Source organism: Zea mays, chromosome 1 (assembly GCF_902167145.1).
Source record: "Zea mays cultivar B73 chromosome 1, Zm-B73-REFERENCE-NAM-5.0, whole genome shotgun sequence".
Lineage (NCBI taxonomy): Eukaryota > Viridiplantae > Streptophyta > Magnoliopsida > Poales > Poaceae > Zea > Zea mays.
Window position 1 is genome coordinate 113,168,475 of NC_050096.1, and position 72,089 is coordinate 113,240,563.

Consider the following 72,089-nt stretch of genomic DNA (forward strand, 5'->3'; position numbering starts at 1 on the left):
TTTCTCTCTTTTGAGAAACTCTTTCTCTAAGAAAACATTGTTCCTGGCGACAAAAACTTTGCCCTCTAACTGGTGGTAAAAGTAATATCCCAAAAATTCTTTTGGATATCCCACGAACATGCACTTGTCCGATTTTGGAGTGAATTTATATGACTGCAGTCGCTTGACGTAAACCTCACAACCCCAAATCTTCAGAAAAGACAAACTGGGGGTTTTCCTAGTCCACATCTCATATGGTGTCTTAACTACGGACTTAGATGATACCCAATTTAGTGTGAAAGCTGATGTTTCTAGAGCATATCCCCAAAACGACAAAGGTAGGTCCGACTGGCTCATCATTGATCGAACCATATCCAATAAAGTCTGATTACATCGTTCAGACACAACATTCCTCTGAGGCATTCTACGCAGCGTAAGCTGCAGAACAATTCCACAACTCTTTAGATGATTGCTAAATTCATGGCTCAAATATTGACCTCCACGATCATATCGTAGTGCTTTAATTTTCTTGCCACGCTGATTTTCCACTTCATTCTGAAACTCTTTGAACTTTTTTAAAGATTCAGACTTATGTTTCATTAAGTAGACATATCCATATCTACTAAAATCATCAGTGAAGGTTATGAAGTATTGGAATCCTTTTCTAGCTGTCGTACTCATTGGTCCGCACACATCAGTATGTATGTGTTCCAACAAATCTAATGCCCTCTTAGGTAAATGTGTGAAGGGTGCCTTGGTCATCTTGCCAAGTAAGCATGCTTCACATGTCTCATATGATTCAAAATCAAACGAAGTTAAAAGCCCATCGGAATGTAGCTTCTTCATGTGCTTCTCACTTATATGACCCAAACAATAGTGCCACATGTAGGTAGGACTTAAATCATTAGGCTGAGGCCTTTTAGCACTAATATTATACATAGGTGAATCATCAATATTTAAAATGAATAACCCATTCATAATGGATGCAAAAGCCACAAACATGTCATTCTTAGAGATCACACAACCATTGTTTTAACTCGCAAATGAATAATTATCCTTCATCAAACATGAAGGAGACATAATGTTTTGACTCATACTAGGAACTATATAACAATTATTTAACTCCAACATAAATCTTGATGGAAGGTGGAGTTGCATCACCCCCACGGTCAACGCAGCAAATCTTGCATTATTGCCTACTCGGAAACCAACTTCTCTTTTCACGCTTCTAATTCTTATCATTCCCTGCATCAAATTGCAAATATGGGCAATCGATCCGGTATCAAATACCTAAGAATTTATATAAGAATCAGCAAGAAAAATTTCTGTAATGTGAATAGCAAGTGTACCTGTTGCGGCCGTACCCTTACCGTCGTGATCCTTAATAGAGGCCAAATACTGTTTGCAATTCCTCTTGTAGTGACCAAGTTCTTTGCAGTAAAAGCACTCTGCATCTGCAGCTGGTCCAGCCTTGTGCTTTTGGTTTGGCTTGGATATTGTATCCTTTGCCTTGCCCTTCTTCTTTTGAGATTTACCCTTCTTCTTAAAGTTGGGTTTGTTTTGGACCGCCATCACATGGCCGGTGATGCCAGCACTTTTCTTTATGTCACCCTATGTTGTTTTTAGCATGCCACATAGTTCATTGAGGCCCTTCTCTACCCCATGCATATGGTAGTTCGTAATGAAGTTTCCATAGCTAGGCGGAAAAGATGCCAAAATGAAGTCAGTGGCCAACTCTTGGCTTACTGGATAGCCTAGCTTCTCCAACCTCTGACTGTAACCAACCATTTTGATTACATGTGTCCCAACTGTTGTGCCTTCTTCTAGCTTGCATTCCAGAAAGGCTTTGGACACATTGAACCTTTCAGTCCTAGCCTGAGTCTGGAACATACCCTTGAGCGCCATGATCATATTGTGCGCCTCATGGTTTGTCTCAAACTGGACCTGTAGCTCAGGCTCCATTAGGCAACTCACTTCAAGATTTGCATCCATTGCTTTCTTGTAAGCGGTTTTAGCTGCAGCAATTGCATCTTCACCAGGATCCTCTGGTAGTGGGGTGTCTAGAACGTCTTCCTTTTTTCAGCCCTGAGAACAATTCGTAGGTTACGGATCCAATCTGTATAGTTTGTTCCATTTAATATATCCTTTTCAAGAATTGATCACAAAGTAAATGTTGGTGTGCTAGGTTTGGAGAGGAATTTGAGCTTAAACATTTATGAGGGATCATCCTACTCATATCCTCATATCATTGCACACAAGAACATATATGCAACATGAACAAGTAGAACATTAAGAATGGCATTCACACAATAGTTGTGATTCGATATGGCTTGCTGTCACATGGTGATCTCCATCTCCAATAATTTGTCCATCATGATGATCTCCATCTCCATGATATAGGTATGCCATCCTTCAGGTGATGAGTCCTTCAAGACCTATCTAACGTATGCTAGTAACCAATTTACAAATACACTTTGGATCATCACATGTTAACACACCGGTCATTACATTAAATTTGGACAATACATATGGCTCCAGCCGTATTGCCCTGGTCATGGCACGCAGGTCATGAATAATTCGTTAATATGCATCATATACACACAACAGCCATACTGATCACAAGATTTCCTACAAAAACAGGTTAGACAAACATGTTTCTATATGTTCGCCACTACAGCGGATAGCCACGGTGGTCCACAGAATTCCATGCATCGTATGTATGGAAATTCCACGCATCGTATGTATGGAAATTCCACTGAAAATCTCATGTGATTGATCAAACCAACCCAAATCGGAGACTTTCGACCCGAAGAAGATTACACTCATGACATTGATCTATTATGTCAATCTACTGGTTGTGCATGCAGTTAGCCCCGATGGTGATTCCAGCCGGTAGGGCCAAGTCATAGCAGACAAACCATTGTAACATTACATACATGGTGTTCCCTTTGTCTCACGATATTTGGTCTGGCTCTAAGCTGACCTCTCTTTCTCGATACTGTGAATTGGAATCCTTTCATTGGTTAACAGTTAACCCTATCACAGCCATGAATTTCTTGATCCAATCACTACGAGGGGCCTAGAGATATCTCTCTCAAGAAGAGAGGGACAAATTCCATCTTAACTGACCATGCCTCAGCATGCTTCCTAACAAACCCAAAACTACCTTTATAACTACCTAGTTACGGAGTAGCGTTTGATAGTTCCTAAGGAAGTCAATTCACATCTTGAGAATATGCGACAATCGCAGGTATAAGGATATAATATACATGTTGCAAAAAGAGAACCATATTACAATATCTCATGTTGGGTCGGTCCAGCCTCATGTCATACATGCGCCCACATTATTAGTTTAACATCTCCATGTCCATGACTTGTGAAATGTAGTCATCAACTAATACATGTGCTAGTCATTGACTCTGACTAGGGACATCATTTAGAATAACCATACAAGTAAAGAATCTCACAAACAATTCACATAATTGCTAATCAATACAAGGTGCCTTTCATGGATATTCAATTAATATATATATATATATATATATATATATATATATATATATATATATATGTGTGTGTGTGTGTGTGTGTGTGTGTGTGTGTCATGGATACAAAGAAATATGCTTATCTCTATGATTATCTCTAGGGCATATTTTTAACACTAGTACCCTTTCGGCCCCTGTCATTTATAAAAAGAACCCTGGCCTTTATCCAAATAAGAGCCACAGTCATTTAAAGTAGATAAATACCTGTTTGACTTATGATTAAACTTGCTAATCAAAGATAAGCTAGTATTTTAATTTGTCTATAAGTATACTTTGAATAAAATATGATCCCTAATCAATTTATAACTTAGATTAAAATAGAATTAGTTATTTCTCTAATATTCTTCTCGCATGATTTATATAGAGTATATTTTTACTATTAAATCACCTAAAAAACTTCGGAAAACTATATCTTCTTAATCGTAACTCTGAATTTATTGGTTCTCGAACCTGTGATCTCATGGCGTCGTGTAGAATATTCTTACGTTGTTTGTTTATATGCTTTGGTGTAATGTTATCATATCCATTATTTGTTTGATTGTATGTATTGCTACGAGTAGAGGCAAGGTGGCGAGGAATGTGGAACCCAACTTTTTGGGGCAACATCTGGACAACAGGCCATCGCAAGTATAAGGCAAGGTGTGCCCTTGATCACTCTTCTTTACCTAATAATGTTCCTGATAATCACTGTAACATGCTCAGGTTAATTTGATGGGACCTAATTGGTTTCCCTAGTTTTGTGTGATATCTTGGCCCTGGGATGGTGATATCCTGGCCTAGGGCTTAATAGAATTAATAGAATATCCATACCAATATTGTGCATCTTCTTTTTCAGAAGCATATCTCGAAAGAACCTCCTAGTTAAGTGTGCTTGGCTTGGAGCAATTTGGGATGGGTGAATGACCGAAAGTTTTCTCGAGTGGACATGAGTGAGGACAAAGTGCGCACAAAAGACTAATGTTGGTCTGTGGAGATGATATATGATCCTAGAGAGCTGTCAGGAGTATCATTGGTCTAGGGATTGGACGGGGTGTTACAAGTGGTATCAGAGCTGACCCTCGCGGTTTTATGGGCGTGTGTGGGTTAGAGGTTTGGGTATATGGCGCATGGTGCTTGTGGGCCCGTAGTGGTCACATGGAATGGCATATGACGACACTAGACACACAAACGTGGCTAAGAGGGGAGGTTCCTGGATTAGGGTTGACCAATGAGAACGTCGGTCTTCTAAGGGGGTGTATTGTGATATCCTGGACCCTGGGATGGTGATATCCTGGCCTAAGGCTTAATAGAATTAACAGAGTATCCATACCAACAAGGTGCATCTTCTTTTCGAAAGCATATCTCGAAAGAACCTCTAAGTTAAACGTGCTTGGCTTGGAGCAATTTGGGATGGGTGACCGACCGGGAAGTTTTCTCGGGTGCGCATGAGTGAGGACAAAGTGCGCACAAAAGACTCGCGTTGGTCTGTGGAGACGATATATGATCCTAGAGAGCTACCAGGAGTAAGTACCGCAGGTCCACGGATTGGATGGGGTGTTACATTTTGTTTACCCCACACCTTGCAAACAAATGAAATATTAGGTAGACTTGCTCTTGTTCTACCTGGTTTTGGGATTAATATCTAAATTATGATCATGTTCCATTATTATTGTTGGTTTAATTATTGTCCATAAGATTATTGTGTTAAATGGAACATGGATAACCACCCGGGAAAATAGTGCTACCGCAAGGGTGGAATGGGACGCCCTTGGCCAAGTAATTAGGAAAGGGATTACCTTACCCGAAAGGGGCAAGCGGGGAGTACGTCGCTGCAGAGTATAGGGAGGTCATTGGGTCGAAATGTCTGTAAAGCTTTTTGGACGAGGGATTCCTATTATTTCTTCTTCCTGACACGGTAGCGGGCTTTCTCAAACTACTAGAACTTTGGAAAGGCCTCGCAGTGGATCCCTAGCCATTCACCTTAGAAGTGTCTAAGGGCCTAGCTAACCCTAAATAAACAGGAAATACGTCTTGTGGGTAAAGATGTGCAACCTCTGCAGAGTGTAAAACTGGTATATCAGCCATGCGCACAGTCATGAGAGGCTCGGACACTCACATGAGTAACTTATGAAATTAAACTTAATCTGTAATTTGCATTGCATTATGGGATTTATTATTAATTGTGATCTCTTATTTAATGGGGATGGTATCTACTTATACTTAGTAACTGCTAATAAAATTTTGAACAACTTGTTAAAAGCAATGCTCAGCCTTAACCATTCTTTTGGGTAAGCCTTACACTTCACATGAGCCCCACCGTAAGTGAGCTCATGCAGATTATTCCTCACAACTTGTTGAGCGATGAACATATGTGAGCTCACTCTTGTTGTACTCACCCCCAGGTCAAGAACAGGTACCACAAGATAAGGAGCATGAAGGGTGTTGCGATGAGTTTGTGAAAGGTCTAGGCTGTCATATCCCAGTCAACTATGGTTGCGGCGGATCGTTGTCTTCATATGATGTAATTATTTAGCTATTTTGTACAGAACTCCTATTATATAGTAAAGATATGACATTCATTTCTATACCATGAATCATCATATGTGTGAGACTTGATCCTAGTAAACATTTGATTCACGCTCGGTTTTGCCCTTAAATCCGGGTGTGACACCTCACCGTCGAGGAGGAAGAAGAACGGGATCATGCGTCTACTGGTGGCTGCGCACTCACAACTCTAGGAGGAAGAAGAACTGCTCCATTCTCAGAGCTCACACAGTGGCCGCCCTATGGGGGATGGATATCCCCTGAGTCCTCACGAAACGGATGTGCTTCATGGGCTGCCTAAGAGGCACTCAATGGGTTATCTACGAAACACGTCGTGGCCCTCAGCAGGATGCAACCGAAGCCGAGTAAAGCGACCCTGCGTCGAGTCAAGGGGATTCCCAAAGACGCGTCCCATACATGTAGTCGTGTGCAATCCTCACGTGAAGCCAACTGGCCTCCGGAAGGTCCAGCACATCTATAGTGGATATGGTAGATGCGCGTAGGATTTCCATTTGTACAGGGCTACCTCTTCAGTTGGCTATATAAGGCTGAGGAGGTACCCGTACCAAAACGATTAGACCCTCCATGAGACTCCATAGATCTAGCAAGATCCACTCATCACTTTCACAACAATCACTTGTAATCCTGGAACTGAGAGCAATATAATCACCAGAAACACACATGATATAGGGTATTACTCCTCTCAGTAACCTGAACCCGTATAATAAGTTGTGTTCCATCGTGCTCTATACGAACCACCGAGCTACGAACAACATAGCTGTCTTCCCAAAAGCACTACGTGGTACGCCCCATAGTGCGTCGTCGGTACCAAACACCGACAGCTGGCACGCTAGGTAGGGGAGCGATGTCGATTCCTGACAGCTCCATAGTCGTCATCTTCAACTTCGCCGCCTGGGAGGTCTTCCACTTTGGATCCCTCTTCTACGTTGCTGACCAAAGGGGCGCTCTGCACCGTGTAGCAGATGGGAAGAAAGACGCTTCGAGGTCTAGCATCGCTAGCCTGATGGACAAGATGTGCTCGCCAAGATCTGGGATAGCCCTAGTGACGGTCGCAATCGATTAAACCTTGGTTGGTCATGGCTTGAACCGTGCTGGCGTGTCCCAAGATCCTAGGGCCCCAACCCAACCATGCATTGTGTCAGGCCGCCCCCACGCCAACATCATGCATGGCCTTCTCAGCGCCACCGCCACAACCGACTGTGGCGGAACCGCCCGAATTATTCCAACTTAAGTGCCTAAGTCCCACCTTAGAGGCTAGACCACACTTAAATAGGAATAAAACGTCAGTCCCTCGGATCTAGTCCGATAAGGCCACTAATAGGATCAAGTACCACGTACTCACTCGAAGGTGAGGCACAGAGCAAATACAATAAAGCATAAAACCATACATTAAAGAAGTGCTTAAGGTTATTACAACCTCATCGGAGTTTTGCAAAAGTAGTCATCATTGTTCGGGTTGCAGCGGAAATTAACTAACGATAAATAAAGGATGATGGGGAAGCCTGGCCCATCACTCCTCCTGCTCCTCTCCTACTGAGGTAGGGTCCCACTCGACTGTCCAACCTGGTGGCAAGGTAGACGGCCAAGTCACTCCAGCAACCATATCCTCCAGCGATCCTGTAAAAATTATGCCACAAGCAAGGCTGAGTATACTAATACTCGGCCAGACTTATCCGGTGTGAGGAGACTACTCCTCTACCTCTAGACATGCAGATGTTTGGCTGAGGGGTTTGGTTTGCCAAAAGCACTAGCTGAGTCTAAAATCAAGTTTTAGTGTGATTCTCTTAAGACTAAATGTGCACCTAGCTAATCATACATAGTATCAAGCATTTTAGTAATCAACATCTTTTGCCAATCAACTCATTTCCACTTATTACTCAATGTAGTAGCATGGATCAAGCAGTCTCATTAGCTGCGAGAAGCAGACGATTTGAATCGAGTTTTTAAACCTTGCAGGGTAAACCTAAACACACGAGGTGGCGAGGCACTCCGTCCCCACACACATCAACTGTCCCCATCGATTCCCCGTCAACAGAAAGAGGCCCACCGCCTTGGCGTATAATGTCTCACTGACCCCGACTGCCGTCGTGCAGTGACCGCACTTGTACCCACCATAACCGGAATGGGAGACCACGTCTCAGGTCGCGTGAGGAGATCAATCCGCGGGCAGGTTCACTCAGGTACTAGGCTTACCGATTTACCATATTTCTCGGCATGTGCTTAGTACGTTCAAACGCTTGACACACGGTACCACACCTTAATCCTTATTCCCATTTCTGTCGCGTAGACAACGCATCCCCATGGATCGTTGTCCACAGACCATCATCATTACAATATAAAAATGGATACAACCAATTTCCTGATCTCGCGCGAGTGCTAGAAAAATCACTCGACTTCTACCGAGATCCCTAATTAGTTAAAGCAGCTACTCGACCTAGCATATTAGTATTCATCTCAAAAGGAATCCTGAGTTCATGCAACTAAGGTTCTAGTCAACTCCTACACTTAAGTGCACAGTACAAGCCTACAAACATTCAGTGTAGTAAAATAGCATATATAACGGTTATGCAAAAAACTGGAGCTTGCCTTCCAAAGCTGGGGCAGGCAGATCTTCGATGGCAAGCTCTGGTGCTGGCTCCTAGACTACCTCCTGAGCAGCTCCTTGCTCCGGAACAAGGATGTACTCTCAGTCAGCGAGATTACAGTCTATCGAATGCAATGAATAAAATATATGCATATCAATAACATGTAATTTTGTAAATGCTACGTATGGTGAAACAATATTAAAACAGTGGGTAAACTAGGGTTTTCTTTGTTGGAGGGTGTGTTAAGGGTCCCATACACTCATCCAAGGGTCTTGAGTGAACTTAAAACTTTTAATCACCTCCTTTATGTTTTGTTTGGACTCTTAGGGGGATTTAGTTGTACACTATTAATTTCTTCCATAATTCCCCTTTTTCTTTCTATTCTGCTTATTATTGAGTGCTTTTGTACTACCATGGCAAGTTAGAATTTTCCAAAAATGTTACAAAAATTACAGTGGGTCAACATTGATTTCTGTAGTTTATTCTAAAACTTTGAGGTTAGAATTAATTCAGATAACACTTGGTCAAAAATGACAAAAGTGAGGGTAAAAGGGCACTTTGTGCTACAACTCTGATTTAGGTGAGGGTTCTGGACTCAAACTTTTTTTACCAAGATTCATGTGTGATAATAGGTCTCTGTGCCAAAAATTACAGAAAAAAACCCTATTGGTGATTAAATTGTGCTTTTCTAAATTTTAATGCCCAAAGGTACTTATAACTAACTTGTTATTTGAAAAATATCAAACAACAAAACTTATATTTTTCCTAGATTCATACTAGCATATTATTAATTATCCCAACGATTGGGGTGGTTTCTCCTTAGGGTTGTTTTTCTAGGAATTTTCTAAGTTTTCATTGTTTTCATGAATTAAAATGTGGTGCATTTCTTTTGTACTAACAGGGGGTTCAAGAAAATTTTCTTGTGATCTAGGTTACTTAAGTAAGCCAGGAAAAATGTGGGTGCCCTCTGGTTCATACTTTAAATCCCTTTTTTTATTTTCTTTAGGTTGGAGTCAAAGCAAGTTTTTGTGGTTAATCCCTCTTTACTCTGGTGTAATGAGGAGTTTATCATTTTTAAACAGGGTAGTTAGTAGTTGGGCATGCCTCTAATTTTTCTTACCCTCAGTCCAAAAGTATTTCTATTTATCTTCTATTTATTTAGTTTTAGGCAGTATACTTATTTGAATCAAAACTTTAAAAAAATCTTGCAGTACTTAGGGTGTTTGGTATTTTTCCTAAGTAGTTCATATTATTTAGCACCTAGCAAAATTAGTTTGACCAAAATTGGCTGGATAAAATTGGAGTTATGAATTTTGCAAGTTCTATATGCATTTAAAAGAATAAAGTTTAAAAGGTTTAATGAAAACCAGTTTGCGCCGAGGCCCCTGGGGTTTCCCTTAACTAATCCTTTAAACCGTACCCCTACGGAACTATTCCTCTGAGTCGTTGACTGCGCAAAAACCTCCCTTGCTTTTCCTTCTTTCAACCCAGACCCCTTCCCCCTTGAAACAGTAACCGCGGAGAGGAAAAATGGTGGCGCGGCTTACCGGCGGCGAGGGAGGTCCAGTGAAGGGCTGGGGGAGATCCGAGAGGTCCTGGCGGTCACGTCGAGGTGCGGGTCGTCGACGATGATGGCCGGAATAGGTCTGACCGCGTGCGCAGGCGGTCGGCTTGTCGGCGGCATGTGCTCCGGCCTGCTCACGGCAATAGGGCTCAATCCAGTGGCACAAGGACCTTCACGGGATGCTAAGGATGCTACAGGTGCAAGGAATCGACGAATGGCTCACCGTGGCGCTCGGTCGACGTGCGACGACGGCCGGGTGAAGTCCGGCAGCGTCGATCTGGTGTCTCCGGCGAGGTATTGCTCGATCCTTGGCTCGGGGAGCTTCACTGAGGTCCGTAGAAGCTAACACGAGGGTCTGACGGGACAGGGAGTGGCCGGTTTGGCCAGTCTACGGTGGTCGTGGCTTGCGCGGCCGCTGGCACGCCGCTCTCTGGGCAAACGCCGATGAACTTGAGCTTGGGTTGGGTCAGGGACGCGCGGGGGTGTACGGTTGAGGCCGGGGTGGCTTTTATAGCCGTGGGCGCGGGCATGGACGCGAGGTTGGCACGGCGCGGGGTTGCCCGCGTGGGCGGAGCGCCGAGGGCGTGCTCTGGCGTCGCCAGGGCACGTCGAACACGTGGACGTGTTCATCTGCCCGAGTTCTTGCGCCTGCAGAGCTCCAAAACGTGCGAATCTAGCCAAATGTCTTGTGCAAGATCTTTTCCTGGCACCTAGGGCTAGCTAGTTTGTGTAAGTTCTAATGGAAGATCTGCCCTAGCTTGTGAGATATGTGGGCGCCAAGTCCTGTCTGTCTTCACTGTTCACCAGCGACAAAAGTGATGTCAAACCATGTCAAACGACCTTGGTTTGATTTCAAAATTTTTAGGGATGTGCCTTGGGTAATTTGGCCACTTTTTGCTATTTGGTCCAAGTGGTTTTGGTGCCATCACAAGGGTGAACACATTTGATCTTTGGGCTAGGGTTGGTTTTGGGGACCTAGAGAATTTTGAATGGCTCTAGTGTGCTCCCCACTTGGTGAATGGTTTTGGGGTTTTGTTGGGCATTTTTGTAATACCTCTCTTAATACATTTTGTAGATTTACTAAAATACTTCATCTTTGGTAAAGGTTCCCTTTTGTGATTTGGCCATTTGCCCACTCTTTCCCCTTTAATCCCATTTTTAGGGTTTAATGGCTTAAGAGGGGAATTAGGGTTTTAGAACCTTTTACATGAGTGATAATGGATGAAGGCTAGGGTTTTCTTTCTTGTTATGATCAATACTTAGCTTAACCATGCTTCTAAGCTTTTAGTGCCTTCACTTCCTAAACTTAGCATATAAGGTAAGAGGCCAAAAATGTGCTCATGGGGCTAGGGCCTTGGGTAACACCTGGGGTGTTACACCGGCAGTCATGATAGTCCCAACGCGATGGACCCCGCTATCCACCTGGCCAACCTGTGCGTGGTTCTGTATCACTTGAAGGAAGGATGGGACCAAGGTCCCCACTGCTCCTAAGTCCAGCAGGACGTGGTCAACTAAAGTCGCGATCACTCGGCCCCAGGGAGCGGCTGCTGCCCCCATGGCGTCGAGATTCCATCAATGCGGTGGTGGAGATCGACCCTATCTTCGACGACGAACCAATGGTACAGGGGGAGGAGCCCCCGCATGCAACACACGTCGCCGATGAAACTGTCGCCGCAACATCCAGCATCACCCTGCCGCCGGAGAACAGGACCCAACTCAACCTGTTTCCTAGGACGAGGCGTCCGAGATCAAGGATACTCCCGACGAGTGGGGTTTTTGCCTATTAAGGAATTCCCACCGTCAAAGTTGTCGCCTCGCCCTAGAGCGTGAACGTGAAGCGACCAGGCGTAACATCGGGCCCTCTCACGAGCATCTACCCCTTCCCCATGACCCACAACCTGAGTTCGCCTAGGCCATGCAAACTCCAAGTCAGGTCAGAGGTGTGTGGGCAAAGATCGTGAACGATCTATCGCGCACACCTGAGAAAGAGTGCTACCATTAGGTCCTCACTCAGCGGCGAACCACCTCCTTCCGCCTGCCTACCCTGACAACGACATGTGCCACCACATAAACCATAGGCACGACGCGTGAACTAGCATAAATTGGTCACGCACCTGACGACACGAGGAGGAAATAAGGCGTTGCGAAGAGTACGAGCGGGACCACCATCACGATCACGCTTGGATGACTGCCCAGAAGCTCGGGGAGTGTTCGGGGTCTCAAACTCCACCCCTGGCTGTGCGCGGTCCAGTGGCCGCTGAAAGTCGCCTAGAGGGGGGTGAATAGGCGTAATCTAAAATTTACAACTTTAAACACACACTACAAGCCGGGGTTAGCGTTAGAACTAAAATCAAGTCCGGGAGAGAGGGGAAAACAAATCAAACGAGAATCAAGCGAATGAACACGGTGATTTGTTTTACCGAGGTTTGGTTCCAAAGAACCTAGTCCCCGTTGAGGAGGTCACAAAGACCAGGTCTATTTCAACCCTTTCCCTCTCTCAAATGGTCACTTAGACCGAGTGAGCCTTTCCCTTAATCAAACGGGTCACTAAGACCCCGCAAGGACCACCACACTCTTAGGTGTCTCTTGCTTTGATTACAAGTCACTTGAGAACAAGAATGAGAAAGAAGAAAGGCAATCCAAGAAGCAAGAGCTCAAAAGAACACTAAATCTCTCTCTCACAAGTCACTAAGTGTTTGAGATGAATTTGGGACTTGGAGGGCTTTGATCTTTTGAATTGTGTCTAGGAGTGAATGCTAGAGCTCTTGTATTGAATGTGATGTTCAGAAATCTTGGATGCTTGGAGTTGTGGTGGTTGGGGGGTATTTATAGCCCCCAACCACCAAGGTAGCCGTTGGGGAGGCTGCTGGCGATGGGCGCACCAGACAGTCCGGTGCGCCACCGGACAGGTACTGTGCGCTGTCCGATGCGCCGCCACGTCACCCAACCGTTAGGGTTCGGAGCGAAGTCGATTGTTGGAGCTTTGTCTCCTTGCGACACCGGACAGTCAGGTGCCACACCGGATAGTCTGGTGCCCTCTGACTTTGCGGCTCTGACTTCTGCTGCGCGCTGTGCTGCACTGTTCCCGCTGTCAGAGTCGACCGTTGCACGCTGGATAGCAGTTGCCCGCTGGCGCACCGGACAGTCCGGTGGCACACCAGACAGTCCGGTGAATTATAGCGGAGCGCGCCTGCGTTTTCTCGAGAGTCGCTGCTTCAGAGTTGTACGGGCATGGTGCACTGGACACTGTCTAGTGGTACACCGGACAGTCCGATGCGCCAGTCCACAGCACGCTCAAGTCTTTGCTCCGTTTCAAATTAGTCCCTAACTTGAATCTTTTATTGGTTTGTGTTGAACCTTATGCGCATTTAATACATGAGTTCTAGAGCAAACTAGTTAGTCCATATGTTTGTGTTGGACATTCAACCACCAAAATTAATCGTAGGAAAAGGTTAACCCTATTTCCCTTTCAGTCGCCTAACTTCAAGTCCTCCAACGTCGACTTGTATGAGGCCAAGCTGGACCCCGACGGCTGGCTGACTGTCTACTCAACCGAGTCTCGCACCGTTGGGGCATCGAAGGACATCATGGTGGTGTGTCTCCCTATCATATCGGTCCAAGATGCACTCCAATGGCTTCGCCATATCCCCCGGCACTGCATCGACCACTAGGCTTTTCGACCACTTCATTGCCAACTATCAATCACTCTTCGACAAGCTCGCGCAGCCGTAGGACCTGAAATCGATTAGGCACAACAACGACGAGGCCCTCCGCTCGTTCCTCGAGCATTTCCAGTCCATGAGAAACTGCATCCCTGGCATCACCCAAACGTCATTGATCAAGGACTTCTATCGGGGTCCCGTGATGGGGCGTTTGTCAAGGCTATCCTTCAAAAAGCCTCGACGACCTCCGAGCAACTTTTCGGGAGGCCGACGTCTACATCACCTCTGACGAGCGAGCTCGCGACCTCATCAAGCAGGGCTCCGCCACAGAAGAAGGAGCGGGCTCCTGACCTCATCGTTGAATACATATTTACGTGAGGAAATATTATCAAATAATGACACTAGAAAAGGCATTACTAACACATTTAAACATTAAAATGGTTCGTAGAAACAAAAACAATTCTTCCAAGAATAAGCCATTAACAAAGTATGTATTCTTATTATAGATTGATAATGACACATACAACAAGTAATTTATAAAAACATTACATGCATGTATAGCATTAACACGAACCAACCATTTTTATTTTACATATGTTAGTTATCATACTTGCAGGATCCAATTGCATACCCTTCCCTATATTTTAACTACTTCCACCTCTTGTATTTTCCTCCAAAGAACCCATGACGGTGATGCTTCCACCCTAGAAGGCCATGTTTTCCTCCTAACCCAATGTGTTTCCCAAATTTTCCATGCTTTAACTTGCCATAGTGTCCATTATAATGATGTTTAAACTTGCCAAAATGTCCTAAGTGGTGATTGTGAGGGTGATGGCCATGGGTTAAGTGATGTACACCATAGGTAGCGGCGGCGGCGGCTGCTGCTCCACCAATGAGCGTTGCCCCCATGTTATATCCATTACCTATGAACATGCAACATTATGGTATCAAGTTATATATGTATATGTCACACTATACTTAAACAAAAGTGAATGCATGATCAAGACTTATATAGTATAATATTTGATACCTTAATCTAACAATGTTAATATGTAAAACACCAATTCAAATACTAGGAATTGACACACTTAATCATGTGATTAGTTATCCTTCTTAACTTGGTCTCTAGGAAGAAAAAAATAATAAATACACACGTACCATGATGTTGAGTAGCATGCAAACTAGCACCAGGATAGCCACCCATTGATGGGTAAGCACTTTGATTATATGTTGGATATCCAGATGGTGGGTAACCACTATGTGAAGAGTACATAGGTGAAGGATATGGATATGATCCTAATGGGGGTGGAGCCATAGATCCATGTTGTGCATACGGATATGGATATGCAACTGGAGGCGCAAATACATATGATCCAGTTGAATGTACTGGAGGATAGACAGTCGGAGGATAACATCCTTTGTCAGCATGATGATTGTCCCTTCCACCTCCCATGTTCTGTCACCGAGATTATTGTTTGAAGAATATTGGTAAGTAAAAAGTATACATACTCATAATGAGGTAATAATTAATATAAGGAGTAATTGTGATTATACCCTTCTCTGACCTTGCAATTGTGATTTTACCCCTCGTTTTCAACTTTGTTATTTTACCCCTCTATTTTGAAAATGAAGACGCTGTTTGCCCCTCACCCTTAACATCGTTAGTGAAAATCAGAATTAGTGATTAAAATTAAAAAATAAGGGGTAACATCACAATTGCAATGTGAGAGAAGAGTATAATCACAATTAAACTTGAAAATTTCAACAATATTTTCAGCGTTAATTGTGATTATACCATTCTCTCACCTTGCAATTATGATTTTACCCTTGTTTTTTATTTTTTTAACTGTTGATTCTTATTTTTCATTAACGGTGTTAAGAAGAAGGGGCAAACAGTAGCTTCGTTTTGAAATGAGAGGGGTAAAATCACAAAGTTGAAAAATGAGGGGTAAAATCACAATTGCAATGGCGGAGAAGGGTATAATCACAATTGCCCCTTAATATAAACAGTTCTCATGGTTAAAAATAACAATGATGACATAATGAAAATAAAATGGAAAACTTGCTCTACAAGTTTGATCTTTTTACATGGAAAATAGGAATATTAAATTCTTCCTCCATTGTCTTCATGTTATAATAAATTTTACACTAGTATAGTTAGTATATTATAATGGAAAGCATTTTGTTTGGCTACAATAGTGGGCAATATTAACCAACGCAATAAAATAGTGACAAAGTGCTGATGTACCAATTAGTGAAACCAATCAATGGTCATTCTATTAGAACTAGCTATGCATCAAACCCAATAACCCATAGCATAGCTATGGCATTCTAAGTCCTGGACAAATCACTATGATTGGGATGCAATTAGTTACATACTAAAAATACATTTTTAAAGTAAATGCATGAAGTACATATTTTGAAACACGGTGCTCTCCATGCTTCCCACGTGGTGCTAATGCACTAAGTACTTGCTAACTAATTTCAAGGAAGCTATCCTCTTGAGAAGGAATCAATAGAAAGAAAAATAAACACATAGATGAGATGGTTCATCGATGAAGCAACCCATAGTTTATCTTTATCAAAATATATTTTATGATGTTGTTATTAAATTAGTAATATCATATGTTGTATGATACTTCTACCGTCCAAAACCAGGGTATGCATAGGATCTTTCCATATTTTCATTAATCGCTAAATGTCTATTTAGCCTATTTAAAGGCTACACGATGGCCAACCATGTCCATTTTAACTTCCATGCATTATGTTTAATTGTTGTTTATTGCATTTTATGATTTTTTATTATTATTTAAATTGCTAAATGATGGTTGATATATTATATACTATTTAGATGAACATTGGTAAGTGTGAATTTAAAGTTATTAAAACAGTTTATTGTAAAATTTAATATAATGGAGAGATAAAGGCCAAGAATACATTGCTAGCCCTAATTTTAGGTTGATTCTAACTCTGCTTTTGACCTGATTGAACTTATGTGGATGTGCATCTATTCATAGTACTTTGCATTTTAGTTGGACACATCTAAGTAAAAAGAATGTGCAAAGGTTATGCTTTGTTAATGAAAGATTGAGCAATTTAATTAATTAAACATGATAGATCATGAGTTCCTTAGTAATAAAAAATATACATGACATAAATAAATGTAATATACATTGGCTTATTCAATTGATGCAGTCATTTAAATATGTTTAATATTGGCTACAAAAGTTTTTTTCTGAATTAGAGTAGTGTATTTGGAGCTTATGTGGCTATCATGCTTCCAATCCGACCTCTAGTTACACTAATTAATAAATGTATCAACGTTATAGAAGGACTAATAATACATATTCGGCTAACTTAGCTCGATAGAACAACTATTGCAAAGGAACACTATACATGGATAAGACAAAGACAGAGAAACTACTAATATAGATGAGGTGAAATAACTTGTTAACACTTGAGGAAAAAACCTAGGTGATGCACTCATTGTAGTTGTAGGTTAAGTGCATGTTGGACAACACTGTTTTTAAAACCACAGTTTGTCGAATGCCATGACACAACTATGATATATTTTACATCAGTCTAATCCAGCACTCTTTGGAGACACGGTATTTTGGTTGCAGCGTAGGAGGGGAGGAGAAATGGCAAGATTATGGCCGAGCACCAGCAAGAAACTTTGGTCCAGATCAAAGTTTTTTAGATCCAAAAATATCGTGGTATTAATAAAATTATGGTTTGAAATACATAGTTTTAGATGTGCTCCCAAACACCTTTTGGCCTAGAACACCATGATATGCTCAAATATCATAATATTATATTGAGACTAGGAAAATACTATATTCCCAAACAGGCCCTAAAGGTACATTCAATTGAGCTGTGGCTTTTAATGTGAGTTGTGGATTATAAATAAGTTTATATGAGATATGCTTAGTGAGAAGGTGAAAGTCATTTGATTCAACAACCGTGGTTTTCGAATAAACTATGCTCAGTGTAACTCACTTGCGAATGAACCCAACATGTGATCCACTTCCTTCCTCTCGCTTATGAGAAGACATTGTTTGTTAGACTCACACATTCATCTTCTTCCTCTCATCGTACTAAGGCAGATACCTCACCAAAACTGAGGCCACCACTAGTCATGCTCGCGTCAGCCATCGGATAACACCCACACATCGGTCATGTGCCATTGTGGTGGCCAAGGTTGTGCCTGAATGTTGGCCGCGCATCGCCATCGTATCTAGGAGTGATGGAGTGGGAAGGGGAGACATGTCCTCATATGAGGCGCGTCATCACTGGAGTCGCGCCCGCACAGGGCCAACTAGAAAGAAAAACTTTAAGCCTGCGGTGAGGTCTAATTTTTACAGGCGGATTCGGTTATTAAACGCCAAGGCATGCGGTTCCTTAAGAAAATTGCCAGTACAAATCATATTTCTATATGCGGTTCGTTAAAAAAACCACCTCTAGAAATTCATGATTTTTGTACATGTGGTTTTCTTAAGAAACCGCCTATAAAAATTGATTTCTACATGCGATTTTCTTAAAAACGTCGCTAAAAATCATTTTATCCTCTCTTTTTTTTACTTTTTCAAATGAACTTGTATGAAAAAACCACCAAAAAAAGTTATACATCTCTAAAAGAAACTTTGTAGTTGACAATTTTTTTATTTAAAATTATTTCGGCTCTCAAAAATTGCATCTGAATTTGTTAAATTTCATGGTTATTAAAGCGGTAAAACATTAAAACGTTATTGTCGGGGACCATAATTAGGGGTACCCTCAAGGCTCCTAATTCTCAGCTGGTAACCCCCATCAGCATAAAGCTGCAAAGGCCTGATGGGTGCGATTAAGTTAGGGATCGGTCCATTCGAGGGACTCGATCACGCCTCGCCCGAGCCTAGCCTCGGACAAGGGCAGCCGACCCCGGAGGATCTCCGCCTCACCCGAGGCCCCCCTCCAGCGGCTAACGTATTTCCGGCTCGCCCGAGGCCCTGTCTTCGCCAAGAAGCAACCCTGACCAAATTGCCGCGCCGACCGACCAAATCGCAGGAGCATTTAATGCAAAAGTGGCCTGACGCCTTTATTCTGACGCGCGCCCTTCAGCCGACAGAGCCGAAGTGATCGCCGTCACTTCGCCGCTCCACTGACCGGCCTGACAGAAAGACAGCGCCGCCTGCGCCGCTCCGACTGCGGTGCCACTTGACAGAGTGAGGCTGACAGGCAGTCAGGCCCGGCCGCAGGCACCATAGGAAGCTCCGCTTCGCCCGACCCAGGGCTCGGACTCGGGCTAAGTCCCGGAAGACGGCGAACTCCGCTCCGCCCGACCCAGGGCTCGGACTCGGGCTAAGTCCCGGAAGACGGCGAACTCCGCTCCGCCCGACCCAAGGCTCGGACTTGGGCTCAGCCCCAGAAGACGGCGAACTCCGCTCCGCCCGACCCAGGGCTCAGACTCGGGCTAAGTCCCGGAAGACGGCGAACTCCGCTCCGCCCGACCAGGGGCTCGGACTTGGGCTCAGCCCCAGAAGACGACGAACTCCGCTTCGCCCGACCCCAGGGCTCGGACTCCGCCCTGGCCTCAGCCGACGGTCTCCGCCTCGCCCGACCCAGGGGCTCGGACTCGACCTCGACCACGGAAGACAGACTCGACCTCGGCTTCGGAGAAGCTTCCACATCGCCCAACCTAGGGCGCAGACCAGCCACGTCAACAGGAGGCGCCATCATCACCCTACCCCAAGCTGACTCGGGCCACGGGGAACAAGACCGGCGTCCCATCTGGCTCGCTCCGCCAGATAGGCAATGATGGCGCCCCGCATACTCCATGACGACGGCGGCTCTCAGCCCCCTTACGGAAGCAAGAGGACGTCTGCAAGGACTCAACAGCTCCGACAGCTGTCCCTCCGCCAGGCTCCAGCGCTCCTCCGACGGCCACGACATCACACCAGCTGGGTGCCAAAATCTCTCCGGCTGCCACAACGGCATGTACTGAGGGCGCTAGCTCTCCTCCGCTAGACACGTAGCACTCTGCTACACCCCCCCATTGTACACCTGGATCCTCTCCTTACGCCTATAAAAGGAAGGACCAGGGCCCTCTTAGAGAGGGTTGGCCGCGCGGGGACGAGGACGAGACAGGCGCTCGCGTGAGGCCGCTCGCTCCCTCTTCCGTGTGGACGCTTGTAACCCCCTACTGCAAGCGCACCCGACCTGGGCGAGGGACGAACACGAAGGCCGCGGGATTTCCACCTCTCTCACGCCCATCCCCGGCCACCTCACTTCCCCCCTTCACGCTCGGCCTCGCGCCGACCCATCTGGGCTGGGGCACGCGGCGACATTTCACTCGTCGGCTTAGGGACCCCCCGGTCTCGAAACGCCGACAGTTGGCGCGCCAGGTAGGGGCCTGCTGCGTGTTGACGAACAGCTTCCCGTCAAGCTCCAGATGGGCAGTCTCCAGCAACCTCTCCGACCCGGGACGATGCTCCGTTTCGGGAGCCTTGAGTTCATGTCCCTCGACGGCGGCTACGACATGATACTCCTTCCACCGCCGGACGACAGCGACAATGGCGGCCGACAGCCCGCCCGCCGGCGGCGGAATCAACGACGTCTTCCCCGCGTGGTGGAAGAACAACATTCGAGCTCGCCCCGTCCTCTCCCCCGCCAATGGAGGAGGAGGCGGGGCAACCAAGGTCAAGCGAGAGGCAGCGCCTCGTCGGCTGTCGAGCGAGTCGACGGCCCCAGCGCCCCAACGGGGGGCGCGTCGGGCATCGACCTCGCGTTTGAGACGAAGGCGAGCGCCGTCTCCCCGCGACACGCCAATTCCGAGCAAACGGATGACGCCGGCACGCTCGCGAAAGGCTTGCTGGACGTCACCCTTGTACCTGAGACGACGGTGCAGTCAGTCCCCGACGTGACTTCATCACCGCCCGTCGACCAAGAGGTACCGACCGATTCCCATCTTGCGCCTTTCGGATTCAGCCTCGACCCGCCTAGCGGCTTCGCTTTGGCGGACGCTCTCGTAGAGGCGAGTCTGAACCCTCTGGGGTTTCGTATGCGGTCACCTTGGGACCGACTGACGGACGTCTCGACCTACGGGCCCTCTGGGTCCGAGGAAGACGATGAGCCCAGCTTCTGTTGGGATTTCTCCGGACTTGGCAACCCCAGTGCCATGCGGGACTTCATGACCGCATGCGACTACTGCCTTTCCGACTGTTCCGACGGTAGCCGTAGCCTCGGCGACGAGGACTGCGGCCCAAGCCGCGAATGTTTCCACGTCGATCTAGGGGGTCCCTCCGAAGGCAACCATCTCGGCATGCCGGAGGACGGTGACCTCCCAAGGCCGGTGCCTCGCGTTGACATCCCACGGGAGCTAGTTGTGGTCCCCGTTCAGGCGGGTGGCCATGACCCACAGCTCGAGCAAATCCGCGGGGTGCAGGCCAGGCTCGACGAGGGAGCAGGAGCGCTTGAGCCGATCCGCCGGGACGTCGGGCAGGAATGGGCGGGCCAGCCTCCGGCCGGAGAAATACGTCATCTACCCTAGGGCTTCCAGCACCGCATCGCCGACGATGTCAGGGTCAGGTCGCCACCCGCATCCAGTGGGGTTGGCCAGAACCTGGCTGCAGCAGCAATGCTCCTCCGCGCGATGCCGGAGCCATCAACCACCGAGGGGCCGCGAATCTAGGGAGAGCTCAAGAATGTCCTGGAAGGCGCCGCGGTCCGACGGGCCGAGAGCTCCGCCTCCCGAAGGCAGGGGTACCCTCAGAACCTCATGTCGCGACTTCCCGATTCATGCGGGAAGCCTCGGTCTACACCGGGCGCACGCGCAACACAGCGCCTGCGGCCCCGGGTCGCCTCGGCAACGAGCACCATCACCGCGACCGTCGAGCCCACCTCGACGAGAGGGTGCGCCGAGGCTACCACCCCAGGCGTGGGGGACGCTACGACAGCGGGGAGGATCGGAGTCCCTCGCCCGAACCACCCGGTCCGCAGGCCTTTAGTCGGGCCATACGACGGGCGCCGTTCCCGACCCGGTTCCGACCCCCGACTACTATCACAAAGTACTCGGGGGAAACGAGACCGGAACTGTGGCTCGCGGACTACCGTCTGGCCTGCCAACTGGGTGGAACGGACGATGACAATCTCATCATCCGCAACCTCCCCCTGTTTCTCTCCGACACCGCCCGCGCCTGGTTGGAGCACCTTCCTCCGGGGCAGATCTCCAACTGGGACGACCTAGTCCAAGCTTTCGCCGGCAATTTCCAGGGCACGTACGTGCGCCTCGGGAATTCCTGGGACCTCCGAAGCTGCCGATAGTAGCCGGGAGAGTCTCTCCGGGATTACATCCGGCGATTCTCGAAGCAGCGCACCGAGCTGCCCAACATCACCGACTCGGATGTCATCGGTGCATTCCTCGCTGGCACCACCTGCCGCGACCTGGTGAGCAAGCTGGGTCGCAAGACCCCCACCAGGGCGAGCGAGCTGATGGACATCGCCACCAAGTTCGCCTCCGGCCAGGAGGCGGTCGAGGCTATCTTCCGGAAGGACAAGCAGCCCCAGGGCCGCCCATCGCAAGATGCCCCCGAGGCGTCAACTCAGCGTGGCGCCAAGAAGAAGGGCAAGAAGAAGTCGCAAGCGAAACGCGACGCCGCCGACGCGGACCTTGTCGCCGCCGCCGAGTACAAGAACCCTCGAAAACCCCCCGGAGGTGCCAACCTCTTCGACAAGATGCTCAAGGAGCCGTGCCCCTATCACCAGGGGCCCGTCAAGCACACCCTTGAGGAGTGCGTCATGCTTCGGCGCCACTTCCACAGGGCCGGGCCACCCGCGGAGGGTGGCAGGGCCCGCGACGACGACAAGAAGGAAGATCACCAGGCAGGAGAGTTCCCCGAGGTCCGCGACTGCTTCATGATCTACAGTGGGCAAGCGGCAAACGCCTCGGCTCGGCACCGCAAGCAAGAGCGCCGGGAGGTCTGTTCGGTGAAGGTGGCGGCGCCAGTCTACCTAGACTGGTCCGACAAGCCCATCACCTTCGACCAAGCTGACCACCCCGACCATGTGCCGAGCCCGGGGAAATACCCGCTCGTCGTCGACCCCATCATCGGCGACGTCAGGCTCACCAAGGTCCTCATGGACGGAGGCAGCAGCCTCAACATCATCTACGCCGAGACCCTCGGGCTCCTGCGTGTCGATCTGTCCTCGGTCCGGGCAGGCGCTGCGCCTTTCCATGGGATCATCCCCGGGAAGCGCGTCCAGCCCCTCGGACAACTCGACCTTCCCGTCTGCTTCGGAACACCCTCCAACTTCCGAAGGGAGACCCTAACATTCGAGGTGGTCGAGTTCCGAGGAACCTACCACGCGGTACTGGGAAGGCCATGCTACGCGAAGTTCATGGCCGTCCCCAACTACACCTACCTGAAGCTCAAGATGCTGGGCCCCAACGGGGTCATCACCGTCGGCCCCACGTACAAACACGTGTTCGAATGCGACGTGGAGTGCGTGGAGTACGCCGAGGCCCTCGCCGAGTCCGAGGCCCTCATCGCCGACCTGGAGAGCCTCTCTAAGGAGGTGCCAGACGTAAAGCATCATGCCGGCAACTTCGAGCCCGCGGAGACGGTTAAGTCCGTCCCCCTCGACCCCAGCGGCGACGCCTCCAAGCAGATCCGGATCGGCTACGAGCTCGGTCCCAAATAGGAAGCAGTGCTCGTCGACTTTCTCCGCGCGAACGCCGACGTCTTCGCGTGGAGTCCCTCGGACATGCCCGGCATACCGAGGGATGTCGCCGAGCACTCGCTGGACATCCGAGCCGGAGCCCGACCCGTCAAGCAGCCTCTGCGCCGATTCGACGAAGAAAAGCGCAGAACCATAGGCGAGGAGATCCACAAGCTAATGGCGGCAGGGTTCATCAAAGAGGTATTCCATCCCGAATGGCTTGCCAACCCTGTGCTTGTGACAAAGAAAGGAGGGAAATGGCGGATGTGTGTAGACTACACTGGTCTAAACAAAGCATGTCCGAAGGTTCCCTACCCTCTGCCTCGCATCAATCAAATCGTGGATTCCACTGCTGGGTGCGAAACCCTGTCTTTCCTCGATGCCTACTCAGGGTATCACCAAATCAGGATGAAGGAGTCCGACCAGCTCACGACTTCTTTCATCACGCCCTTCGGCATGTACTGCTATGTCACCATGCCGTTTGGCTTGAGGAATGCGGGTGCGACGTACCAGCGGGTGCATGAACCATGTGTTCGGCCAACACATTGGCCGGACGATCGAGGCCTACGTCGATGACATCGTAGTCAAGACGAGGAAAGCCTCCGACCTCCTTTCCGACCTTGAAGTGACATTCCGATGTCTCAAGGCGAAAGGCGTCAAGCTCAATCCCGAAAAGTGTGTCTTCGGGGTGCCCCGAGGCATGCTCTTGGGGTTTATCGTCTCCGAGCGAGGCATCGAAGCCAACCCGGAGAAGATCGCAGCAATCACCAGCATGGGGCCCATCAAGGACTTGAAAGGCGTACAGAGGGTCACGGGATGTCTTGCGGCTCTGAGCCGCTTCATCTCACGCCTCGGCGAAAGAGGCCTGCCTCTGTACCGCCTCTTAAGGAAAGCCGAGTGCTTCACTTGGACCCCTGAGGCCGAGGAAGCCCTCGGGAACCTAAAGGCGCTCCTCACGAAGGCGCCTATCTTGGTGCCCCCGGCTGCCGGAGAAGCCCTCTTGATCTACGTCGCCGCGACCACCCAGGTGGTTAGCGCCGCGATTGTGGTTGAGAGACAAGAAGAGGGGCATGCATTGCCCGTTCAGAGGCTAGTCTACTTCGTCAGCGAGGTACTGTCCGAAACCAAGGTTCGCTACCCACAAGTTCAGAAGCTGCTATATGCGGTGATCCTGACACGGCGGAAGTTGCGACACTACTTCGAGTCTCATCCGGTAACTGTGGTGTCATCTTTCCCCCTGGGGGAGATCATCCAGTGCCGGGAGGCCTCGGGTAGGATTGCAAAGTGGGCGGTGGAAATCATGGGCGAGACAATCTCGTTCGCCCCTCGGAAGGCCATCAACTCCCAGGTCTTGGTGGACTTCGTAGCTGAATGGGTCGACACTCAGCTCCCAACAGCTCTGATCCAGCCGGAGCTCTGGACCATGTTCTTCGACGGGTCGCTGATGAAGACAGGAGCCGGCGCAGGCCTACTCTTCATCTCGCCCCTCGGGAAGCACATACGCTATGTGCTACGCCTCCATTTCCCGGCGTCCAACAATGTGGCCGAGTATGAGGCTCTGGTCAACGGGTTGCGGATCGCCATCGAGCTAGGGGTCCGACACCTCGACGCTCGCGGTGACTCGCAGCTCGTCATCGACCAAGTCATGAAGAACTCCCACTGCTGCGACCCGAAGATGGAGGCCTATTGCGATGAGGTTCGGCGCCTGGAAGACAAGTTCTACGGGCTCGAGCTCAACCACATCGCCCGGCGCTACAACGAGACTGCGGACGAGCTGGCTAAAATAGCCTCGGGGCAGACAACGGTTCCCCCGGACGTCTTCTCCCGAGATCTGCATCAACCCTTCGTCAAGATCGACGACACGCCCGAGCCCGAGACACCCTCGGTCTAGCCCGAGGTACCCTCGGCTCAGTCCGAGGCACCCTCGGCTCGGCCCGAGGCGCCCTCGGTTCAGCCCGAGGTACCCTCGGCCCCCGAGGGCGAGACGCTGCACGTCGAGGGGAAGCAAAGCGGGGTCGCGCCTGATCAAAACTGGCAGGCCTCGTACCTGCGATATCTCCGCCAAGGAGAACTACCCCTCGACCGAGCCGAAGCTCGGCGGTTGGCGCGGCGCGCCAAGTCGTTCGTCTTGCTGGGAGATGGGAAGGAGCTCTACCACCGCAGCCCCTTAGGCATCCTCCAGCGATGCATCTCCATCACCGGAGGTCAGGAACTCCTCCGAGAGATACACTCGGGGGCTTGCGGCCATCACACGGCACCTCGAGCCCTTGTCGGAAATGCTTTCCGACAAGGTTTCTACTGGCCGACGGCGGTGGCCGACGTCACTAGAATTGTACGCACCTGCGAAGGGTGTCAGTTCTACGCAAGGCAGACCCACCTGCCCGCTCAGGCTCTGCAGACGATACCCATCACCTGGCCTTTTGCTGTGTGGGGTCTGGACCTCGTCGGCCCCTTGCAGAAGGCACCCGGGGGCTACACGCACCTGTTGGTTGCCATCGACAAATTCTCCAAGTGGATCGAGGTCCGACCCCTAAACAGCATCAGGCCCGAGCAGGCGGTGGTGTTCTTCACCAACATCATCCATCGATTCGGGGTCCCGAACTCCATCATCACCGACAACGGCACCCAGTTCACCGGCAGAAAGTTCCTGGACTTCTGCGAGGATCACCACATCCGGGTGGACTGGGCCGCCGTGGCTCATCCCATGACGAATGGGCAAGTAGAGCGTGCCAACAGCATGATTCTACAAGGACTCAAGCCTCGGATCTACAACGACCTCAACAAGTTCGGCAAGCGATGGATGAAGGAACTCCCCTCGGTGGTCTGGAGCCTGAGGACAACACCGAGCCGAGCCACGGGCTTCACACCGTTCTTTCTAGTCTATGGGGCCGAGGCCATCTTGCCCACAGACCTGGAATACGGTTCCCCGAGGACAAGGGCCTATGCCGACCAAAGCAACCAAGCTAGTCGAGAAGACTCGCTGGACCAGCTGGAAGAGGCTCGGGATAGGGCCTTACTACACTCGACGCGGTACCAGCAGTCCATGCGACGCTACCACGCCCGAGGGGTCCGGTCCCGAGACCTCCAGGTGGGCGACCTGGTGCTTCGGCTGCAACAAGACGCTCGAGGGCGACACAAGCTCATGCCCCCCTGGGAGGGGCCGTTCGTCATCGCCAAAGTTCTGAAGCCTGGAACGTACAAGCTGGCCAACAGTCAAGGCGAGGTCTACAGCAACGCTTGGAACATCCAACAGCTACGTTGCTTCTACCCTTAAGATGTTTTCAATTTGTTCATATACCTCGCTCCTACGCAAAGTTTAGTCATCAAGGAAGGGTCAGCCTTGCCTCGGCAAAGCCCGACCCTCCCTCGGGGGCTAAAAGGGGAGAACCCCCTCTGCGTCGAAATTTTTCCTCGAAAAAAGATCTTTTCTGCCAGAATGTCTTTCGTGCTTTTCGACTGCTTCGAAAGTGGATCCTGAGAACGACGGAGTACACGTAAGCAGCCAAGGCTGACCGAGCCGAGGGACTCCTACGCCTCCGGGATACGGATACCTCACTCATCACCTTCTGCGATAAGTAACTCACGTTCGGATGAGTGATTCCGCAGACCGAACAAGTCTTCACGTTCGGAAGACCTTCTGCCGGAGCGATTCTTCGAGCCTTCTCGACTGCGTCGGTGACAGAGCCCCATGGACGGGTAAGAGTGCACGTAAGCGGCAAGGCTGACCGAGCCGAGGGACTCCTACGCCTCCAGGATACGGATACCTCACTCGTCACCTTCCGTGAGAAGCAGCTCTCGCTCGCACAAACAATTCTGTTACCGACGAAAAAGTCCGGATACTCGAAACAAGAGGAAAAGAGACGCAGCTTTACAACACGGCGAGGGTGTGTTTTGGCCTCGGCGGCCGCAGAAAACACGCGCTACAAGATGATCCGATCCTGCAGGCTCGGATCTTGACGCTTGAAGGGAGCAGCAGCACCCTCGGCGTCGACAACACCTTCGGCGAGGTCCGGCCTAGCCTCGGACGGTGACGCAGTCTAAGGGTCTCCGCTCTGAAGGACAACGTCATCACCAAGCCCGGGCCATCGCCGCCAGGGTCTTCTCCGAGAATCCGGCTCGGGCAGGCGGCTCGGCTGGCCACCCCGAGGCCTCGGCCAGCTGTCCCCCGAGGACATCAGCCCGACCCGAGGCCTCGGCAGGTCAATTCCGGCGTCGGTCCCGCTAACGGACGACCCGGCCAGGCTCCGGCTGACCAGGTCTTCTTTCCGAGCCAACTCTGCCTCTGTTCGCGCTGACACCGCTACCCCTCGCCTCGGCTCATCGAAGAGCGGCCGAGGGGTTCCTTTAACTGAGCAAGAGAAGCCTCGGGCAACAAGGCTGACCGAGCCGAGGGACTCCTACGCCTCCGGGATACGGATACCTCACTCGTCACCTTTACACGGGGCGACTCACGCTTGGTGAAGCGGTTCAGACAACCAACAGGCGAGTCTTAGTGCTCGAAAATGAGGAAAAAATACATACATGTTCAGGCCCCGACAGCCACAATGAACAAAAGACCGGCATTCAAGGTGCCATTACAAACGGAACTCTGGTTCCGTCCCCGCGGGTATGAACAACCTCCACACCGGGGAGCCTGCGGGGCGACGAGCTCCGGGTGACCCGCCAGCGACCTCTGCAGCAGCAACCGTGGTCCCAGGACGGACGCGGCCGCCGGAAGGCTCTCGTTCGCGTTCCCGCTCAAGGGACGCGAACCAGCCATCAAATCGAAAGAGCGGGCCGCTCCAAAGCGCACCAGCAGGTCCTCGTTCCCGTCCTCGCCACGAAAGCGAGGAAGAGGGCGGAATGTTGCATCCTAGCTGGGCAGCAATAGTTCGCCTTCTCCGGCATGGCTGGAGGACGCCTCCTCCGCAGAGCTGGAGGATGGTTGCCACCACCAGAGGCTGGAAGAAGAGGTGGCCAGCCGACCCGCGCGGGAGGTAGAGCCCCGGCTCGCCTCGCTCTCCGCCCCAGCAAGGATGATGAACATCCTTGAGGCTGAGGGCGGGACCAAGATCACAGCCCGGCTTGCCTCTCCCCATCCAGGGGCTGGAGGTCACCGTCTTGGGTAACCGCCGGCGGAGGGGTGCGACCGGGCTGCATGACGAAAATCCTTGAAGCCGAACGATGGCTGAAAGGTACCAACTCCTGTGGAGTTGTGTTCCGCCAACGGCAAGGCGGAAAGACTGCGAGCATCCCCCATCCGGGGGCTTGGAAGGTGTAAAGGCACGATGCATAAGGGAGCGCGAAGACGTGGTCGCCCTTCAAGGGGGTCACCCTCCTTTTAAAGGCGACTCTCCCTACTTGCGTCCCCAATCGTCGTGGGCTGAGTCTCCTCCAACACGCTCCAAGGTCCTCCCCTACGGCGCGGGGGCTGGGTCCCACACGTCATGCAAGCCGGCTCAGAGCAGAAGAAGTCAAACCGCCGTGCGCGGCGCGCGCAACCGCCCAACGGTTACAAGCGGCTCTCCACTTTTGCCCAGACCAGCGGGCGAAAGGGCGGGCAACCATGCAGGCGGCATGCAACCGCGCCAAGTGGGCGCACTTCTCCGACTCCCAACACGCCCAGCATGGAGGCCCAGGCCCACGCGTCATGCAACTAGCGCGTCGAATGCTTCGTGCATGCAACTGCATCGCCACTTGCGCTACCACCGCGCCTCCTCGACTGCGGAACCAATACCGCGACTCGAGGTGACCCAGCGCACGACCCAGCAGCGCCAACCTGGCGCGACGGTCAATGCGGCCAAAAATGGGTCGGCCGTAATGGCGGTGGCAGGCGGGCAGGAGCAGCGGTCACGTCGTCAGCCAAGCTTACGTCCCATCCCGGGGCAACGAGAGAACCCTCTCTCACGGCGTGAAGACAACACGCCCGTGTTCCGTTCCTCGAACGGCTCGCGCACGCGCAACGGCCGCCCCGCGAACCACTCGCCCTGTCGCATTAACTCCGCGGCGGGACAGGCGGCGCCTCTGGCAGGAGAAGCGAGCGACGCTTCGCCTTCGCCATAATGACCGCATCAAAAAAGGTACGCCGCGTCGTTCGATTTCGTATCCATTTCCTTTTTTCCTCTTTCTCTCTCTTGCAACAGGGACCGGGAAAGGGGGATACCCCGAAAAGGATCCTTCCCCGTGAAGGAACCAGGCTCCGAGCCTCCCTACTAATCAGAGGTTCGAAGGCTGGCCCCTCGGAAGGGTTCGACAGCCGCCTCAGATCGCGTGGGCTCTACACCCACTACTGGTCAGAGGTTTGAAGGCCGGCCCCTCGGAAGGGTTCAACGACCGCCTCAGGCTACTCGGGCTCCGCGCCCACTACTGATCAGGGGTTCGAAGGCTGGCCCCCGAAGGGTTCACAGCCACCTCAGACACAAAGCGAGGGATGACCATGGGTACGTTCAATACATAACCAAGGCTCGGGCTGCGCTCCCGAGGTACCCTAGGACATTTCCGAGACCAGCGGGAACGATCTTGTAACGGAATCCCATCGGAGGGAGACATCGAGCCCTTGGACCCCGTCGCTAGGGGACCGGGTCCGGCAGATCACCCGCAGGTACTTTTGGGCGCGCCTCTAGGCCTCTAGCCGACCCCTAATGAATGGGGCACGGACGTCCACTCGGATTACCCGCCTGCAGCTCACCGGAGACACCATGTTCGACGCCCACCGAGGGCAACATGGCGCGTTCCCCCTCCTCCTTGCGGAAAGGCGACACAGGGGCGTATGTAAAAAAGTCGAGTTTGTCCCTGATCGCCCTCTCGCCCTATGTAGAGGCTCGGGGGCTGCTCTCGCAAACCCGGCTCCAGCCGAACCATTGACAGCGTCAACATACCAGCCCGAGAACTTGGGACCCGACCGTACACCCGGGCTATGGCCAGCTCGCATGAGGGAACGACCAGACCAGCCGAAGCATTACGCGAGGCAATAAGACCTCGGAGGAGTCAAACCACTCCTCCGAGGCCTCGGGGGCTACACCCGGTGGGTGCGCTCGCGCGCACCCACCGGAACAAAGCGCAACCGAGAAAGGCTGGTCCCCTTGCAAAAAAGTGCGACGGAAGCCTCCAAGCGAGTGCTAACACTCCCTTCGAGGCTCGGGGGCTACTGTCGGGGACCATAATTAGGGGTACCCTTAAGGCTCCTAATTCTCAGCTGGTAACCCCCATCAACATAAAGCTGCAAAGGCCTGATGGGTGCGATTAAGTCAGGGATCGATCCATTCGAGGGACTCGATCACGCCTCGCCCGAGCCTAGCCTCGGACAAGGGCAGCCGACCCCGGAGGATCTCCGCCTCGCCCGAGGCCCCCCTCCAGCGGCTAACGTATTTCCGGCTCGCCCGAGGCCCTATCTTCGCCAAGAAGCAACCCTGACCAAATCGCCGCGCCGACCGACCAAATCGCAGGAGCATTTAATGCAAAAGTGGCCTGACGCCTTTATCCTGACGCGCGCCCTTCAGCCGATAGAGCCGAAGTGACCACCGTCACTTCGCCGCTCCACTGACCGGCCTGACAGAAAGATAGCGCCGCTCCGACTGCGGTGCCACTTGACAGAGTGAGGCTGACAGGCAGTCAGGCCCGGCCGCAGGCACCATAGGAAGCTCCGCTTCGCCCGACCCAGGGCTCGGACTCGGGCTAAGTCCCGGAAGACGGCGAACTCCGCTCCGCCCGACCCAGGGCTCGGACTTGGGCTCAGCCCCAGAAGACGGCGAACTCCGCTCCGCCCGACCCAGGGCTCGGACTCGGGCTAAGTCCCGGAAGACGGCGAACTCCGCTCCGCCCGACCAGGGGCTCGGACTTGGGCTCAACCCTAGAAGACGACGAACTCCGCTTCGCCCGACCCCAGGGCTCGGACTCCGCCCTGGCCTCAGCCGACGGTCTCCGCCTCGCCCAACCCAGGGGCTCGGACTCGACCTCGGCCACGGAAGACAGACTCGACCTCGGCTTCGGAGGAGCTTCCACATCGCCCAACCTAGGGCGCAGACCATCCACGTCAACAGGAGGCGCCATCATCACCCTACCCCAAGCTGACTCGGGCCACGGGGAACAAGACCGGCGTCCCATCTGGCTCGCTCCGCCAGATAGGCAATGATGGCGCCCCGCATACTCCGTGACGACGGCGGCTCTCAGCCCCCTTACTGAAGCAAGAGGACGTCAGCAAGCACTCAACAGCTCCGACAGCTGTCCCTCCGCCAGGCTCCAGCGCTCCTCCGACGGCCACGACATCACACCAGCTGGGTGCCAAAATCTCTCCGGCTGCCACAACGGCATGTACTTAGGGCGCTAGCTCTCCTCCGCTAGACACGTAGCACTCTGCTACACCCCCCATTGTACACCTGGATCCTCTCCTTACGCCTATAAAAGGAAGGACCATGGCCCTCTTAGAGAGGGTTGGCCGCGCGGGGACGAGGACGAGACAGGCGCTCGCGTGAGGCCGCTCGCTCCCTCTCCCGTGTGGACGCTTGTAACCCCCTACTGCAAGCGCACCCGACCTGGGCGCGGGACGAACACGAAGGTCGCGGGATTTCCACCTCTTTCACGCCCATCTCCGGCCACCTCACTTCCCCCTTCGCGCTCGGCCTCGCGCCGACCCATCTGGGCTGGGGCACGCGGCGACATTTCACTCGTCGGCTTAGGGACCCCCCGGTCTCGAAACGCCGACAGTTATGAACCACCTTTTTAACATTTAAACGAACGTTGAAACATCTTTTCAGACATTACATAAAATTTCAATTATAGAATATGTTCATACATAAGTTAAGTACTTGAGTTCACAAAACAAAATGAAACAGATCAAGTTCAACCACATAAGTTACAACTTATATATATATGATCAGTAACCATAAACTCTTAATGACCGAAAGTCTTAAACTAGGGAAGGCATCACTGTCTGAACTGGAAGACTGAACCTAGAACTCTTGATGATTGAAAGTCTAAAACTAGGGAGGGTGACACTTCACTGGCCTGGCAGCGCTGGACTGTTGGAGGATGGAGAGGGAGGAGGGGGCAGAGGAGAGGAGAGGAGAGGAGAGGAGGGAGGCTGTCAGCACTGGATGCCTGACAGCCCTATGTTTTTTTGGCCTGTGAAAGTCCCAATAACATGTAGAACATCCTGAACGCGCCTAGAACGTCCGAAAACGAGAAAACGACGTTTAAGCGACGTTTAAACGTGATAAACGGACGTTCTACGCGTTTTTGCTGAAACGACCGGACGTTCTAAACTCTAACCACGTTTTGTCGTTTAAACGACGCTTAAACGACATTTAAGCGACATTTTAATAACAATGTTAAATTTAAAATTTAAATTTTGCAAACGACCTCAGATAAAAAAATATCAAAATAAAAGTTGTAGAACTTCAAAGTTATTCAACTTTATAGTTGACAACTTTTTTATTTGAATTTATTTATTGCCTCAAATAATCAATTTACACTCAGTTGGTTATAATATGTGGACAACAAAACTATAATATAAACATTAGACATGTCATATGTGTAGTGGTGTAGAAAGCTTTGCGTGATGGTTATGTTGCGGATTCAATTCCTAGCTGTCGTGCAGTACTTGAAAAAAATGCCGTGACTTATAATTCAAATACATTTTTTTACTATTTTTAAAACCAATTTTATGTTTCATGAAAGAAACGGTTCTCAATTACCTATTTTAAAAACGATTATTTATACTTGCCCCTAATATATACTCCGTGCAATTTCTAGCGAAAACGTTTTGGGTGCACGGTGAAATTTCTAGCCAAAATAAGTGCATCGCCAATGCAAAAATGAAAAAGATGGTGTCCATGCATATGTGTAGTGGTGTAGAAAGCTTTGCGTGATGGTTATGTTGCGGATTCAATTCCTAGCTGTCGTGCAGTACTTGAAAAAAATGTCGTGACTTATAATTCAAATACATTTTTTACTATTTTTAAAACCAATTTTATGTTTCGTGAAAGAAACGGTTCTCAATTACCTATTTTAAAAACGATTATTTATACTTGCCCCTAATATATACTCCGTGCAATTTCTAGCGAAAACGTTTTGGGGGCACGGTGAAATTTCTAGCCAAAATAAGTGCATCGCCAATGCAAAAATGAAAAAGATGGTGTCCATGCAAAAAATAGGAGGCCACAAGAATCGAACTTTGGTAGGTATGATAGAGAGTAGGATTGCTGACCAATTGGAACCCAAAGATAATTCGAAGTAAGAGACAACCAAAGGTATTTAATATGAGTATGATCGAAAATATGACTTTTACTTGAACACTTATTGCCTCTTTGGTATGCGTATTCATGTCCAAAATAACTAGTATTTCAATGGAGTAGGTACAGAGTGGTCTCTAAAGTTTCTGTAAAACAGTGGCCACGCGTCACCACCGAGTCGCGCCCGCACACTATGCTGCGTGCCGGCGTGCCCTCGTGTAAAAGTCCTCGCGAGGGCTGAGTCGAGGACAGAGTACAGACTCGACAACCGTCGATGGGTGGTGTGGGCTGGTGGCGGATGAACAATGGCCCTGTTTGTTTCGGCTTTTCGCAGCTTCTGGTCACCAAAAGTTGCTGTGTACTACCAAACACTCAGCTTTTCAGCCAGCTTCTGTAAAATTCGTTTGGGTAAAACTCATTCAAAATCAACATAAACATATAATCGGTTGACTCGTCGCAATAGTAGTAATCCGTCACTTTATAGATCCTGAGCCACATGGACAACTTTATCTTCCTCCGCACGTAATTCTAATGATACTCAGATTCTCTACACAGCTAGATTCTCCCCATAGCTAGATTCTCGGAAAAGCTTGTCAGAAAAAAGCTGAACCAAACAAATGTCTATCTCTTTCACGTGACAGAACGAGAGAGAAAAGAATCGTTATTCTTTATAACCGACGGTATGTACGTACGTGGCTATTTTTTAAAGCTAATGACTAGTTTAAACACTTAAATCGTCTTCAGGATTCTAAAAGATCGAGGAGAAATAAGCTAATTTCTCACCCAATCTCTAGAAATACTAAAGAAAACTTAAGTTTCTAACTTAGCCCTAAAAAAGGTGAGGTGAGTTTATTGCCTTTTCATCTTTTGATTAGCTTTTGGTTTTTACAAAATAAAAATAAATTAAAAGGATTAGTCAAAGAGAGCCTTATCTTAGGTGTTTAAAATAGTAGCAGTAATAATAGTAGTAATAATAAAACAATATGAGAACGATTAAAGACCCGACGACCTGACCTGACCTGACCTGACCCAGTCATCACGTCGATAGGTCCATTCTTTAGCCAAGCCCGGCCCGGTCCGTTGTGTAATAAACTGATAACTACGACCTTAACGACTAGAGTTCGAGTATTCTCGTCTCATCTGTGGAAGAGGAGAGAAGACTGAAGAGAAGGGAAGACATGGCCGTGACGGCGGAAGCGGCGGCAGAGATGGTGTTGGAGCGGCGGGCGTACGCGCGGGTGGGGCTCCTCGGCAACCCCAGCGACGTGTACGGCGGCAGGGCCCTGTCCTTCGCCATCGCCGACTTTTCCGCCACCGTCCACCTCCGCCCTTCGCCCGAGCTGCTCATCCAGCCGCATCCGCACCACGACCTCGTCGCCTTCCCCTCTCTCCCTCAACTCGTAAGCACTGCTCTAGTCCCTGCTCCTCCTTTCTTTAATTCCTATTGTCTCGATCCTCGTATCACCCTAGCTACCCGATCCGATTCTATAATCAGTATCCCTAAATAGGTAGGAAGATCGAGAACTTACATTACCTCCAAGTCCGAGGCTAGGTCGATCCGATGGAATGTGAAACCCAGCTAAGCTACTGTCTGTGTTTAGTTCCTTTCGCTTAACAAACGAAGGAGGCGACGGTGCTTTATATTGGCAAGCTGCTACTGCTACATTCTCGTACTCCCGACTCCCGAGTCCTGAGACGTCGACTCGACCCGTCGTCTAGTGCGCCAACTCAAGAATATAATGAGCTTTCCTCTTCTTTCCCACCCACATTCGTCTCTCTCCTTTTCCTCTCCTTTTCTGAGATAGGATAAGAATTTTTTCTTCTTTCAGAATTACTTTATACTGAAAGAACGGCTGGAGTTAATCAATTGATTGCACCATGGATTTGTTTTGATTTGATTCCACCCCATTCCAGAAAACATAATTAGCGAATATATTCTCATCTTGTCTTATTTAGTCCTCTGTCAGCCAACTGACCAAGCATCGTGCCGGAGGGGCTACAGTCACAGATGGGCCAAGGCGTAAGGCTAAGGAAGAGAAGCGTAAAGACGTTTGGACCGGCTTGGGTTAATGGGCTGAGTGAGTGCGCGTGAGAGCGATATGTACACTGTTGTCTGCTGGGGAGGGTAGCGAATAATCAGAACTCATCTTCATCTCCAAGACATTGTGCTCTCTGCTTCCTGCCTTCTTCCTCCTTACTCTGAATCTACTCTGAGTATTGTATCCAGTATATGCGAGAGTGTAACAAGTGGTATCAGATTCGTCGATCCTTGGCCATAGCGCAAGCTATATCATCCTGGAGTCGAGTGGTGTTCATCCTCATTTCACCCTATTTCGGCGACAACAAGTGCTCATGAATCCGGATACCCAAACCATCCTGGTAGAAATCGCAAGGCGTTTCTCGGATCATGACGCCGAGTGGGATCGCCGTGTGGCGGAGCTGATGAGGACATCACTATGAGTACAACTACACCAGCAGCACCTCCACATCAAGCGCCACTTCCTTCATTAGCTGGGCCAATCACTCGGGCCCGTGCCAAAGATCTTAACTTCGTCATGCTACTGAAGAATGAGGGCCCAGAAGAATAGACGACCAGCCCAACTGCGGCCCATAGTGGACGACCTAGGGTTGGCCGCCCCTAGGGGCTGCGCCCCCTCTCTATTTATCCAGGAGCTGCGCCTCCTTTGTTCTTCGAGTTTTGTTTTACGTTAGCTTTAGCTACTCTCGAACACACGCAAATCTGCGCTGTCTTCGTGTATTCAGAACTCCACCCTCGAGTAATAGATTAGATTGCTCGCATCTTTTTCTTGTTCGTTCTTCGATTGCGCACAGAAAACGATCTTCGTGATCAGGCCGATCTCGCATCATCAAGGTCGGTAACCACAGGGAGTTGGTTCAGCGATTGCATTGGCGTCTCGGGCTTTCTCGTCGTAGTCGGATCGCAAGGGTCATCTTTCGCCAAATCGGAATTATCTCTACTCGCCGAAAGATCGGGAACCTCAGCTATATCAGGAGCAGGATGCCGGCTGGGAGGCGTCTTTTTCGCAGTTCGCCAAAGATCACGGCGGCCACGTCACCTTGGAGAAAGCCTCCGAGGTGTTCGACGATTGGCGCACAAGCATGGAGGGCACTGTGGACGATCTACGTTTGGAGATGGGCCACATCGCCAAGCACTGGGAGCGTAGACTGGTTGATCAGCCAACCGACATGGCCGGTGTGCTCGCCCCATCTCCTGTGGCTGTCGAGCACTCACTTGCCAGAGTTCCAGCCAACCTGCCCAACGGGCACCGCATTGAAATGCTTCACCGGAAGGGTGGATTCGGGTCGACCCTTGTTCATCCCCCGATCAAGGGTACGTTTACTCCAGTGCCCCTGTTCATTTGCCACGTGTTCCCGAAATTTGTTCTTCGGGATTTATGGGACATCATGGAGATCAATCGCTGTGGGGCAATATGGGGGGGGGATCTGGTCATGGTCATCTGCCTAAATTACATTTTCCCTCGTTCGACGGGGAACATCCAAAGCTGTGCATTAGGTGGGCTCACAGTTATTTTGATATGTATTCAGTAGAACCTCATCTGTGGATTCGTGTGTCGTCCATGCACTTTACTGGTCTGGCAGCATGTTGGTTCTCCGCTCAAGATGATCAATGTAGTTTGCTGCCATAGTCAAATTTCTGTCAGTCATTGTTAGCCCGGTTTGATAAAGATGAACATGAATCCTTCATCCGACAATTGTTTAGGATTCGACAAACTAATACTATAGCAGAATATGCCGACCAGTTCTCAGCCTTAGTGGATAACTTAGCTGCCTATGGTCGCTCTGTCGATCCTTTATATTTTGTCCAGCGATTTGTGGATGGGTTGCGTGAAGATATTCGTGCTGCCGTGTTTGTTCAGTGTCCATCTTCGTTGGATACTGCTGCTGTTCTAGCATTGTTGCAGGAGGTCTCGACTACAACGCGAAGATCTGATGGCCATCACATCGATATGTCTTAGGCTTGGAAGCTTTTTTGGAAAGGGACCCATTCCTTTACCATTGCCTCCTCGTGTGGATAAACCAGTTGATCAGTTGTTGACATCAAGAGGGGTGAACTACAACGACCTCGTGCCATGGATGATAAAATGGCTGCCTTGCGTGCTTATCGTCGAGCTCGAGGCCTGTGTCAACGTTGTGCGGAGAAATGGTCTCGTGACCACCAGTGCCCAGCAACGGTTCAGCTGCATGCTTTACAAGAAGTTTGGGATTTATATCCAATGGGTGATGATGAATCTGCAGTTGTACCTGATCAGACCAATGATACCGAGGAGCAGTTGTTTGTCGCAGTGTCAGTTGTAGCTGTTCGAGGTAGTGAATCTTTACATACTATAAATTTTCATGGTCTAATTCAAGGCAAAGAGGCCCTAGTGTTGGTGGATTTGGGAAGCTCACATTCCTTTGTGAGTTCTGCCCTGGCATCTAGTCTGACAGGCGTCGTCAACATGCCCAATTCTGTGATGGTGCAAGTAGCTGATGGAAGTTGTCTGCCATGTTCTAGTCAGTTGTTTCAGAGTCTTACATATTGCTGCGTACGATATGATTCTCGGCATGGATTGGTTGGCGATGCATAGTCCGATGAAGATGCATTGGGGCCAGAAATGGATGCTTATTCCTTACCGTGGGTCTTCAGTATTGTTGCATGGATGTTCAGCTGAATTGCTACCAGGATTTGTAGTTGAGGTAACTATGGTCGAGTCAGTACCTAATTCTTTCGTTGAGTTAGGATTGCCAGAACCCTTGGTGACACTACTGTCTGAATTTGCCTCACTGTTTGATCCTCCCATTGGTCTTCCACCTTCGCGGGACTGTGACCATGTCATTCCATTGGTGAAGGGTGCATCACCTTTTCATGTTCGGCCTTATTGTTATCCTCCATTGATAAAATACGAAATTGAGCACCAAGTGGATGCCATGCTGCAGTCGGGTATCATCCAACCCAGCTCGAGCCCATTTTCGTCATCAGTATTACTGGTTGAGAAAAAAGATAGCTCGTGGAGGTTTTGTGTGGATTTTAGGCACTTGAATGCGTTGACAGTCAAGACTACATTTCCTGTACCTGTGATAGAGGAACTCTTGGATGAGTTGGGACATGCTGCATGGTTCACCAGTTTGGACCTGACCGCCAGTTACCACCAAATTCGTCTTCATCCATCCGATACTTACAAGACAACATTTCAAACCCACTCTGACCACTATGAATTCCGCGTCATGGCTTTCGGCTTGGCAGGGGCACCGACAACTTTCCAACAGGCTATGAATGCAATATTATCATCTTTGTTGAGGCGTTGTGTGCTTGTATTTTTGGATGATATATTGGTTTACAGTTCTTCCTTTGAGGATCACCTACGCCATGTGCGTCTGGTTTTGGAATTATTGCAGCATGACCAGTGGCAACTTAAGCTCTCGAAGTGTTCTTTTGCTAAGCAACAACTTTCTTACCCGGGACACGTTATTTTAGCTAATGGTGTCTCGACTGACCCTGGTAAAATTTAGGCTGTAATGCAGTGGACAACTCTGACTAATTTGAAAGAGTTACAAAGTTTTTTTTGGGTTTGGCGGGTTATTATCGCCGTTTTGTCAAGAATTTTGGTCTGCTAGCGAAACCATTATCTTCATTACTCAAAAAAGGGGTGATATTCATTTAGACGTTGGATCATGAGGTAGTTTTTCAGGCTCTGAAGCAGGCATTGGTTTCGGCTCCGGTCTTAGGGACTTTACTCAACCATTTTGCTTGGAGACCGATGCAAGTAATTGTGGCATTGGAGCAGTATCGTTGCAGTCTGGCCACACTATTGCATATTTAAGTAAGGCATTAGGTCCAAGGTCTCAAGGATTATCCACTTACTAGAAGGAATATTTGGCTATTATCACTGCCGTGGACCACTGGCGTCACTACTTGCAGCTGTGGGAGTTTCACATTTATACAGATCATCGTAGTCTTGCGCAGCTGGATGAGCACAGGCTACACACCCCATGGCAGAAGAAGATGTTCACAAGATTGTTGGGGCTGCAGTACCGCATTATTTTCAAGAAGGGAGTGGATATCAGTGCGGCTGATGCGCTGTCCCGACACCAAGCTGTGACTTCTTCGTGCTTAGCTATATCTTCTTGCACTCCCAAGTGGATATCTGATGTAGCAGCATCATATGAACAGGATTCTGAAGCATCTGCTCTTATTGCAAAGCTCGCCATTGATTCAATAGTAGTGCAACATTTTACCTGGTAGGATGGCCTTCTTCGCTACAAACACCGCATCTGGGTGGGTCAGTCACCTGACTTGCATACTCGTTTGATTGCAGCCATGCATTCGTCTACAATTGGAGGTCATTCGGGAATTCCGGTAACATACGCTCGTGTGAAGCAACTGTTTGCCTAGAAGGGTTTAAAAGCTGATGTTAAGACGTTTGTCACAAACTGTCTGACCTGTCAGCAAGCCAAGGCAGATCGTGCTCGTTTACCGGGCTTGTTACAACCATTGCCTGTTCCCACATCGTTATGGCAAATGATTACTATGGATTTCATTGAAGCTCTTCCTTGTTCCCAGTCATATACCTGCATCATGGTCTTTGTGGATGCCTTCACCAAGTATACTCATTTTCTGCCCCTGTTCATTTGCCACGTGTTCCCGAAATTTGTTCTTCGGGATTTATGGGACATCATGGAGATCAATCGCTGTGGGGCAATATGGGGGGGGATCTGGTCATGGTCATCTGCCTAAATTACATTTTCCCTCGTTCGACGGGGAACATCCAAAGCTGTGCATTAGGTGGGCTCACAGTTATTTTGATATGTATTCAGTAGAACCTCATCTGTGGATTCGTGTGTCGTCCATGCACTTTACTGGTCTGGCAGCATGTTGGTTCTCCGCTCAAGATGATCAATGTAGTTTGCTGCCATAGTCAAATTTCTGTCAGTCATTGTTAGCCCGGTTTGATAAAGATGAACATGAATCCTTCATCCGACAATTGTTTAGGATTCGACAAACTAATACTATAGCAGAATATGCCGACCAGTTCTCAGCCTTAGTGGATAACTTAGCTGCCTATGGTCGCTCTGTCGATCCTTTATATTTTGTCCAGCGATTTGTGGATGGGTTGCGTGAAGATATTCGTGCTGCCGTGTTTGTTCAGTGTCCATCTTCGTTGGATACTGCTGCTGTTCTAGCATTGTTGCAGGAGGTCTCGACTACAACGCGAAGATCTGATGGCCATCACATCGATATGTCTTAGGCTTGGAAGCTTTTTTGGAAAGGGACCCATTCCTTTACCATTGCCTCCTCGTGTGGATAAACCAGTTGATCAGTTGTTGACATCAAGAGGGGTGAACTACAACGACCTCGTGCCATGGATGATAAAATGGCTGCCTTGCGTGCTTATCGTCGAGCTCGAGGCCTGTGTCAACGTTGTGCGGAGAAATGGTCTCGTGACCACCAGTGCCCAGCAACGGTTCAGCTGCATGCTTTACAAGAAGTTTGGGATTTATATCCAATGGGTGATGATGAATCTGCAGTTGTACCTGATCAGACCAATGATACCGAGGAGCAGTTGTTTGTCGCAGTGTCAGTTGTAGCTGTTCGAGGTAGTGAATCTTTACATACTATAAATTTTCATGGTCTAATTCAAGGCAAAGAGGCCCTAGTGTTGGTGGATTTGGGAAGCTCACATTCCTTTGTGAGTTCTGCCCTGGCATCTAGTCTGACAGGCGTCGTCAACATGCCCAATTCTGTGATGGTGCAAGTAGCTGATGGAAGTTGTCTGCCATGTTCTAGTCAGTTGTTTCAGAGTCTTACATATTGCTGCGTACGATATGATTCTCGGCATGGATTGGTTGGCGATGCATAGTCCGATGAAGATGCATTGGGGCCAGAAATGGATGCTTATTCCTTACCGTGGGTCTTCAGTATTGTTGCATGGATGTTCAGCTGAATTGCTACCAGGATTTGTAGTTGAGGTAACTATGGTCGAGTCAGTACCTAATTCTTTCGTTGAGTTAGGATTGCCAGAACCCTTGGTGACACTACTGTCTGAATTTGCCTCACTGTTTGATCCTCCCATTGGTCTTCCACCTTCGCGGGACTGTGACCATGTCATTCCATTGGTGAAGGGTGCATCACCTTTTCATGTTCGGCCTTATTGTTATCCTCCATTGATAAAATACGAAATTGAGCACCAAGTGGATGCCATGCTGCAGTCGGGTATCATCCAACCCAGCTCGAGCCCATTTTCGTCATCAGTATTACTGGTTGAGAAAAAAGATAGCTCGTGGAGGTTTTGTGTGGATTTTAGGCACTTGAATGCGTTGACAGTCAAGACTACATTTCCTGTACCTGTGATAGAGGAACTCTTGGATGAGTTGGGACATGCTGCATGGTTCACCAGTTTGGACCTGACCGCCAGTTACCACCAAATTCGTCTTCATCCATCCGATACTTACAAGACAACATTTCAAACCCACTCTGACCACTATGAATTCCGCGTCATGGCTTTCGGCTTGGCAGGGGCACCGACAACTTTCCAACAGGCTATGAATGCAATATTATCATCTTTGTTGAGGCGTTGTGTGCTTGTATTTTTGGATGATATATTGGTTTACAGTTCTTCCTTTGAGGATCACCTACGCCATGTGCGTCTGGTTTTGGAATTATTGCAGCATGACCAGTGGCAACTTAAGCTCTCGAAGTGTTCTTTTGCTAAGCAACAACTTTCTTACCCGGGACACGTTATTTTAGCTAATGGTGTCTCGACTGACCCTGGTAAAATTTAGGCTGTAATGCAGTGGACAACTCTGACTAATTTGAAAGAGTTACAAAGTTTTTTTTGGGTTTGGCGGGTTATTATCGCCGTTTTGTCAAGAATTTTGGTCTGCTAGCGAAACCATTATCTTCATTACTCAAAAAAGGGGTGATATTCATTTAGACGTTGGATCATGAGGTAGTTTTTCAGGCTCTGAAGCAGGCATTGGTTTCGGCTCCGGTCTTAGGGACTTTACTCAACCATTTTGCTTGGAGACCGATGCAAGTAATTGTGGCATTGGAGCAGTATCGTTGCAGTCTGGCCACACTATTGCATATTTAAGTAAGGCATTAGGTCCAAGGTCTCAAGGATTATCCACTTACTAGAAGGAATATTTGGCTATTATCACTGCCGTGGACCACTGGCGTCACTACTTGCAGCTGTGGGAGTTTCACATTTATACAGATCATCGTAGTCTTGCGCAGCTGGATGAGCACAGGCTACACACCCCATGGCAGAAGAAGATGTTCACAAGATTGTTGGGGCTGCAGTACCGCATTATTTTCAAGAAGGGAGTGGATATCAGTGCGGCTGATGCGCTGTCCCGACACCAAGCTGTGACTTCTTCGTGCTTAGCTATATCTTCTTGCACTCCCAAGTGGATATCTGATGTAGCAGCATCATATGAACAGGATTCTGAAGCATCTGCTCTTATTGCAAAGCTCGCCATTGATTCAATAGTAGTGCAACATTTTACCTGGTAGGATGGCCTTCTTCGCTACAAACACCGCATCTGGGTGGGTCAGTCACCTGACTTGCATACTCGTTTGATTGCAGCCATGCATTCGTCTACAATTGGAGGTCATTCGGGAATTCCGGTAACATACGCTCGTGTGAAGCAACTGTTTGCCTAGAAGGGTTTAAAAGCTGATGTTAAGACGTTTGTCACAAACTGTCTGACCTGTCAGCAAGCCAAGGCAGATCGTGCTCGTTTACCGGGCTTGTTACAACCATTGCCTGTTCCCACATCGTTATGGCAAATGATTACTATGGATTTCATTGAAGCTCTTCCTTGTTCCCAGTCATATACCTGCATCATGGTCTTTGTGGATGCCTTCACCAAGTATACTCATTTTCTGCCCCTGAAACACCAATGAGCAATATCTGGCCTGGTGACAGTAAGATAAACTAAGCTGCCAACAAGATGTCTATATCAAGATGGATCCTCCAAAGGTGTCCCATCAGTCGGACGAAGAGATAAGTGAAGATCCATAGGCGTGGCAACAGTGTGAGTATCACTAAGACCAGAACGATCAAGGAGGTCTTGTATGTACTTGGACTGAGAAAGATAAATACCATTTTGAGTCTGCAAAACGCCAAAACCTCAATGCCCAAGAAATAACTGAGTGCCCCCAAGTCAGACATTTGAATTTCCTTACTCAGATACGCCTTCACATGAGCAATATGGTCTGGATCATCTCCTGTAATCAACATGTCATCAACATATAATAATAGCAACGTGCGTCCTCATGAAGAAACATGAATGAACAATGCAGGATCATGATCACTAGAATAGAAACCACAAGCCTTGATGGCAGAAACAAATCTCTCAAACCAAGCACGAGGAGCTTGTTTAAGACCATACAAGGCTCGACGGAGACGACATACATGCCCTGAGGGAACCTCTATCCCAGGAGGTGGATGCATATAGACTTCCTCATGTAGATCACCATGAAGGAAAGCATTTTTGACATCCATCTGAGAGATAGTCCAAGAAGATGAGGCTGCAACAACAAGTAAAGCTCAGACAGTAGTCAGATGGGCCACAGGTGCAAAAGTCTCATCATAGTCAATACCCTGAGTCTGTTGAAAACCTCTGGCCACAAGACGAGCTTTATATTGCTCAATAAACCCATCAGATTTGGTTTTAACCTTGAGGGCCCATTTGCACGTGATAGGTACAACACCAGCAGGTAAAGGAACAACATCCCATGTACATGTGCGATGAAGGACATTCAATTCATCAGTCATAGCAAGGTACCACTCAGGTATACCAGAAGCCTTTTTATAAGATGATGGTTTAGCAATGACTGCACCAGCACGGGGAAACCCATAACGTTCTGGAGCTGCAATAGTGCCACGGTCGCGAAGATGATACCCCTGAGTAAAAACAACATGAGAGTCATCATTGTTAGTACAATTATCAGCAACAGGATCATCATCAGGACTAGCCGTGGGAGTAGAGCGAGGACGACAAATGTAAGTCTAAGTGACATGTGGTTTGGAAGTGTAAGACTGAGGTGGTGTGGAAGTGGAAGGTGGTGTGATGGGAATAAGAACATCTGGGGTAGAAACAGTAGATGGTGGTGGTACTGATGAAGTTTCAGAAATGGGAGGAAGGCTCATGAAGGAGGTAGACTCTGTGAAATAAAAAGAAGAATGAGTGGAAGAGTTGTAAAAGAAGGGTCGGTTTTCATTAAAGCTCACATCTCGAGAAATACACATGCGACGAGAAGATGGATCATAACACCGATAACCTTTATGTTCAGGGCTGTATCCAAGAAAAACACACTCAACAGATTGAGCAGTCAATTTAGTTCGTTCAAGAGGAGATAACAGTACATAACACGTACATCCAAAAACTCGAAGGTGGTCATATCATGGAGGAGTTCCGAAAAGAACTTCACCAGGTGTTTTGCCAGAGAGTTTGGATGACGGTTGTCTATTGATGAGATAAACCACAGTAGAAACTGCTTCACCCCAAAAATGTGAAGGGACAAAAGAAGATATCAACAAAGTGTGAGCAGTTTCTATAATGTGACGGTGTTTGCGTTCAGCCACACCGTTCTGTGCATGAGCACCAGGGCAAGAACGTTGAGCAAGAGTACCCTCTGAAGTAAAAAACTGTCGGAAATTATTAGATAAATATTCATCACCAGAATCAGAACGAAAGGTTTTAATATGAGTAGAAAGTTGAGTGTGAATCATGTGAGCAAAGGATTTATAAATAGAAATCAGCTCAGAGCGGCATTTCATAAAATAAATCTAAGTGTAGCGAGAATGATCATCAATAAAAATGACATAGTATCTATATCCACCTTTTGACACAAAAGGTGCAGGACCCCAAACATCAGAGTGAACCAAATCAAAGGGTTTAACAGAATGAGAATCACTAGTAAAATATGTAAGTTGTATTTGTTTTCCAAGATGACAACCCTTACAATGAAAATCAGACTCAACCGAAGTATGACCTAAGCAACCTGACTTTATTAGAGTAGACAATCGAGATCCACACAAATGACTTAGACGATGATGCCACTGGGCAAAAGACGCAACAGAAGTAAGGGTAGCTGAAAGCACATGCGCTGGAGATGTAGCCAAGGAAGGAAGCCGCAAAGAGTCCAAGATGTAGAGGCGAGGAGCAGCTCTACGACGATGGCCAGTCCCAATCACTTCCCCTGTGCGAAGGTCCTGTACAAAACAAGATGAGTCATCAAATCCGACAAAGCAATTATGATCCGTAATTTGACCTACTAAAAGAAGGTCCATAGATAGCTCATGAACAAAGAAAATATTTGGTACTGTAAAGTGTGGATGACAAAGAGAACCCTTATGAGTAATGTGACATACAGTACCATCAGCTGTCTGCACGGAAGCACCATCTGTGACAGGTGTAGTAGATGCCAACTTTGACTGATCAGATGTGACATGAAAGGAGGCTCCTGAATCAAGTACCCAGGCCGACTCTGAAGTACAAGCGGACGAAGTGGCAGCAACAACAACTGAGCCTCTAGGAGGTGGTCCTGTACCACGACCACGAGCAGCACGTCGTGCACGGAAATCAGTCAACTTCTCGGGGAACTTGACAAAGCAAAGCTCAGATCGATGATTGGTCTTGGCACAATGATCACAAGGCTTAAAAGCACTCTTAGGCTTCTGGCAGCAGCCAACACACTGTGAGTATTACCACCAGTAGAAGACAGAGAATTAAGACGAGTCTCTTCAGCAAGTAAATCAGACAACGCCTTAGCCATTGTGAGTGTCAGAACCCTGAAGTAAACGAGCACGAAGAGAATCAAACTCGACCCGAACGCCCATAATAAATCTGTAAGTGAAGAACTTCTCAATAAACTTATGAGCCGGACACGGGTCAGCAGTACAAGTAGGCACCATAGATGTCAAAGCACTCATCAGGCGATCAAAGGCTGAGTAGTACTAATCAATACTCATATCATTTTGCTCAATAACATGTGTCTACTGCATGAGAGTGTGTAATATAGCACCACTATCCTGAACAAAACGCTCCTTCAAATGAGATCAGATGGCTTTAGCAGTTTTAAATTTAGACAAACTCATAATCATAGACGGTTTGACGTTGTTCACCATAGCAGCCATCACTTTACCATCATTAAGCTGCCATGTTTTGATATCAGCAGCATTGCGACGATCATCAGCAAGAACGGGTGCCACATCAGTCAAATGGAAGAGTAATTTGTCCCCGAAGTGCAGTCTCAACACAGAAAAGCCCACTCCGGATAATTTTGACCATCAAGAGTGATATTGACCACAATAACATTTGTCGCCATATTGAATTCAATGAAAATCAGGGAGAACAACAACCCACTGTAGGAGACCTGAAACCAAACGAAGAGCCACCAGAAGACCCGCAACGACCAGAGGAGCCGCAACTGACAGTAGCCCGACTTGGACGAGTTGACGGAGGTCCTAGGCGCGGAAGCCGAGCTGGACAGCGGCTGCCGCTCTGATGCAGTCAACCAAGGTCACCGCGGCTCCCGCAATGGCGGCAGCCGGCGCAGTGTGCGAAGTCCGACGGGAGCAGCGACGGCGCAGATCCGCGGCCCTGCCCGCAACGGCGGCGGCCGGCGCAGATTTTGACGGAGATCCGCGATGGCGCAGGGCGCAGCACTTGTCCCTGCGCGAAGTTCGGCGGATGGAGGCTCTGCCCGCAACGTTGGCGGACAGCGCAGAAGCCGATGGTTGGAGCAGGAGAACGTCTGCGGGTGGGGGAAAGCTGCGACGGCGGCAGAGGAGGGAAGGGTGAAGGCCGCGACCGCGGCTGAGGATGGGCCGCGACGGCGGCCAGAAGAGCGGGCGCTACGACGACCCGTGAAGAGACCGCGACGGCGGCCCGGAGGGCTGGCCGCGATGGCAGCACAGCAACGGCGCGACGGCGCCAAAAAAATGGATCAGGGCCAGGTTTAGACGTAAACCCTAACCCTAACCTGCTTTGATACCATGTTACTAACCTTGATTATGCGAGACAATAACCCCCTCGCGTACTGTAGCATATATATAGGCAGAAGAGAATATATGGGCTTTTTGGGCCTTAACATCTTCGTCTATGGCGCCTTACTTCTACGCTATCGTCACCCTGGCACCTCCTAGCGTGCTGCAGGTAGGGATGTAATCGGATCGAATACGAACGGATATCACTGAAATCATATTTGTTTTCATATTTTTATTCGGATTCGAATTCGAATACGGATAGCTTCGGATACGAATACGAATACGGATGTTCTCGGATACAAATACGGATAGGTGTGTGTCGAATACGGAACTAGTCGGACACGGATATTGTCGGTAACGAATTTTTTGTCGGATATCGTGTAAGACATCATTCCACACATTTCATGGTTGTAATCATGTATCCACTCCTTGAGTCAAAACATTTTTTAGTATTATATGTGTACATATGTCACGTTTTTTTGTAAAAATCATGAATTTTTAGCCTGTGCGTGTTATTAATTTATTTTGTATAAAATCATCAAAATGCAAATAAGTGACCAAAACTAATAAACATTCTATAAGAATATAACCTCAAGTCTCCACATGAAAATGATAAGTGAACTTGGATAATTAGAGTGATTTCACGTGTAATTCACACAACAAGTGAAAGTGAAATGAAAGAAACACTATCATATTGTGGATTTTATGGTCCAAATATTATGGAGGATTATATGTGGACATATGGTATGCCTCCATAAATTTTCATGAATTTTTTAGGCTATTTGTGTATTATTAATTTCTTTCTACAAAAAAAATAACAAAATGCACACAACTATCCGGATAAGATATCCGAGAAGATTTATTCGAGAAAGTATCCGGATATTCGATATCCGACGGATATCAGACATATTGTATTCGAATTCGATATCCGAACAAAATATCCGTATTCGTATCCGTTATCCGAAAAAAGTCCGAATATCCGAAAATTCCATCCGAACCAGTGTTCACCATCTTCGAATCCGGATCCGGACGGATATTTTCCGAACCATATTACATCCCTAGCTGCAGGCCTTCCTGCGTGCTGCGCCTGCGCCCGCGACTTGTGCGACTTATCTTCTTCGGTGTCCTCGACAGCTACATCGACCACAGCTACCTAACGCACGACACATCGAAAACGGCTCGACGTTCTTGCACTCGGCAATCTCAACATAATCCGCACAAGGGGCTATCATCTGCATGGGCTACTCCAGTCGCAGCATTCGCACCTACGTTCCGACTGGGGGATATCTCCATTATTCTCGAGTTAACACTACGACTATGGGGGGATGTTAGAGTATATTAGGCATGTTAGAGTATATTAGGCAACTCTTGATATGGTTGGTTTATGATTGATTGTAATCCTGGGATAACCTTCCTTATATCTAGGATAACCTTCCTTATCTCTATGATAGGCTTCGTACCCTCCAAGTTATGTACTCCTATATATTCTCCCTAGAGACTCAATACAATACATCCCACACATTATACGCATTCTCTACTTCATTCTCAAACTTCAACCATATGTGCAATCATCTGTAGCACCTCTTGCACATCACAAGTTAGCTTAAGTTCTTTGGTCCCTTCAAGGTGTTGCAGGTGTGGGCTCAGTGGCTTATAAGCTTCAGCTGCCTCTGTCTTCTTGAGTACACCCTGTCTTTCATGTTTCTCAGATGAAGAAAGCTGTAGGTGTGGGGTTGACTACTTCGCCATCCTTGTCAACTGATGATTACATGGTCTGTGTGCCGAAGAGGTTGTTGCAACGCGGAACCGTCATGTGTAGGGTGAATATGTAAGTAGAGGGACTCTAACTCTCATCAAGAGGATGACACTATAAGTTGGGGCAATTTTCTGTTTATTTCCTCAAACACTACACAATGCCATACCCATCTAAGGGTTGGAGACACATATTTATAGCCCTAGAGGCTGCACTACCACACTACCACACCTTCTCACACACACTACACAACAGGATTGTCCTCTAGATGCTAAAGAGACTACAGAGGACAGTCAAAAGCGAATGTTGTCCTCTAGATGCTAAAGGTACTACAAAGGACAGTCAAAAAGCCACTGTTGTCCTCTAGATGCTAAAGTGACTACATAGGACAGTCAAAAAGCGACTGCTGTCCTCTAGATGCTAAAGAGACTACAGAGGACAGTCAAAAGCGACTGCTGTCCTCTAGATGCTCAAGACTTAGGGTGTGTTTGGTTTGACTTTTGGCTTTGGCTTTTGCCCCCCTAAAAGCCAAAAGCCAACCAAAGGGCTGGATCCAGGAAGCAGCTTTTTCTAAAAGCTGACTTTCTCGCAGTGCAAATCTGAAAGCACCCCTGGACCTGCTTTTAGTGGCTTTCGGATGGAACTATGAAAACATATATCGAAGAATTTTTAACGACTTTTAGTGATTTTCACTAAACAATTTTTAGCTTTTTAACAGCTTACAGCCTACAGCAGCTTTTTCCACAGCTCACAGCCCACAGCAACTTTTTTCACAGCCACAGCCCAACCAAACAGACCCTTATTCCATCAGACTCCCCCTAAGTCTTGGGCGTCGTCTTGTGGGAAAGTTGGGCCATCCCGGACCTGGAGCAAAGCTCAAGAAACTTGATCTTCCCAAGGGGCTTGGTGAGCAGGTCTGCAAGCTGATCCTTGGTGCTGATGTAGCGCGCCTTAATGCTCCCTTCTGCCAAGCAGTCTCGGATGAAATGGTATCTCAGCCGGATGTGCTTGCTCCGTTCATGGAACACGGGGTTCTTGGCCAATGCAAGAGCGGACTGGCTGTCCACCCTGAGTTCCACCGCTCCAGTGTCTCTCCCGAGGAGATCACCGAGCAGTCGAGCCAGCCAGAGCGCCTGAGTCGAAGCAGTGGACGCTGCTATGTACTCGGCCTCGCAGCTGGACATGGCCACCACCTGCTGCTTGACCGACTGTCAGCTAATGAGGCACTTGCCGAGGAAGAAGAGGATCCCGCTTGTGCTCTTGCTAGTGTCGATGTCACCGGCGTGGTCGCTGTCGCTGTACCCGACAAGGTGTGCCTCCCCAGGGCACCTCGGGTAGTAGAGATCGTGGTCGAGAGTCCCCGCAACATAGCAGATGATCCTCTTCACAGCCTACTCATGCTCCGTCGTCGGTCGCTGCAAGAACCGACTAACGTAGCCGACGGAGTATGCCAAGTCAGGCCGTGTGTGGACGAGGTAGCGAAGGCTCCCCACAAGACGCCGGTACTGTGTAGCATCCACCTCCTCCATCGTGCTGTCGCGACTCAGTTTCAGCCTCTCCTCCATCAGAGTGAGAGCTGGGTTGCAGTCGGTGAGCCCAGCCAGCTCAACAATGCGCTTGGCGTAGGCGGTCTGGCGAAGTGTGATCCCGGAGTCTCCCTGGTGCACCTCAATCCCCAGGTAGAAGGAGAGATGCCCCAGGTCACTCATTTGGAAGGTGGCTTTCATCTCTTCCTTGAACGCTGCCACCTCTGCACCCTTGGCGCCGATGATCACCAAGTTGTCGACGTAGACACCCACCAGCAGGGCATTTTCTCCATTGCCCCGCCGATAGATGGCCGCCTCGTGCGGGCTTGGCATGAAGCCCATCCTCTTAAGCGTGGAATCCAGCTTGGCATTCCATGCCCTTGGTGCCTGTCGCAAGCCGTAGAGGGCCTTGCGCAGGCGCAACACCTTGCCCTCCTTGCTAGGGATTGCAAAACCTGGCGGCTGGTGTACATAGACCTCCTCCTTTAAGTCGCCGTTAAGAAACGCCGACTTAACATCCATGTGATGAACATGCCAGCCCTCCTGGGCTGCCAGCGCGAGGAGTCGCACGGATTCCATCCGTGCCATAGGGGCGAAGGCATCGTCGAAGTCGATCCCCTCCTGGTGCAAGAAACCGCGTGCCATCAAGCGAGCCTTATGCTTGACGATGGTGCCGGCTTCATCCCTCTTCAGTTTGAACACCCACTTAAGGGTGATCGCGCGATGACCATGAGGGAGATCAGCGAGCTCCCAACTGCGGTTCGTCTCAACCGCGTCCATCTCCGACTGCATCGCGGCACGCCAAGCCGCGTGTTTCTCGGCCTCCGCAAAAGACCGAGGCTCACCATCGTCGCATGCAAGATGCAACTCTCCTGCCAGAATGCGAGACGCAGGGCCCGACACCGACGGGTCGATGAGAAGGCCCTCCACCCTTCGATACCGCAACGGCTCGCCGTCGTAGCACGCGTCGATGCGCTCCTCAACGCGGGAATGTAGTACACTCCGGTGAGCAGCCTGTGCTCACCAGACGTGGCGGTGAAGACGACTGAGCCGGCGCCCTTGATCTCTACGCCGGAGGCGTCCCCAAACTTGATGGAGCCTCGGACGCTAGAGTCAAGCTCGGTGAAGAACTCCCGTCGGCCGGTCATGTGATGAGTGGCGCCGGTGTCGAGGCACCATCCTTCGATCATGTCCTTGTTGGAGCCGTCGCCGAGGAAAGCGCGTGCTTTCGACTCATCAAGGTGGAGTAGTGCCGCTGCGGCCGGTGCCGCTGGAGATGGCTCGATGCTTGCATGTGCCAGGAGCAGGGCCTCCTCCTCCGCCTCCGCCTGTGCGACGTTGGCCTGGCCACGCCGTGGCTATCGACAGTCCCTGGCCCAGTGGCCAAGCTTGCCGCAGTTGTGACAGCCGTCGTCTCGTGCCGGCTTCTTGTTGCCGACGGCGCCGCCTTGGGCACCTCCACAGGCACCACCCTCAACATGTCCTCGCGCCCCGGCCTGGGCGCCTCCACGCGCCTTGCGTGGCTTGCCGCGTTTGCGGCCTCGTGTCGAGGACTCCCCCTTCTTCTTGTCACCCTGGCAGGCCTCCCACTGCTCCCGAGTGAGATGTAGCTTCCTGCCGATAGTGATAAGCCCAGAGGGAGCCTGTGGTTCATCGCCGTCGACCACCTTGAGACGACCTATCGCCTCTTCGATTGTCATCGTGGAGAGGTCTAGCAGAGACTATCGAGCGAGCAATCTGCTTGTACTTCTCGGGGATGCAACGAAAGAGCTTCTCAACAGCTCTCTCCTCATCGTAGGTGTCGTCGCCGAACTGCACCATCTTCTGCAACAGAGTGTTGAGGCGGAGAGCAAAATCATCAACATCCTCACCTGGCTTGAAGGCCAGGTTCTCCCACTCCTTGCGAAGTGCCTGCAGTGTGGTCTTGCGGGCACGGTCGCTGCCGATGCGGGCCGCAGCGATGACGTCCCAGGCCTCCTTGGCAGTCCGTTTCTGGGAAAGCGAAAACTGCATCTCGGACGAGACTGCAGCAATGAGGGCATCCAGCGCCCGCCGATCCTCGTGGTAGTCGACGTCGCCGTACCGAACTGCTTCCCACATGTGGCGAACCTGGAGTCGTACCCTCATCACCGCGGCCCACTCGACGTAGTTGGTCTTCGTGAGGGTAGGCCACCCATCGCCGGGACCAATGTCCCTGACAATGGCCTGGGCCATGCGGCGACCATGGTACTGATCCGGGGAGGGAGAGTCGCGCCGCCTGTAGAGGCCACGATCTCCGTCGACTCGGTCGCTGCCGCCGGGAGCACCGCCGACGCGTTTACGCCCGTCTGGGCTGCCGCCTCGTGCGCCCTCGCCCGGAGCGCCGTCAGCGCGTCGGTGCCTATCTGGGCTGCCGCCACGCGCGCCTCCATGGGGATGCGCGGCTGCCCACTGTGCCGCCTGCTCTCGCGCTGCTTCCCTCGCCAGCCTGAGCTCTTCGTCGGTGTTGTCGTCGACAGAAGCAGAGCTGCCAGTTCTACTGCCGCGCAGAACCTCGAGCTCTGCTGCCGCCGCACGTGCAGCATCCGTCGCCTCCGCTGCTTCTACTTCCGCTCTCGCTGCTGCCAGTTCCGCTGCCGCCAGCCGTGCTGCCCTCGCCGCTGCCGCTGCAGCCGCTGCTGCTGCTCGCTCGCGTTCTTGTGCCGCGACGACCTCGGCTTCCTGCTGGCGCCGCGCACTCGAAGTGACCGAGCGTAGGGACATGGTGGGCTAGTGAGGGGTCGTTGCGTGTGGAAAAGGCTGTCTCAGACGAAAGGCTGCTCGTCTGAGCAGGAGAGGAAGGAACAGTTGGAGCTCTTGCTGCCGACTGAGTGTGGGGAGAGGCGCTGGAAGGAGATGAGCACGAGATGTTTAGGCTGCAGGATAGTTTGGCTCCGATACCAATTGTAAGTAGAGGGACTCTAACTCTCATCAAGAGGATGACACTATGAGTTGGGGCAATTTTCTGTTTATTTCCTCAAACACTACACAATGCCATACCCATCTAAGGGTTGGAGGCACATATTTATAGCCCTAGAGGCTGCACTACCACACTACTACACCTTATCACACACACTACACAACAGGATTGTCCTCTAGATGCTAAAGAGACTACAGAGGACAGTCAAAAGCGACTGTTGTCCTCTAGATGCTTGTCATGGACCTTCGGTCCATGGGGATAGCTGTCTTCTCCGGCGAGGTTATACCCCTCTGCCGCAGGCTTGGTTCTAGGGTAGCAGCTCTAGGCGCTTGAGAGGGTCATTGCAAAGGAGAGAGATTGGTTTGATAATGATCTTGCTTGATTTATTCCCTGCTGCCATGCGGCTTATAAATAGCCCTATGGCTAACCAACTTCTCCTACAAACTCTCAACTAACTCCTACTTTCTTGTACTTATCTGCTGCTAACCAACTCTCCACAATTCTCTCATCTCAATCTTATTCTCTAGCCTTATCCCAACTCATCTCAATCTTATTCTCTAGCCTTATCCCAGCCTGGTTGTTGCCTCTCGCTCCCTATGATGCCCATGACACAGCAAGGTGCTTCTCCCCACGAAGGGACTGTACCTGGCGGCGTGCCAGGAACCCTCGCGCTGCCGCCTGAAGCCGCACCGCTGCTTGGAGTTCCTTCTCTGTCTTCTCCTTGTAGCGGTGGAACATCACAACGAACTGATCGCACTTCTCTGCGAGACGGCCAAAACTCTCTTCGAGCCGAGTGAATGCATCTGGAGTTGGAGAGGGCGGGTGGGAGGGCGTTGCGGCGGCTGGTGGTGGTGAGGGATGGGCGGCTGGTGGTGGTGAGGATAACCTGGCTTTGATACCAGGTATCATGGACCTTCAGTCCATGGGGATAGCTGTCTTCTCCGGCGAGGTTATACCCCTCTGCCGCAGGCTTGGTTCTAGGGTAGCAGCCCTAGGTGCTTGATAAGGTCATTGCAAGGGAGAGAGATTGGTTTGGTATTGATCTTGCTTGATTTATTCCCTGCTGCCATGCGGCTTATAAATAGCCCTATGGCTAATTAACTTCTCCTACAAACTCTCAACTAACTCCTACTTTCTTGGACTTATCTGCTGCTAACCAACTCTCCACAATTCTCTCATCTCAATCTTATTCTCTAGCCTTATCCCAGCTCATCTCAATCTTATTCTCTAGCCTTATCCCAGCCTGGCTGTTGCCTCTCGCTCCCTATGATGCCCATGACAATGCTAAAGGGACTACAGAGGACAGTCAAAAAGCGACTGTTGTCCTCTAGATGGTAAAGGGACTACAGAGGACAGTCAAAAAGCGACTGCTGTCCTCTAGATGCTAAAGAGACTACAGAGGACAGTCAAAAGCGACTGCTGTCCTCTAGATGCTCAAGACTTATTCCATCAGAATCCATGTCCGCAAGTGTTGGTACATTGGTCTTTCATGCCGGAGGAGTTGGCTACATGGGAAGATGTTGAAGATTTACGTCGTCAGTTTCCTAATGCAGCTGTTTGGGGGCAATCAGCGGGAGGGGGGATCGTGCCGGAGGGGCTAGTCGCAGACGGGCCGAGGCGTACAGGAAAGCTAAGGAAGAGAAGCGTGAAGACGTTTGGGCCGGTTTGGGTTAATGGGCTGAGCGAGTGCGCGTGAGAGCGATATGTACGCTGGGGAGGGTAGCGAATAATCAGAACTCATCTTCCTCTCCAAGACATTGTGCTCTCTGCTTCCTGCCTTCTTCCTCCTTACTCTGAATCTACTCTGAGTATTGTATCCAGTATATGTGTGAGTGTAACATCCTCTTCCCACCAAATGTCCAAATCAAACAAGATGACCATCATGCATCACAGCAAGCACTGCAATTCTGTTGAGCAAACCCAATCATACAATGTATTTGTGCATCTCTCTTATGTGCACATTTTCAATATGTGGAATCCATAAGAGCCAAAAAGGAACAAGTTGCACACCGATGTATCTAATTATGAATTCAGGACACCCACCCCTTGTATGCCAAAGAAGAAAGTAATCATAGCTTACAATACAGTGAATAGGGTCTTTCTAAAATTTTTGGTGCAAGGCAAATTCTTCTTGAACAGTTTTCAATACAAAATTAGCAACATAGTCTAAATACAAGAGCAAAACACTGAATCAGGTTGTGTTTGGTTAGGAAGAAATATGTTCAGAGGCAAACAATCTTGCTGAAACATCAACACATTTCACTATTTTTAAGAGGAACTATGGAAGGAGATTGCCGGCATGAACATTACACTGAAATATGCCAAGTTCAATCCTTTTAACTATCACTACCTACCATTATTTGAACAAATAGCCTATGTTGGTATTAATTTTTTTACCTTTTAGGTGAGCCGTTTGCAAAGTGAAGGATATTATGGAGGCGTCCGGCTGCTGATGGCTATCTGTAAAGTTTTCTACAACTATTGTGTTCAAAATAACATCAGTTTAAAAGCTGAAAATTTCACCTTATCATACGATACTAATATTCCTCGGCAGGTAACTAGTCAGAATCCACTCCATTTGTTTCACCCTTTTACTCGCATCACATATTGGCAGCTGTAGATTAATCCTTGCTATAGCATTTTCTTGATATGCTGATGGGTTGGAGATTGAATGGATATTATCTTGATTCTTTTGTTCTGTAGTCTGGGCTGTCTGGTTCGAGCGCGATTGTTTGTGCTGCTCTAAGCTGCCTTCTTGACTTCTATAATGTCAGACATCTAATAAAAGTTGAAATGAGACCTAATCTGATTCTCAATGCTGAGAAAGAGCTTGGGATTGTTGCTGGACTTCAGGACCGAGTGGCACAGGTTTATGGTGGACTAGTTTATATGGTATGTGATAAAAGCATTCATTATTGGCAGTATAGTTCTTGCAAACATACTTCTAGATAGTGTGAACTAATACAAGCATGTAATAGTTGCATAAGTATTGCTAGCTAGTTTGAACTCTGTTTGCTAACGTTTTTGTTTGTATCACTCAGGATTTTAGCCAGGGTCATATGGACAAGCTGGGTCATGGCATATACATGCCATTGGATGTCAATCTGCTTCCTCCTCTATACCTCATCTATGCCGATAACCCCAGTGACTCTGGCAAGGTTCTCGCCGAATTAAATCTATATATAAACTGCAATCCAATCTTTAATCTTGTCACATGGCACGGAATAATATTGAGAGATGTTTGAGTCCTGCTAATTAACAGCTATCTATGGTTCTTTAACGTAGGTCCACAGCACTGTTAGACAAAGATGGCTGTCAGGTGATGATTTTATAACATCACGTATGAAGGAAGTAGCGCAGCTAGCGCTCGATGGCCACAAGGCTTTGCTGCAGAAGGATTATACTGAGCTAGCGAGATTTATGAATAAGAATTTTGATCTGCGAAGGTAAGATCAATGTGCCTGCCCCAACACATGCATGGAATGGCAAGGTAGCACAATATTCATACGTGGTTATCGGTTATGTGGTTGTAGGGAGATGTTTGGAGATGATGTACTTGGTGCATTGAACATAAAGATGGTGGATGTGGCACGCAGCGTGGGCGCAGCGTCCAAGTTCACTGGCAGCGGAGGCGCAGTGGTGGCGCTGTGCCCAGATGGGGATTCGCAGGTGGAGCGTCTCCGCAAGGGATGCCAGGAGGCCGGCTTTGTAGTACAGCAAGTGAAAGTTGCCCCCTCGGTGCTGACGGACGAGGAGCTGTCAAGTTTATTATTAGCTTCCTAGTTGAACGATAAGAAAGGTGAACAAGACAACAAAACAGTTGTGCGACGTTCCTTCATTTGTGGTGTTTTGATGTGTGCGATGATGTGTCTGTTTAGTTGATATTCAATATAAGAGACGGTTTGGAACTTCAGATAATAGTTAGCCAGCTAACAGTGATTGGAACGTTCTCCTAAAGCTAGTTAGGTCCCATTTGGTTTTAGTACCTGGTTTTAGTCCCCTTTAGTCTTTATTTTGTCAAACGGAAGGACTAAACTAGATTAGGGACTAATTAGTTTTAGTCTCTAGTCCCTCACATGGGTGCTAAAATGGGCTAAAGGACAACATTTACTCTAATTACCCTTGCCTAGAAAACTGGTGTCAAACAAGAAAAGGAGTATTTTGGTCTTTATGTGTTGTAGTTAATGTATTTAGAATCTATTTAGTCTCTATAACCAAGTAGGGTAGAGACTACACTTTAGTCCTAAGATTAATGGAACCAAACATGCCCTTAATCAGCTATTAAATTTTGGAACATACTAGTTTCTCATAGTACAACGTGTCACAAGTACAACTAACATGAATTCGTAAAACAGAATTAGTAAAACAAAATATGGGTTCATACAAATTCTAGAAAAGTAATACAAATTGAAGTAAGGCCCAAACACATATTAGGGTTGGTTATGATTTGCAATCCTATAGGAAAAATTCTCATTTAGGGCTCCTTTAGATCGAAGGATTATTTTTTGAATCATGTATTTTTCCTGTGTTTTTAAACTAATTTCTGTAAAATTCCTATACTATTGTTGTAAAATTTTGCGCTCTAAAGAAGCCTTAGTCCTTGGATGCTATGCAGGAATTTGAGTAGAGTGATAAGAGCTATAGGATATTTTCCAAGAGGTTGGACTTCTTGTTATTTTCCTACAAAACTTGTATGGAGGAAAGCAATCCATAGGAATTTCAAAGGAATTGATGGGATTGAATACTCTGTTCCAAAGTCTCACGTAGTAAATTTTCCTTTATGGCTCGTTTGTTTCCTTGGAAATGAAACTCATTCCACGAATAACATTCTAGATATTAGATTCCTATAGCCCGTTTGGATGCCTAGAAATGAAACCTTTTCCAAGAAATAAATTCCAAGAAATGAATTATATAGAATTCAATCGACTAGAAAGTGATTGAATTCCATTATTTTTGTTTGGTTGTACAATCAATTGAATTCCTAGAATTAAATTCTAGATGTTGTTTGGATACTTTGCACACGGAATTTGAATACAAACAAGGATCTCTTGACTTTGCATATGCTTAAAAATGAGCATGAACAATTTACAACTATCATCATAAGAAACTATTAAGTTCACAAATAACAGTTTCACAAAGTCATCAAGTTCACACATAAAAGTTCTACAAAGACATCAAATCTTCACATAGCAGTTTCACAAAACCATCAAGTCCGCACACAAACAGTTTCACATAGCCATCAAGTTCACACACAAAAGTTTCACAAAGACAAGTTCACACAATCAGTTCAACACAGAGATCTAAGTTCACATATAAGCTGTTTCACTTCCTTAGCTGCATCATAAGCCACCTCTTCCTCCTTTCCATTGTGAGTGCCATCATCGACTCAAACTTGCGTGCATTAGAGGTGAGGATGTCATAAAGCTCAAGTTCTGTGTCTTCATCAAGTCTCTCAACCTCTTGTAATGCGGCGAGAACTTCGGCGGAAGAGGGTAGCTTCGGACCGTCATCTTTCAATGCAGATGTAAGCATGTCAAACTTATCACACCACATAGAGTTAAATGAATCATCTGATCATTTGTTGGAGGTAGCTAGATGAAACTTGAGGCGACAGATCCCAAAACAACGAGCTGTTTTAACACTCCTGCAAATAACTCAATGGCAAATAGGCTATTAGATGAAACTGCAAAAAACTTTATAATAACAGAAAACAAAATAATATTCTTCTATAAGTGAGAACAAAAACAAAAAATAATATTCCACTTGGTGGCAGATTTTACATTTTGTTTGGATGCACTAGAACCAATTTTAGCTAGCTTGTATAATTAGCTCTTGTATCCAAAGTTCCAAACAGGCCATTTGTTCGTCATCATTTTTTTTCCTAATAAAAATGCTACCTCTCGCAAGCAGCATCCTATATATCTATTATCTCAAGCACCAAAAAGATCAGGAAAAAAACACGGACGTAAGGTAAGATGGCGTGCTGTTCTTTGTTTACTCGGCTGGCAACTGTCAGTAATTAAGATGTAATTTATATGCAATTAGGATGGTATTGAAGAACTATTAGGCCGAGTAAATGTTGAGCAGTGAGCACCGAAAATGGTCAAGTCGTCGGAGTCTTTCTGCGACAGTGTCCGTGTGTGTCTGCACTGCAGCGGGAGCGTTGCTCAAGTTCAACACACAACCTATGCCCCCAACTGCATTGCAGTTTTCTGAAGGCTCAGCCACCCAGGAACCAGAAGTTGGTGGCCCCCTCTACTGGTTCTTATCCAAACAAAACCACGCCCAGGAACCACGAAGCCACGCGCCCGCCGGCGGCTCACCTTTCCCGCCCCTTCACCTTCCCCTTCCCCTTCCCTTCCTTCGTTCGGTGAAACTACGGGAGACCCTCGCGGCTTCCCCACCTCGACCTCCATGCCAGATTTTCCAGCGACCCCTAGAACTAGGGTTCCAGCGACCCAATGACGGACGGCAGCGAAGAGTACAACACATGGGGAAGAGAGCGAGGAAGACGCGAGATGGAAGAGGGCGAGGTAGATGACTCACTTGAGCTGCTTTTTTCGATGAGGGCGAGGAAGACGGGGGAGACCGGAGATGGATGAGGGCGGCCGTCCTGGGTGGAGATGGTGTGGGCATCGAAGCCTTTCTAGCCTTTTCTGACGGTGGAGGGTCTTAATTGAGAGGAGGCCACATTTGTAGGGATTGGAATTAGGTTGAAATGGTCAATTCAATTCCACGGACAGCCAAACAGATCAATTGTTGGAAAATGATTCAATTCAGACCAATTCTTGGGAGCCAAACAGCCCGTAAAAGTAATTCCTTAGAATTTGATTCAATTCATTTTTTTGTTTGGATGCTAATGGAATTATTTCCATGAATCAAATTCAATATCCTGTTTGGGTAGTTATATATGGAATTTACATATTTGGAGGGAAGTAAGCACATCAACTTGTACACAGTACCTGTTAACTTGTACACAACAAAATACACATGTTCCTTGCTGCGCGCATGTGCCTTGATGAGTCATATACATGTGCAATAGATTAGAGGCTAGTTTTACCCCTACAATTTATCAAGCAGCATGCATCACGAGAATACTAATAATAAAGCAGATTTGTCTCAAATGTCTACATATCATTGGAACACATTACTTGCTACTCAACGTGACGTTCAATTCACCCAACATATACTAAGACAACAACATCAAACACACCCAACAACAGTTCAATTAACCCAACCACAACTCGGTTCACTTTTTAAGTTGCTTCAGCAACCATCTCTTCCTCAGAATCACTGGAAGTGCCAATAAGGACTCGTACTTGCGCGCATCACCTGTTAAGATATCAAAGAAGTCTAAAAATGTGTCTTCATCTAACCCGTCTATCTCCTCCAATGTGCTAAAAATTTCTTTTGATGTTGGACCTTTTGGTGCTTCATCCCTAATAGCTTCAGTGAACTTGTCTAATTTCTCCACCATCACTGAGGTGAAGGAATCCCTGGACCGTTGCCTCTTCAAGCTTCCTGAGGTTGTTGATGAAGTAAGCTCTTTACCGGTTCCCTCTTCCTTACTCATATCTCTCGCACCATCAGCTGCGGTCTTTGCCGCTTCACGGGTTGCATGATCTTTTCCAAACACCAAGTTGATCGAGTCCCAATATAATACTATCTTGTGTCTGTACCCATTAGCTTCTTTATTTTTCTGCAGAAAACAATTTCAGGTGAGCTCTAGATGATACCATACAAAATTTAGAATAGCAGCAAGCAGCAACAAACAAAAGCAACAAGCACCCATTTTTACTGTAGCAGTAATACAACAAACTTATTAAAGGGCACATGCAAATTTCAGATTTGACCATGTAGCTCAAAAATAGAAAACCATTGATGATAGTGTAATAACAGAAAAACAAAAAACTGAAACTTACCGCCACATAAGCCTCCCATACAGAATCACTATCGACGAATATCTTGTTCTTGTTCCAATCCCAACCAAAGCCACTTGTTTCTAGCATACCATTGATGATAGTGTGGTGCTTGTCAAATGTCTTGTTCCTTGACATGATGTTGTCTTTTGTGATTTCCACATTGCACTTTTCTCGGACATTCTTGATAGCAACCGTGTAGACATGAGACTTCCACCCATTTTGGCATCTGTCACCCTTATTGTAGTAACCGTGCATACCATTGATGATAGTGTGGTGCTTGTCAAATGTGTTAAGAAGTGCCTTGTCCATATCATCATTCCAAGAAATGTAGCCCCTGCCCGAGCCTGACTTCTTACCCTTCTCCATATCCTACGAATAAAAAAATTACAAAGGTTAGTAGAGTTATTGAGGAGCAACACAATATTTGCAAAAAAAGAAATATTTAAAAAATTATCATACATTGTCCATGTCTCTCTTGGTAATCATCAAACATTTGGTTAGCTTTGGTGTCCCTAAAGTTACTCCATTGATTTGATGATTGCACATTGGTAATCATACTCACTTCACTTTGAACATCATGAGATTCAACAGATATTACTTGATCAACTTGGCCTAAAAGTAAATCATCCATATCTCTTTGCATATCCCTTACACAGTTATGCAATATGCAACAAGCATTGGTGATCCTAATCTAATTTTGTAAGTCAAAATATGAGTTTTTCCTTAATATAGCCCACCTCATCTTCAATAGCCCAAACATTCTCTCTATCACATTTCTAGTTGTTGAATGGCACAAATTGAACAATTCCTTGGCATTGGATGGGTTATTCCCTTGGGCAGCCCACTCATTCAAGTGGTAGCGAGTGGATCAATATGGAGCAAGAAAGCCTGGTCCATTGGTGTATCCAGCATCTACTAGATAATATTTACCACTTGGAATAGAAAATGCATCGTCCCGAGACATGGTATCATGTAGCACACGTGAATCTGAAGCTGACCCTTCCCATCCAGCTAGAACATAAACAAACTTCATGTGTCGATCACAAACACCCAAAACATGTGGTGATTTGTTGCTTCCTATTCCTATACCCCCCTTGATCAGCCAAAGGTACAAAAACATCAACGTGTGTACAATCTAGTGCTCCAAGGCAATCTTCAAACCATCTCCACTTAGAATCTTCAGGTTGTACAACTAAAGGGTTAGGAAGCTTGATAAATTCATGACATAATGATAGAACACCTCTCAACACCTCATTGAAATAGCGGCTAATTGGTTCAAGTGACCACCCGTATGAGCTACGAATCATCCTCATCTTAGTGCCATAACCCACTACAAGCAAAACGATAGCAACCTTTTCTTCTACCGACACATTCAAGGTGTCACACATACCGCACCTCTCACGTAAGATGGTGCATAGGTTCAAAAAGGATCTCTTAGTTAGACGCAAACTGTCATAGCAATAAACATTTGATCCTTGATATAGTTTCCTTAGCATTTGTTTCCGACCAGCTACATCTCTCTCTATCATCTCAGAGGGATCCATAAGATGTCTAGGTCTTTTCCGAAAATAATAGTCCACAATCATACCCATGATAGTTGCAACAAATAATGATGCTACTCTCTACCTCTTCTTCCTACGCCTCTCTCTCTCATTTCCCCCAAATTTGTCTAACCAATTCTAAGTTGTTGTGAGGCATCTATAGCAGATAAACCATATATCATAAGCACGCTTGAACAAACATGCATATACAGTTTGTAAGATTGAATGCACAACTGTTTGAAAAAAGAAACGTGGAGAAACTCAAGGCTCAATAATTGAAAGGGAAATGTGCCCTTGGGCAATTTCTATTATGTTTTGGTGATTAAGTGACCAACACATTTAAATAAGCTCTCATGTGCTAAATAAAGAGAGAAGTGATAATCAAAGCAAAGATATGTTTCTAGACTTAGTACATTGGTTTTTGTGTACTAATATATTTGTCTAAGTGCTAGAAACAGAGAAAAGAAGAAGAGAAAAGAGATGCAAAAGACTTGGCTTGGTACAGCCAAGACTCAGCTCAGTTTGGCACACCGGACTGTCCAGTGGTGCACCGGACAGTGTCCGGTGCGCCAGGCTGAACACCAGTGAACATGCCGCTCTCGGGAAAATTTGGTGGCGTACGACTATAATTGACCGGACTGTCCGGTGAGCCAATGGCTGCCAGCGCAACAGTCGGTCGCGCAATCCACGGGGGCCCGCGCCAACTGTCGGCAGGGGGCACCGGTCTGTCCGGTGTGCACCGGACAGTGTCCGGTGCACCAACCAGCCCGGAGTTGCAACGGTCGGCTGCGCCAGAATAGGAAGGAGATCGCGCACCGGACATGAACAGTGGCTGTCCGGTGGTGCACCGGACTGTCCGTTGCGCCACCCGACAGAAGGCAAGAATTGCCTTCCTTGTTGGCCTCCAACAACTCCTAGCTGCCTTGGGGCTATAAAAGAGACCCCTAGGCGCATGGAGGAGCTATCCAAGCATTCACTAAGCAATTCTAAGTCTCCACACTCCGTCTCCACGCACTTGATCGATCGTGTTAGTGATTTGAGCTCCGTTCTAGCTGTGAACTCTCTGTGCTTCATTTGAGCTCAAGTCTTGGCTTGTGTGCGCGTGTGTGCTGCGGATTTGTGTGTGTTGCTCACAACCTTACTCTTGCGTTTTCTTTGTGATCAATCTTGTAAGGGCGAGAGGCTCCAAATTGTGGAGATTCCTCGCAAACAGGAAAAGATATAAGGAAGAATACCGTGGTGTTCAAGTTGATCATTGGATCACTTGAAAGGGGTTGAGTGCAACCCTCGTCCATTGGGACGCCACAACATGGAGGTAGGCAAGTGTTACACTTGGTCGAACCACGGGATAAACCATTGTGTCTCTTGTGTTGTTTTTCTTTGTGATTATTGTGATTCGCAAGAGCTCGCTCTATAGCCACTTGGTTCTATTTGCACTAACATCTCTATAACCAAGTTTTATGGCTATTAGTTGTTGAATTTTACAGGATCACCTATTCACCCCCTCTAGGTGCTCTCAATTGGTATCAAAGTCGTTCTCTTCACGTAAGGGACTAATCACCCGAAGAGATGGATCCTAAGGGAAAGGGGATGGTGGTCAACGACAAGGAAAATGAGTCTTTCCTCAATGAGCCTAGAGATGACAAGCCAACCGACTCAGGCTCGAGTCATAAGAAAAGAGATGGAAAGAAGAATAGGCGCATCAAGAAGATCGTTACTACGACAGCGATGAATCTTCCTCTTCACCAAGAGACGACGACGACGAGAAAAAGAAAACAATTAATTCAAATTATTCATTTGATTATTCTCGTATTCCTTTTAATTCCAATGCTCATTTGCTTTCAATTCCTCTTGGTAAACCTCACACTTTGATGGAGAGGACTACTCTTTTTGGAGTCACAAAATGCGTAGTCATCTATTCTCTCTCCATCCTAGTATTTGGGAGATAGTTGAACAGGGAATGCAATTTGATAGTACTGATAACCCCATGTTTATTAACGAGCAAATTCATAAAAATGCACAAGCTACCACTGTTTTGCTAGCATCTTTGTGCAGGGATGAGTACAACAAGGTGAGCGACTTGGACAACGCCAAGCAAATCTAGGACACCCTCAAAATATCACATGAGGGAAACGACGCCACCATGATCACCAAAATGGAGTTGGTGGAAGGCGAGCTGGGAAGGTTCGCCATGATCAGGGGAGAGGAGCCAACACAGGCGTACAACAGGCTCAAGACCCTGGTCAACAAGATTAGGAGCTATGGGAGCACGAGATGGACGGACCACGATGTCGTCCGACTTATGCTTAGGTCTTTTACTGTTATCGACCCTCATCTTGTGAACCTCATCCGTAAAAATCCCAGGTACAAAAAGATGATGCCCGAGGAGATACTCAGAATGTTTGTGAGCAGGCGCATGATGGTGAAAGAAGCCCGATATGTAGACGGCACGCTTAATGGTCCATTACTCGTCTACGAGCCTCAACCCGTCGCTCTCAAAGCAACAAGCAGCAGGGAGGCGCTACCAAGCAAGGTGGCACAAGTTGAGGCGGCCGGGCTAAACGAAGATGAGATGGCTCTCATCATCAAGCGCTTCAAGACCGCATAAAAGGGACGCAAGGAGTACCCCAACAAGAATAAAGCAAAGGGAAAGCGCTCCTGCTTCAAATGTGGTAAGACAGGTCATTTTATTGCTCAATGTCCCGATAATGAAAATGACTAGGGGGAAGAAAGACATGGGAAGAAGAAGAAGAAGAAAAGCTATAGGAAGGCTAAAGGCGAGGTGCATCTTGGCAAGGAATGGGACTCGGACTGCTCGTCATCCGACTCCGATGATGAAGGACTGGTAGCCTTGGCCTTCAACAAATCTTCTCTCTTCCCCAACGAACGCCACACTTGCCTCATGCCAAAGGAGAAAAAGGTAAGCGTTCGAGAAACCCCTAAGTATTCTACTTCTAGTGATGAGGATTCTAGTGATGATGAAGTAGATTATACTAGCTTGTTCAAAGGATTAGATAGAGCTAAAGTAGAAAATATTATTGAATTGATTGATGCCTTAAATGAAAAAGATAAACTGCTAGAGAGGCAAGAGGACATTTTGTATGAGGAACATGACAAATTTGTTAGTGTTCAAAAGTCTCTTGCCTTAGAGATTAAAAGGAATGAATTACTATCTTCTGAGTTATCTACTTGCAATGAATCTATCTCTAGTTTAAAAACTTTGAATGATGATTTAAGTGCTAAGCTAGAAGTAGCTAATAAATCAAGTTCATGTGTAATTTGCAATAGATGCAAGGATTTTAATATCAATGCTTTTGATGAACATCTTGCTTCTATTGCTAAATTAAATGATGAGGTGGCAAGTCTTAATGCTCAACTTAAGACTTGCAAGGTTGATTTTGATAAACTAAAATTTGCTAGGGATGCCTACACTATTGGTAGACACCCCTCAATTAAGGATGGACTTGGCTTTCGAAAGGAAGCCAAGAACTTAACAAGCCAAAGGGCTCCCATTTCCAACAAGGAAGGGAAGGCCCCTATGGCTAGTAGCGTTCAAAAGAAGCATGCTTTCATGTATAATAGGAAAATTGTTAGTCATAATAGGAGATATGATTATGATGCTTATGATTCACATGCTATGTTCGCTTCAAGTTCTAATGGTAGATCTAGGAGAAATTTTGTGTCTCATGCTCCTAGGAAAATGTGTAATAAACATACTACTGTCTTTCATGCTTGCAACACTAAGTTTGTACTTTCATGTAAAAATGAAAAAGTGGTTGCTAAAAAATTGGGACCCAAATGCAAAGGAGACAAGGCTTGCATTTGGGTACCAAAAGCTATTGTAACTAACCTTGTAGGACCCAACAAGAGTTGGGTACCTAAAACCCAAGCGTAAATTGTCTTGCAGGTTTATGCATCCGGGGGCTCAAGCTAGATTATCGACAGCGGATGTACAAACCACATGACAGGAGAGAAGAAGATGTTTACCTCCTACGTCAAGAACAAGGATTCCCAGGATACGATTATCTTTGGAGATGGGAACCAAGGCAAGGTCAAAGGCTTGGGCAAGATAGCCATCACAAATGAGCACTCTATTTCTAATGTATTTTTAGTAGAGTCACTAGGCTATAATGTCCTGTCTGTTAGTCAATTGTGCCACATGGGCTACAATTGTTTGTTTACAAATGTTGATGTATCTGTCTTTAGAAGGAGTGATGGTTCATTAGCGTTTAAGGGTGTACTAGATGGCAAACTCTACTTAGTTGATTTTTTGAAAGAGGAGGCTGATCTAGATACATGCTTAATAGCTAAGACTAGCATGGGCTGGCTGTGGCGTCGTCGTCTAGCACATGTTGGGATGAAGAACCTTCATAAACTTCTAAAGGGAGAACATGTGTTAGGACTAACCAATGTATGCTTCGAAAAAGATAGACCTTGTGCAGCTTGTTAAGCAGGAAAACAGGTGGGAAGCACTCATCACAAAAAGAATGTGATGACTACATCAAGACCACTGGAGCTACTACATATGGACCTTTTCGGACCCGTTGCCTACCTTAGCATCGGGGGAAGTAAGTATGGTCTTGTTATTGTTGATGATTTTTCCCGCTTCACTTGGGTGTTCTTTTTGTAGGATAAATCAGAAACCCAAGGGACCCTAAAGCGCTTTCTAAAGAGGGCTCAAAACAAGTTTGAGCTCAAGGTGAAAAAGATAAGAAGCGACAACGGGTCCGAATTCAAGAATCTGCAAGTGGAGAAGTATCTTGAGGAGGAAGGCACCAAGCACGAGTTCTCTGCTCCCTACACACCACAGCAAAATGGTGTGGTATAGAGGAAGAACAGGACGCTTATCGATATGGCGAGGACAATGCTTGGAGAGTTCAAGACGCCTGAGCGGTTTTGGTCGGAAGCTGTGAACACAGCTTGCCATGCCATAAACCGGCTCTATCTTCATCACCTCCTCAAGAAGACCTCATATGAACTTCTTACCGGTAACAAACCCAACGTCTCATACTTTCGTGTTTTTGGGAGCAAATGTTACATTCTAGTGAAGAAAGGTCGAAATTCTAAATTTGCTCCCAAAGCTATAGAAGGGTTTTTACTAGGGTATGACTCAAATACAAAGGCATATAGAGTCTTCAACAAATCATCGGGTTTGGTTGAAGTCTCTAGCGACGTTGTATTTGATGAGACTAATGGCTCTCTAAGAGAGCAAGTTGATCTTGATGATGTAGATGAAGATGATGTTCCAACGACCGCAATACGTACCATGGCGATTGGAGATGTGCGACCACAGGAACAACAAGAGCAAGATCAACCTTCTTCTTCAACATTGGTGCATCCCCCAACTCAAGACGATGGACAGGTTCCTCAAGAAGAGACATGTGATCAAGGGGGAGCACAAGAAGAACCAGCTATGGAGGAAGAAGCACCAGAGGCCCCTCCAACTCAAGTCCGAGCGACGATCCAACGAAATCACCCCGTTGACCAGATTCTGGGTGACATAAGCAAGGGAGTAACTACTCCCTCAAGATTAGCTAATTTTTGTGAGCATTACTCATTTGTCTCTTCTATTGAGCCTTTCAGGGTAGAAGAGGCCTTGCAAGATCCGGACTGGGTGTTGGCCATGTAGGAAGAGCTCAACAACTTCAAGCGAAATGAAGTGTGGAGTCTGGTGCCACGTCCAAAGCAAAACGTTGTGGGAACCAAGTGGGTATTCCACAATAAGCAAGACGAGCACAGGGTGGTGACAAGAAACAAGGCTCGACTTGTGGCAAAAGGTTATGCCCAAGTCGCAGGTTTGGATTTTGAGGAGACTTTTGCTCCTGTGGCTAGGCTAGAGTCTATTCGCATTCTATTAGCCTATGCCGCTCACCATTCTTTCAGGTTGTTTCAAATGGATGTGAAGAGCGCTTTCCTCAACGGACCAATCAAGGAGGAGGTATACGTGGAACAACCCCCTGGCTTTGAGGATGACAGGTATCCCGACCACGTGTTTAAGCTCTCTAAGGCGCTCTATGGACTTAAGCAAGCCCCAAGAGCATGGTATGAATGCCTTAGAGATTTCTTAATTGCTAATGCTTTCAAGGTTGGGAAAGCCGATCCCACTCTTTTCACTAAGACTTGTGACGGTGACCTTTTTGTGTGCCAAATTTATGTCGATGACATAATATTTGGTTCTACTAATCAAAAGTCTTATGAGGAGTTTAGCAGGGTGATGACACAGAAATTTGAGATGTCGATGATGGGCGAGTTGACATACTTTCTTGGGTTCCAAGTGAGACAACTCAAGGATGGTACCTTCCTCTCTCAAACGAAGTACACTCAAGATCTTCTCAAGAGGTTTGGGATGAAGGACACCAAGCCCGCAAAGACGCCAATGGGAACCGACGGACATGTAGACCTCAACAAAGGAGGTAAGTCCATTGATCAAAAGGCATACCGGTCTATGATAGGTTCCTTGCTTTATTTATGTGCTAGTAGACTGGATATTATGCCTAGCGTATGCATGTGTGCTATATTTCAATCCGACCCAAGGGAATGTCACCTTGTGGCCATTAAGCGGATTCTTAGATATTTAGTTGCTACGCGTTGCTTCGGGATCTGGTATCCAAAGGGGTCTACCTTTGACTTGATTGGATACTCAGACTTCGATTATGCTGGATGCAAGGTTGATAGGAAGAGTACATCAGGGACGTGCCAATTCCTAGGAAGGTCCCTGGTGTCTTGGAGTTCTAAGAAACAAACCTCCGTTGCCCTATCCACCGCTGAGGCCGAGTATGTTGCCGCAGGACAGTGTTGCGCGCAACTACTTTGGATGAGGCAAACCCTCCGGGACTTTGGCTAAAATCTGAGCAAAGTCCCACTCCTATGTGACAATGAGAGTGCAATCCGCATGGCAGATAATCCTGTTGAACACAGCCGCACTAAGCACATAGACATCTGGCATCACTTTTTGAGAGACCACCAGCAAAAGGGAGATATCGAAGTGTTCTATATTTGCACCGAGAACCAGCTAGCCGATATCTTTACCAAGCCTTTAGATGAGAAAACCTTTTGTAGGCTGCGTAGTGAGCTAAATGTCTTAGATTCGCGTAACTTGGATTGATTTATAGCATACATGTGTTTTATGCCCTTGATCATGTTACTTTATGCATTTATGAGATTTGTTGTTTATTTATGGTGCTCAAGTTGTGCAAGGGATCCCCGGACCTCACAAGTCCATGTGTGAGTAATGCACATATTTAGGGGGAGAAGTGCTACAACTTGACCCTTTGAGACTAACCTTTGTGTGTAAGTGTACTTAATGTAGTCTCAAGGGTGAATTGAAAGGGAAAGGTGAACTTGGACCATGCAAAGACTTCCACTGCACTCCGGTATTAGTGTACTCACCTCCAAGTTCATTCTTAAGCTCCTATTGCCTTTTTGCTCTTAATTGACATTTTTGGTGAGGCAATGGGGTTAAAGGGCCAAGAAGGATCCCGTTTTGGTGCTTAATGCCAAAGGGGGAGAAATTAAGGCCAAAGCAAATGGATCAGCTACCACTTGAGAATTTTGAAAATAGTAGAGTTAGAATTTTTTGATTTGTCCAAAATACTCTTATTGCAAAATTTGGTCTCTTGTGGAGAGAATATATGATTATGGGAAAAGGGGGAGTTTTTGGCACTCGATCAATTTTTTAATTGGAATATCTCTCTTTGTGCCTAAACATGTGTGTTTGACTTAGAGATAGGAAAATGATTTTGATTTGCAAAAACAAACTAAGTGGTGGCAAAGATTGATCCAAATGTGCCAAATTAGAGTAAAAAACAATTTGGTCTTAAATTTAAATCGATGTTGCATTGCTTTTTGATGTGTTGGCATAAATCACCAAAAAGGGGGAGATTGAATGGGAAATGTGCCCTTGGGCAATTTCTATTATGTTTTGGTGATTAAGTGACCAACACATTTAAATAAGCTCTCATGTGCTAAATAAAGAGAGAAGTGATAATCAAAGCAAAGATATGTTTCTAGACTTAGCACATTGGTTTTTGTGTACTAATATATTTGTCTAAGTGCTAGAAACAGAGAAAAGAAGAAGAGAAAAGAGATGCAAAAGACTTGGCTTGGTATAGCCAAGACTCAGCTCAGTCTGGCACACCGGACTGTCCGGTGGTGCACAGGACAGTGTCCGGTGCGCTAGGCTGAACACCTGTGAACATGCCGCTCTCAGGAAAATTTGGCGGCGTACGACTATAATTCACCGGACTGTCCGGTGAGCCAACGGCCGCTAGCGCAACGGTCGGCCGCGCAATCCGCAGGCGACGCGTGGCCCGCGCCAACGGTCGGCAGGGGGCACCGGACTGTCCGGTGTGCACCGGACAGTGTCCGGTGCGCCAACCAGCCCGGAGTTGCAATGGTCGACTGTGCCAGAATAGGAAGGAGATCGCGCATCGTACATGAACAGTGGTTGTCCGGTGGTGCACCGGACTGTCCGGTGCGCCACCTGACAGAAGGCAAGAATTGCCTTCCTTGTTGGCCTCCAACGGCTCCTAGCTGCCTTGGGGCTATAAAAGAGACCCCTAGGCGCATGGAAGAGCTATCCAAGCATTCACTAAGCAATTCTAAGTCT

General features: G+C 48.0%; 3 protein-coding genes across 3 annotated transcripts; 2 read left to right on the forward strand and 1 right to left on the reverse strand.

The window, feature by feature from the left end:
* Positions 1-14,351: 14,351 nt before the first annotated feature.
* LOC103637770 (glycine-rich protein A3) lies at positions 14,352-35,491 on the reverse strand. The gene is made up of 3 exons (XM_008660802.2): positions 35,313-35,491; positions 15,038-15,335; positions 14,352-14,802 (listed from the first exon to the last, which is right to left on the reverse strand). The coding sequence occupies exons 2-3, from the start codon at positions 15,330-15,332 to the stop codon at positions 14,528-14,530; spliced, it is 570 nt and encodes a 189-aa protein (XP_008659024.1). The 5' UTR covers positions 15,333-15,335; positions 35,313-35,491; the 3' UTR covers positions 14,352-14,527.
* On the forward strand, positions 34,907-36,049 carry LOC103637771 (glucuronokinase 1-like). Its single transcript, NM_001301454.2, has 2 exons — positions 34,907-35,183; positions 35,740-36,049. The coding sequence occupies exons 1-2, from the start codon at positions 34,962-34,964 to the stop codon at positions 35,851-35,853; spliced, it is 336 nt and encodes a 111-aa protein (NP_001288383.1). The 5' UTR covers positions 34,907-34,961; the 3' UTR covers positions 35,854-36,049.
* LOC100216586 (uncharacterized) lies at positions 34,949-57,930 on the forward strand. Its single transcript, NM_001143001.1, has 5 exons — positions 34,949-35,183; positions 56,423-56,910; positions 57,060-57,176; positions 57,304-57,464; positions 57,552-57,930. The coding sequence occupies exons 2-5, from the start codon at positions 56,812-56,814 to the stop codon at positions 57,799-57,801; spliced, it is 627 nt and encodes a 208-aa protein (NP_001136473.1). The 5' UTR covers positions 34,949-35,183; positions 56,423-56,811; the 3' UTR covers positions 57,802-57,930.
* The last annotated feature ends 14,159 nt before the right edge of the window (positions 57,931-72,089 follow it).

Bases quoted from the DNA above. Each gene is read 5' to 3' on its own strand.
- LOC103637770 (XM_008660802.2), bottom strand. From the start codon at position 15,332: ATGGGAGGTGGAAGGGACAATCATCATGCTGACAAAGGATGTTATCCT. The intron at 14,803-15,037 runs GTACGTGTGTAT...GCATGTTCATAG, and splicing joins GCATGCTACTCAACATCATG to GTAATGGATATAACATGGGG.
- LOC103637771 (NM_001301454.2), top strand. From the start codon at position 34,962: ATGGCCGTGACGGCGGAAGCGGCGGCAGAGATGGTGTTGGAGCGGCGG. The intron at 35,184-35,739 runs GTAAGCACTGCT...TGTCTTATTTAG, and splicing joins TCCCCTCTCTCCCTCAACTC to TCCTCTGTCAGCCAACTGAC.
- LOC100216586 (NM_001143001.1), top strand. From the start codon at position 56,812: ATGAGACCTAATCTGATTCTCAATGCTGAGAAAGAGCTTGGGATTGTT. The intron at 56,911-57,059 runs GTATGTGATAAA...TGTATCACTCAG, and splicing joins ATGGTGGACTAGTTTATATG to GATTTTAGCCAGGGTCATAT. The intron at 57,177-57,303 runs GTTCTCGCCGAA...TCTTTAACGTAG, and splicing joins ACCCCAGTGACTCTGGCAAG to GTCCACAGCACTGTTAGACA.